This window comes from Chiloscyllium plagiosum, unplaced genomic scaffold, assembly GCF_037043375.1.
Source record: "Chiloscyllium plagiosum isolate Xiang-an unplaced genomic scaffold, Cpla_swu_hap1 HiC_scaffold_5, whole genome shotgun sequence".
In the NCBI taxonomy this organism is placed as follows: Eukaryota; Metazoa; Chordata; class Chondrichthyes; order Orectolobiformes; family Hemiscylliidae; genus Chiloscyllium; species Chiloscyllium plagiosum.
This window is the reverse complement of record NW_028270143.1, coordinates 18943176-19015264: the sequence shown is the minus strand read 5'-3', so window position 1 is coordinate 19015264 and position 72089 is coordinate 18943176. Positions and strand designations below refer to the sequence as shown.

Here is a 72089-nt window from a genome sequence, read left to right as displayed (position 1 = left end):
AGGATACATCAATATCTTTGTCTACCTCAGAATTTACATGGCACTCTTGAATGCCAGTTGAAGCCAACAGCTAGAACACTGCTGACATCCACTCTGAACGTCTGTCATTCATAACACTAAATGGTCACTGATACAATCTCATTGTCAATACACTGCTCCTGCATCCACTGAGTGCTACAGTTTATAGTTCATGAAAAGGTTAATCACTCTCTCAATGGAGGAGCTCATATACTCAAATCTCTGAGGCTTTAAGGAGCACAGAGTACATGGACTCCTTCCTCATCTTCCCAGAGCTTCATAACACCTCAGAGATCTCTGAAATTGGAGATATTATCGTGTTCTGTGATGATTCCCCTTGCTGTGACAACAGAGATCTAGAGTTTTTGATGAACGGAGCACATCTCTGTCTTCCATTTTCCAAGGGAAAGGCACTGAGCTGATTCTGTTTCACTCTTCTCCTAATCTTGATTCAGGCTAAACTGAGATGTATCTGCACTGGTCAATGTACTGAGCATGTGCAGATGGTGCAGATTGTAAGAGTCTTCCCCCACCATTGAGGTTGGAGAAATGAATGATCTATTTTGACCATCTTGCTATTTAATGGTGTTTGAGGGTGTTCAAGTACAGGTTGTCTGTCACTATTTACTTCACACTTGAGAATTCAGAACTAACGCAAGTTCCAATTTTATTGTAGATTAATTTACAAACTGAGAACGGTAAATCAAAATGCACTTATCTCAAAATCATGAAATCTTGTGGGTTTATTCTCTTAGTAGTATCTGGGAATTTTAAGAATAAAAAAGAATGACTGGTTCCTGACCAGCTCATAGCATAAATTTAGCAGTCTTGTCAGGGACTGTAACATAATTGAAAACTAAAACGGTTTACATAAAGGAAAAGAAACATGAGCGATCCAGTCACCTTGGGGAGACACAAAGAGCAGAAAATGATTATAAAGCAAATATTGAAAGTTACAAATATGTAAAAAGATTTACAGCTGATATAAAGGAGGGTGGCACAGTGGTTAGCACTGCTGCCTCACAGCGCCAGAGACTGGGTTCAATTCCCACCTCAGGCAACTGTCTGTGTGGAGTTTGCACATTCTCCCTGTGTTTGCTTCCACAATCCAAAAATGTGCATGTTAGGTGAATTGACCATGCTAAATTGCCTGTAGTATTAGGTGCAAGGGTGTGGGTCGGTGTGGACTTGTTGGGCTGAAGGGCCTGTTTCCACACTGTAAGTAATCTAATCTAATTTTTAACAAAAATTAGACAGTAATATGGTCATATATTTGATACTGTCTTTGGAAATCAAAAAAGAATGCATATAGTAGCTTTTATAAGATTGGCCTTTACAGTAGAGAACAGGGATAAAATACCATAATTTCAGTGAGAGCAAATTAAATCAGACAATGGAACTAACTAAATTCGATACAACAGTTTATAAAAAAAGTAAATAAGAAACTAATGAGATTATAGAAAATCCCAAGATTGTAGGTCAGCCATGATCATTCTGAATGATGGAACGGGTTTGAGTATAAATGGCTGACTCCTATTCTGATGCTGTAGGACCAAATGGTGGACATGCCAGGAAAAACAAATGAAGAAATTGTTGATGCGTTAGCCATTGCCTTATAAAACATACTGAATTCAGGAATTATCCCCTTGGATAAGAAAACTGCCAATCATGCCAGTAATTAAGGAGGAGAAAACCTAGGAAATGATAGACTTACTAATGTCAATCATGGGAACTTATATAAGTCTACATTATGGACAGAATGACTGAACGTAAGCTATGTCCAATTTGAATGATTGTATTTTTGTAGAAACTGAAATGGTAGATAATTGAGTGGCAGTTAATTATACCCATGAATGTTATGAATATGTACTTCTAAAAGGCATTTCACAAAGGTTTTATGAAAGGGACTTAATAACTTTGGCTCAGATCTTCCAATTCTCTGCATTTTAGGTGAAAGTGAGGACTGCAGATGCTGGTGAATCAGTCGGAAAGGGTGGCACTGAAAAAGCACAGCAGGTCAGGCAGCATCCGAGGAGCAGGACAGTCGAGGTTTCAGCGTAAGTCCTTCATCAGGATTCTAGGTGCCTGGGCGTAGACACAATTTAAGCATCAGTACCCCAAGCTGCGGATCTAGGTGGTTCAAACACACAATTGCCCTGCTCTCTGAGACTCTCGGGCCGAGTTGCAGTTGGAGGTATCCCATTGGTTCTGATTTATTTATCCAGACAGTGCTACCCAGGAAATGCTAGACAAAAAAAATTATATCCTAACTCTGTGGTAACAATACAACTGAAGCCCCAATCATGCACACTGGCACTACTCGCACCCACTCAACTGATCAGGCTGATCATCCAAACACTCTGCACCCAACCCCATTTTAACTAGTCCCTGACCTGACCAGTTCCTCTCATCTACATTATCCAGTTATCCATTTACTTTACCCATCCTACCCATTCACTAATATTGTCATTGGACATTCAGACTAGCAACGTGACAGCAAGTTAAATGAAAACTCTTCTGCACTGACTTACTTCTCTGCTTTCTTCATGGATTCCTGCAGAGGGAGTACTTCTGCATTACAAATCAGATATCAGGCCTTTTTAAATTTATTAAGATTCCTATAAGTGAATAGTTTCCTGTCTGATCAGTGGGAGTGCAGCAGTTCTAATGGTCAGTGGAAGATCTGGGTCAGTATTTACCTGGAAACTTACTGCTGTAAAATGTTCCAATATCCTTTATCTCAAAGATGGATTCTAAGGACCATCTACAAAACACACTGCAGAAATTCACCAAAGATCTTTAGATAGCACCTTTCAAACCCCAAACCACTGCCATCAAGATGTACAAGGGCAGTTGCTGTATGGGAACATCACCAACTGCAAGTTTTCTTCCAAGCTACCTAACATCCTACCTAACATCCAAACTTGGAAATATATCACATTCCTTCAGTGTCATTGAGTCAAAATCCTGAAATTTCTTCTCTAATGGCATCATGGGTCTACCTGCAGCTCATCACTATCTTCTCAAGGGCAACTGGAGACAAGCAATAGGTGCTGGCCTAGCCAGAAACACACATGTCCCACAGATGAATTTAAAAAAAAACTTAAGTAGGAAATGAGTATATTTCAACAGAGGGTCAAGGATGGAATTCCAAAGTTTAATCCCTTGACAGCTGAAAACATAGCCATCAACGGTGTTGCAGTTATAATCCTGGTTGCTCAAGATGACAAATGGAGTAGCACAAATAAAGTGGGAGGGTCATGGACTGGATGAGATTAGAGACAGTTTGAGCGTGGGAAAGTCAGCCAGATAGCATTGTAATAAGCCAAGGAGCGACTAAGGATTAGGGTGCATCGGGTTGAAGACAACCTATTGGCTTAAATAGAGAATTCTTAAGGATGTCAGAGATATAAAGTAGAGGGAATGGAAATTATATTCAAATTAGCACAATGGTTTGAGTGGTTTTGCAAGGCATCCAGCTTCTCACTATATTTCTAAATGGAGAGAGAGTCATTTGTCAACAGCAAGCTTAGACAGCCAGTTAGGTGGCATAGCCCTCGAGATGGAAGTAGAAGTCGCAAAGGAACTTTGAAATAAGGCATAATTGGAAAATAAAACTTGAATACAGTAAACAGATTACCAGTTTGGTTCAAATATACATTAAAATAAATAATATTTTCTAAACAGAAGATTACTAAAATGCCACAAGGTTAAATGTGCTAAATTATAAGTACAGATTTCATTGGCAAAGTTCAAATCCCCTTGGAATATAGATAGATATGGGGTGAGCTACTTGAAGTGTTTACCATGATAAAAGAGTCAATAGGCAAACCATCTCCTTTCGTGGGGAGGTCAAGAATAAGGCAAAACCATTAGAGCTAAGCCATTCAACAGTGAAGAAAAAAAAAGCATTTTGTCTGCAAGTTGTAATTGAAATGTGGAACACAATCATCCAAAGAGTTGTTGAGGCTAAATTGAGTTTTTGTTTGTTAGCATGCATGTAAAAAACAGAATATTTTTAACTATGACTTTCATTTTCATGTACACTGGGAAAATCAAGTTGACAAATTAAGAATTCATACACTGTATTCAGGGAAGTTTCCCTAAGACAATGTTGCGATTTGGCTATTTTGTATCTGATAATCTGGAATAAGGCAAGTTGAATAAATCAGAATAAAAAGATCTCATTGGGAAGTGACCATGACATGGTAAAATTTAGCATTCAGCTTGAGAATGGGAAACTTGGGGTGTAATCTGCTGTGCTATAATCTATAGTGCCATCATGTCATTGAATGGATCAGATCAATAAAGCCAAATAGTCTAGTTCTACTTCTCATTCCTGATGAAGAGCTTTTGCCCGAAACATCGATTCTCCTACTCCTTGGATACTGCCTGACCCGCTGTGCTTTTCCAGTGCCACACTCTCGACTATAATCTCCAGCATCTGGAGTCCTCACTTTCGCCTAGCTCTATTTCTGTCTTATAGTATTAAGCATTACCAATCATGGAAATAACAGGAGACAAAAGAAATAGGAGCCAAGGCGATTTGGCTCTCTCTAGGTCCTATGTAACCTGATTTCCCTTCTCATCAATTATCTTAAAATTTAAAATAATTCAATTTGTGGACCAGAATTCTACAGGCTACTGACCCTCAGTAAAAGACTCCTCTCAATTATAAATGGGAAACCTTTTTTTTTTAAATTGTGTCTCCAGTGCAAATCCATCCTCTTGGCAGTCACCTTTTCACATTCCCTCAGGATCTTTTAGAGATCAATAAGAACACTTCATTCTTTTATACTCTGGCAGTACGAACACAACCTGTCCAATGTTTCCCATAAGCTAACCTTGAAAAGCAACTAAGATGCCGCATTTAGTTTCAGAAGCTAATTGATTTCACTCTCTGGCATCCAGAGGAAATTAATCCAACCTTTTTGAATGCTTATTCATTATTAAGTATTTACCGGCCAGAAATAGCGCATATTCTCAATATTTCTATAGACGTAAGGTAGAAAAGTGATGATTCCTCCAAGCCTAACAACCTCTTGATGTCTTTTGTCTCAACCGGCATGCGAAGACTGTATAGTTGGACACTGAACGCATGGTTTTTGAATTGCTGCCTGAGAATTTTTTAAAAATCAATGTCGAGCATAGGGAGGCTAGATGATAGTATTATTGCATCCAGCCAGAAAGTAATAGGTTCAAACAGCCCTGCCATGAATTGAATAAATAAGGAAAGCTAATATTTTCAGAAATGTTGTCTGTGGATGAATCATTAAACTGAGATCTCACTTACTCCTTCACATGGAGTAAGTTACAACCTTCCAAATTCATACATGCTTCATTACTAAGACTGCCTACTTCTACCTTTACACACTGACCCAGACTTGGCTCTTCTGCGTTGAAGCTCTCTTCCATGCTAAAGTTAATTTTTGACTCCTCAATTGCATGGTCTTCAGGGGAGTTACTCTATACAAAACCTTTACATGTAATTCAGCTGCTCAAATCTTAACTCGCAACAAGACTCATTCACACATCATCCCTTCAAGATGTACACTGATTCATTGTCCATCAATATCTCAATTGTAAAATCTGCAAGCTAATTTTTAAATACTTCAATCAATGCTCCCTCTAACGTCGCCGCAATGGGAAACTAACCAGTGTGCTGATGAAGGGCTTCCACATTCAGAAGCCACTGGCACTCAAGGGCCTCGGAGATTCACTTAGAATAAAAAGATTTACAGAAACATTGGGCCTCATCTATTCCTATCTCTCCAGTCTCATCCGCCCACAGAAACCTTACTGACCTTTGTGTTCCTCTGATCCTGGCCTCATGTCAAACCCAAGTTTTAATCACTCTACCTGTGGCTCCAGGCTTGAGGGTGCCTTGGCTGTAAATACACCCCCTTAGATATCTCCATATTTCCACCTTGCTTTCTTCAAGATTGTCCTTTTTATATAAATGCCATTTCTCGCACTACCTTTTTCCATGACTTAGTGTAATTTTGGTTCATAAAGTTTTTAATCACATCCCTTGGGGTGGAAGCAGGCAGTGTTGGTAATGAAGCACGTATGAATTTAGAAGGCTGTAAGTTACTCCATGTGAAGGAGGAAATGAGACCTCAGTTTAATGGTCCTTCCACAGACAACACCACTGAAAACATTAGGTTTCCTTATTTGCTCAATTCATGGAGGGGCTGCTTGAAACTATGGTTTTCTGGCTGAGGCAATTATACTATCAACTGGCCTCCTTATACTCTACATTTGATTTTTTTAATTCTCAGGCAGTGACTACTTTTTTTGATTTGCAGCATTTGAAACTCTGTCCCTTTTGCAAAGACATTAATAATATAGCATTAATAGTTCAGAATTTAACATTCAAAAATGTGAAAATTCTCCATAAAATCAAAATCTGTACATCTAATAATTCTGATTCCAAAGAATAATTTTTATTTATTGATATCATTAATGGCAAGTACTAAATTATACACATTAGTTTTAATAAATCACAACATGGAAATTAAAGTTCAACTTTTCAGGTTAGCCCTGCCTCTGTTTGTGCCTGGGATGAGACTTGCAGTACACATATAATCGCCCCCGTCTACGCACAAAGAAACAATCCTTGCATCGCTTCTTTAAAGAAGTCTTAGTTTTCATTCCTGCAAGATCCTGTACAGTTTGCAGTTGGCATGGTTGAAGAAACGGCATGGCAGCAAATCTCGCTGTCTTGAAGGGATCTGGCCCAATTTTGGGCTTCATTGTGACAACCATACTCAAAGGCTTATGTGTCACCAAACAGACCGATGGCCTACAGAGGATTGAACACTTGCTCAACTGCCACAGAGGCTTGTTGATCACCTGGAGCAGATTCTTCACAAGAAAGGCCATCCTGTTCACACCTACAATGAAAAAGACATGTTAAGATGATTGCGACATTTTGTTCGATATTAATTTTACTCCAGGAATTACAAATACGTTACTAAAGTCATACAAAATAAATGAATTGAAAAGCCAAATAATCTAATTAGTCAGTTTGACAAGAAAGTTTTGGTTTGCTTATATATTGATCAATGTGTGGCATAGTAATTCATTATTTGTGCAAAACTCATTTATATCACTACTTATGCGTACTAATAATAACAGAACAAGTTTTTTTTCCCCCCAAAAATGCTACCCAAGTATAATGCACACTAAATTTGATTTACTTAGCATTAGATAGAGTCAAGGGTTAATTACAAATGATATTATTAAAGCATTCATCACTGCAAATGCAGTCAGATGCAAAATAAGTCTGCTGTTCTGACAAGGAAGGTACCAGCTTTGATAGTAACAGTCGTCTTAGAATTGGCATCAGCATTTGAGGAGGGTTAAAGATGAAATCATCAGTGACGGCTCCTGGACACATTAAGATCTGCAACTCACAAAGCTCCCCATCATATCGGAGGAAGCCAAAAAAAGAGCTATTCACTTTAATCTCTTTGACACTTCACGATCCATAGCCTTACAGCTTATGGTACTCCAAATGCAAACTACTTTTTTTTTCCTCTTCCCCCAAACACAATGAGGGTTTCTGTCTTTACCAGGTGGTGATTTCCAGAGCCTGCACGGGTGAAAAATTCAATTGCCCTCCAATTCTTCTGTTAATTACTTTAAACTAACTTCCTGGTTATTCACGTTATAAATCCCTTAATTTAATATATCTCCCTCCTCAAATGCGAATAAGCTAGGCTAATTCTTTTGTGCTGTTAACATTCTCGACACTTGACAACCCGAAATTTTATCTTTGCATTTTTAATCACAAGTACATTAAATGACTAGAACTGCATATTGTACTCCAATTGTAGCTCAACTAGTTTTACATAGTTTGAGAAATAACATCCCTGCTCTTCAATTTCACCTCCGCATCATACTGACCAGGTTTCCTCAACCGAACTAAGCCTGCATATGGCCTACATCACACTAAACCTTTCCTACTCACATACCCATCCAAATGTCTTTTAAAATTGGTAATTGTACCTGTCTCTACCACTTTCTCTGGTCATTCGATCCAAACACGCACCACCTTCTGTATGAAAACGTTGCCCTATTAAATCTGTCCCCCCCTCACCTTAAACTTATGCCCTCTAGTTTTGGATTCCCCTACTCTGGAACAAAAAACCTTAGCTATGCCCCTCATGATCTTATAAAGCTGTACGGTCACTCTTCAGGCTTCAAAGTTCCAGGGTAAAAAGTGCCAGCCTGTCCTTATAATTCAAACTCTCCAATTACAGCAGCATCCATGTAATTTTTTTTTCTGCATCTCTCCAATTTAACAACATCTTTCCTGTAACAGGACATCCAGAATTATCCACAGTATTCCAAGAGTGACCTTACCAACGTCGTGGACAGCTGCAATATGATATCTCAAATCCTATGCTCAATATCTAATAAAAGGAATATCCAATGTACCTACTGAACGATGTTATTTACCTGTCTTGACACCTATAGAGATATTGACATCAACTTCACTCTATTCCTCAGCGCCCTATCATTCATCATATATTCCCTTGTGGGTCTTCACATTTAAACATTTCTCCAGGCTGAATTTCACTTGTCACCTTTCTATCAGCAGTCTCTCTTTGCTGTCTCCAGCTTTCATCCTCATTATCAACAACACACATCCATGTTTTAAATGATCTACAAACTTCAATATTCCCCCGCTTTACCCACACCTGACGATCACCTTTTACTTACTGCCACTGATCCAATTTTGGATGCAGCTTGCCATCTGCCCTTGGACTCTTACTTTTCTGACTAGTCTGCCATATTGAATCTTGTCAAACATTTTATTATAGTTTATGGACATCAACTGTTTTACCCTCAAACTTTTTTTTGTCAGTTTCTCTAAAGGTCCATGCAAGTTAAACACTTTTCCTTAACAAATCCACATTGACCATTTTTGTTTAATCATTAGAATTAGAATCTCTAGTGTATAAACAGACCATTTGGCCACAAGTCCACACTGACACTCTAAAAAAATAACCCACCCATTCCCCTACACTTCCCCCAACTAATGTAGCTAGCCTATTTATCCTGAACACTATGGGTAATTTAGCATGGCCAATTCATCTAACCTGCACATCTTTGGATTGTGGGAGGAAACCGGAGCACCCGGAGGAAACCCATGCAGGCCCGGGAGAATGTGCAAACTCCACAGACAGTCGTCAGAGGTTGGAATCGAACCTGGGACCCTGGTGCTGTGAGGCAACAGTGCTAATGATTGAGCCACTGTGCCGCCCTTTGTAACTTTATTGTCCTTCAAAACTATTTCCCATAAAGTGACCAACAAAATTAGGCCAACAGGCTTTTAATTACTCTTCCTTTTTTTAAAGGAAGTAGATTAAAATCTTATTTTACAAAACTATGTTTCTAACGTAGGATTTGCAAAATGAAGATAAGAGTCTGTTATGTTTTCCCTTACTTCTGTTTGCAGCCTGGAATAGAATTTATTCAGACCTACACTATTCATCCACTTGTAAATACTTATATTCTTAATTATATTGAAATATACAAGATTCTTAGGGAACGTGACAGGGTCGATGTAAAAATATTGATTCTTCTTGTGAGAAAGTCTAGGGCCACAAGGCATAACCTCAAAATAAGGGCTTAAGGATATAAGAACCAGGAGGAGTAGGCCATTTGGCCCTTTGAGCCCACTCCGCCATTCAATGTCATCATGGTTGATCTTTTTGTCGACCCAGCTCCACTTACCTGCCCTCTCACCATGATCCTTAATTCGTTTACTGCTCAAAAAGTTTTCTTAGCTTTAAAAATATTCAATGAGGAAGCCTCAAATCACTTCACTGGGCAGGGAACTCCAGATTCCCAACCCTCTAGGTGAGCAGGTTCCTTCTCAATTAGTCCTAAATCTGCTCTGCCAGTGGAAATATCCTCGCTGCTTCTGTCTGGTCTATTTTAATAATTTTATATGTTTCAATAAGATCTCCCCATTCTTCGAATTTCCAATGCATATAATTCTAGTCAGTCTCTCCTCATAAGCCAATCCACTCAACTCCAGAATCAACGTAATGAACCTCCTCTGCATCCCCTCCAGTGCCAGTACGTCCTCTCTCAGGTAAGGAGACCAAAACTGCATGCAGCACTCCAGGTGTGACCTCACCAGTGCCCCATATGGTTGCAACATATCCTCCCTTGCTTTTAAAATCAATCCCTTTAGCAATTAAGGACAAATTTCTGTTGCCTTCTTAATTATCTGTAAACCAACCTTCTGTGATTTAAGCACACCCAGGTCCCTCTGCATAGAAACATGGTGGAATTTTTTACCATTCAAATAATACTCCATTTTACTATTATTCCTTGCAAAATGGATGATTTCATTTTGTTGTGGTTCTGTTCGCCGAGCTGGAAGTTTTTGTTGCAAACGTTTCGTCCCCTGGCTAGGCGACATCATCAGTGCTTGGGAGCCTCCTGCGAAGCGCTTCTTTGATGTTTCTCCGGTGTTTATAGTGGTCTGTCCCTGCCGCTTCCGGTTGTCAGTTTCAGCTGTCCGCTGTAGTGGTTGGTATATTGGGTCCAACACTAACTCCCCCTCCCACTCTGCCAAAGACATCCAGGTCCTTGGCCTCCACCATCGCCAGACCATGGCAACACGACGCCTGGAGGAAGAGCACCTCATCTTCTGCCTAGGAACCCTCCAGCCACAAGGGATCAATGCAGATTTCTCCAGCTTCCTCATTTCCCTTCCTCCCACCTTATCTCAGTCTCAACCCTCGGACTCAGCACCGCCTTCTTGACCTGCAATCTTCTTCTCGACCTCTCCGCCCCCAACCCCTCTCCGGCCTATCAGCCTCACCTTAAGCTCCTTCCACCCATCGCATTCCCAACGCCCCTCCTCCCTACCTTTTATCTTAGCCTGCTTGGCACACCCTCCTCATTACTGAAGAAGGGCTTATGCCCAAAACGTTGATTCTCCTGCTCCTTTGATGCTGCCTGACCTGCTGCGCTTTACCTAGAAATCCAGTAAAATTAGTTAAGGATGACCTGCCTTTCATGAACCCATGCAGTGTTTGTCCTATGGGACGATTTCTATTTAGATGTCTTGCTATTTCTTCTTCCCTAATAAATTCAAACATTAAAAACAGTAGCACCACATTTGCTGTTTTCTGATCTGCTGGAACTGCCAGAGTCCAGCTAATTTTGGAAAATTACTACAAGTGCATTTGCTATTTCTCCTGCTGTCACTTTTAGTATCCTGCAATGCATTCCATCAGGGCCAGCAGACTTGTCGACCTTTAGTTCTATTAGCATGCCCAATGTTACCTCTTTCATGATAATGTCAGTTTCTAGGTCCTCATCTATCTTAGTCTCATCAATTACTGGCATGTTATTCATGTACTCCACCGTGAATACGGACACAAAATACCTGCACATTTTAGATCGAGATAAGGAATTTCTCCTCTGAAAGCAGTGAATCTGTGAAATTCTTTACCACTGAAGGCTGCTGAGGCTGGGTCATTAAGTATATTCAAGGTTGAGATAAACAGATCTTTGATCAGTAAGAAAATCAAGAGAAAGGATAGTAACATGGAGTTTTGGACGATGAGATCAGCCATGATTAAATTGAATGGCAGAGCAGATACAATGGGCTGAATGGTCTACTTCTGCTCCTACATCTTATTCCCTCTTTTACATGCTTATCCCCTAATACACCTGCCCAATTACAATAAGTGTATTACCCCACTTCTGTAAAAACAGGTGAAATCTATTCATTACAGGACTTTACTTCAGGTATAACCCCAATGTAGGTAGTTTTACTATTGTTCCAAACAAATTCCAGACCATTACTTTGGATTTTTGTTCCAATATGACAGGATCAATGAATTACTGTAGAGTGAAGGCACCTCAAGGTGGCTTTGATCAAAATAGGTCTAAACTTTACATTCAGTTTGAAATGGAGAATGGGTGGAAGACTAGTACTTTAAACTTAAGTAAGGGCTGCTCCATGTACATTAAAACTGAGCTAACTGAAGTGAACTGGTGTATTAATCTAAGAGAGAGATCAATAGTAAAGCAGGGCCGGTCATTTAAAGTGATATTTTGGAATACTCGCAATAAGTACATCCCTGCTAAGAAGAAAAATCCCAAAGGGAGGACTCACTAACTATAGTTAATTGATGAAGTTAAGGAAAGCATCAAACTTAAGGATAAAGATATAATTGTAACAGGAACGGCCAGTCAAAACACAGAGTACAGGTCGTTCTTCTATAACATGCGTTTCGTCAACATGATTTGGCTGTAATGCAATTGGTGAATCGGGGAATGAGTTTTTTAAAAACATGAACTCCAATTTTGTTTCCTTCCGATTACCTTCAGTCCACTCTCGGTGTTTACTTCTGGAAACTCTTGTGGATCCGTATGTTACCTCATCGCAAAATTACCTCCAGTCTCCACAAACGCTCCAGATCAGACCACTGCTCTCTCTGTACTCTCCTCCACTTCCAACAACCTTCCCTATTGGTGTCACTTCCTTCAGAACCCCCTCGTCTCCAGCTTCCCGAAACCTCTTCCCACTATTGTAAACCTCCTGATTTCTGCACCATCCTCTTCTGGTTAAATCTTCCTTATCTTGTTAACCTCCTCTAGTCCCTACAACACTCTCAAACTGTGAAACCTCTTCAAGTCCCTACAATCCTCCCGACCTCCATAACCGCCTCCACCACCATGGACCCTCACAATTACTAAAGCCTTTATTTGGATTTTTTTTCTCTCTCATTACTTTTAAATGGCAGTTTTGAGAGATACAGGAATTGGTTTCCAAGTGGCAAGAATGAAACCTTTATCTTTAACCCTGACCCATGCAAAGGAGTTTCATGGATTCTGTTATTCTCTACAGACTGTCACTCAGACGTTTGCATAACCATGGATGTGGAGTACAGACAGGCATGACCTGCACTGTAACTCAGCAAACTCTGAAATCCCCTTAATGATAAATTTATTGTATTACTTCATTAGAATATATGATTTTAACATTTACTTAGACTGTGCTACCATTTGTGTTAGGCTAACTACCATTGTCATTTCAATTTTTACTGATAGTTTTGGTGGCTCGCCCCAACCCGGTTTTCCACATAGGCTCCATTTATTTCTATTGCATGATTTTCTATAACATGCAGTCGCACAAGAACACAAACTACCACATTATAGCAGAACAGACTGTATGACAGAGAACTAAAAGATTATCGAGACAAAAAGAATGAGCAAGAGAGGAAGCTAGCTAGTAGCTTAAAAATCAACGGCTACAGTTTCTCGAGATACAAAGGCACCAAAACTGCACCGCTCTGGAGAATAAGAATGAGAGGCTTCAGTTACAGAGGGCATTGGTGAGGCTACATCTCAAATACTGTGTGCAGTTTTGGTATCCTTATTGAAGGATGGATGTAAATGCATTAGAGACTGTTCAGAGAAGGTTTATTACATTGACAACTGGAGCGAGCAGGTTGCCTTAGGAAACGTTGGACAGGTTTTTTTTTTAAAATCAGAGTTTACAAGCGAAGGGTATTTGACTGAACTTTATAAGAACCTGAATAGTCTTGACCAGGTAGATATGCAAAAAAAAGTTACTCTACAGGATCAGTCCAGGACTAGGGGAGTCGAAAAGTGTGGTGCTGGAAAAGCACAGCCAGTCAGACAACATGCGAGAAGCAGAAGAGTCGACATTTTCGGTCGACATTTTAAAATTAGGGGAGTGCCCTTTTAGAAGAGATGAATAGAACAAATTAGGAAGTGTTCCACCTTAGGATAAAACAAAAAATTGCAGGTGCTGGAGATCCAAACAGAAATTGCTGGCGAAACTCGGTGTGGCTGGCAGCATCTATGAGAAAAAAAGCAGAGTTAAATGTTTTGAGCACAGTGACTCTTCAACAGAAACAGATTCAAAACATTAACTTCCCAAAGATGGTGTCAGACCTGCTGGTTTCACCAGTAGTTTTTGTAGCATTTGAGGATATAATCACGCCAAATCAAAGCAGGCTCACATGCATCCAGTTTTTGGAGTACAATGTGCTCTTTATGCAAATTCAAAATATTAAATCAAACTCCAAACCTGATAACTCAAAATGACTCATTTCTATTTAGTTCTATGTCTGAGAATGAGAATGTATGGGGGTGTGATGATGCAGTGGTTGTGTTACTGGACGAGTAGCCACAGTAGTCCCATGCATATAAAGAATATTCTAAAGGAAAGAAGTTCAAATCCCATTGTGGAAATTGAAAAATTTGAATGAACTGATTAAGCAGTTGGAAATTAATAAAATTGCAGTATAAGTGATAATGATAAACCAGTTTGATTTCCATGTCTTTTAGTGACAGGTTCCATACGAAAGTGAACTTGACTATAAAGTGGCCTAGCAAGCAAAGGTGACGACCAACTATCTTATAATGGACAGGCAATAACAGTCATTCACACAAAGTACTTTTTAAAAATGTAATAAGTAAAATACACTGGTCCTAGAGATCTGAAACAAAACTGGAAAGTGCTGAAGAAACTCCGTTCTGACAGCATCAGTGGAGAGATAAAAAAGATTTAATGTTTGAAATCTCTTCAGTGAATAACTTTCCAAATAGTTATTGCACTCAAAATACTAAGTCAGTTTCTCAAACTTCTCTCTCTCTACAGATGCTGCCAGATCTGAATTTGTCCAGCACTGTGTTTCTTCTTTAAAATTTTGGTTGCCATATAGGGTCAGGTCTGAAGGCAGAGTACATTTGCAGCTAAACACCACATTCAGATAGCATCACCAAAGCATACCATAACAAAATTAATTAATATTTGAAATCTTGTGCATACACATTAGCTGCAACAGCTCATATAACAAGCATAACATTCAAAGTAATTTGTTGAAGCGGAGTACTTAACAGACATTGCAGCATTCAACACAACAGTTTCAGATTTACAGCATATGCTGTAAAAAGTGTGGTGCTGGAAAAGCACAGCAGGTCAGACAACATGCAAGAAGCAGAAGAGTTGACATTTCGGGCACGGTTTTAAAATTAGGGGAGCACCCTTTTAGGAAACATGAATAGAATAAATTAGGAAGTGTTCCACCTGAGGATTAAACAAAAAAATTGCAGGTACTGGAGATCCAAAACAAAAACAGAAATTGCTGGCAAAACTCAGCATGTCTGGCAGCACCTATGAGAAAAAAAAGAGTTAAATGTTTCAAGCACAGTGACTCTTTAACAGAAACAGACTCAAAACATTAACTTCTCAAAGATGGTGTCAGACCTGCTGATTTCACCAACAGTTTTTGTACCATCTGAGGGTACAATCAGGCCAAGTCAAAGCAGGTTCACATGCATCCAGTTTCGCCCTGATGAAGGGCTTATGCCCGGAACGTCGATTCTCCTGCTGCTCGGATACTGTCTGACCTGCTGTGCTTTTCCGGCGCCACACTCTCGATTCCGATCTGCAGTCCTCACTTTCTCCGAGCATGTGTGCATCAAAGAGTTTGAAGAGCTTTCCGATACCGACCCTAAATTCATGTTGCAGTCCCCTTGGCCCGCTCACAATGTAATTTTTTTTTGGTGCCTGTTACCACATTCACATAAATACGAGGTTCGGTTTCAGTTGCTTACTTTTAGGGAGTAAAATTCCAATGTTCTCCAACCCTTGGCTCAGGATGAGTTTAAGGTTCTTTGCAGCATGTGTTGCACTAAGCTCGGAGGACTTAGGGTTGAGCATAAACTCAACAAACTACCTCCATTACCTTTACGTTCTTCCCGAATATTCTACAACTTCCAGAGACACGAAGATAACCCAGGAAGCATAATGCACGCCCTACTACCCCTGCGTCGCCGCTCGCTTTCACTTCCGGCGCTCCCAGACTGGCGCTTGCGCAGTGTGCGCTCTTGACCTGAGGGATGCTGGGAGAACCAAAACCCACTTCCGCTCCCCGCCCGCGTGACCCTCCGACGGAATGTCACTGAAGACCAAACGTTTTGGGCCGCACTTTCAGACACTGCGGAGCATGCGCACTATTCCCCTCTTGGGGGGAGTGAATCAGCGGCCGGGGGGGGGGAGTGAATCAACGGCCGGGGGGGGGGGAGTGAATCAACGGCCGGGGGGGGGGGGGAGTGAATCAACGGCCGGGGGGGGGGAGTGAATCAACGGCCGGGGGGGGGGGGGGGGAGTGAATCAACGGCCGGGGGGGGGGGGGAGTGAATCAACGGCCGGGGGGGGGGGGGGGGTGAATCAACGGCCGGGGGGGGGAGGGGGGAGTGAATCAACGGCCGGGGGGGGGGGGGGGAGTGAATCAACGGCCGGGGGGGGGGGGGGGAGTGAATCAACGGCCGGGGGGGGGGGGGGGAGTGAATCAACGGCCGGGGGGGGGGGGGGAGTGAATCAACGGCCGGGGGAGTGAATCAACGGCCGGGGGGGGAGTGAATCAACGGCCGGGGGGGGGGGAGTGAATCAACGGCCGGGGGGGGGGGGGAGTGAATCAACGGCCGGGGGGGGGGGAGTGAATCAACGGCCGGGGGGGGAGTGAATCAACGGCCGGGGGGGGGAGTGAATCAACGGCCGGGGGGGGGAGTGAATCAACGGCCGGGGGGGGGAGTGAATCAACGGCCGGGGGGGGGGGGGGTGAATCAACGGCCGGGGGGGGGGAGTGAATCAACGGCCGGGGGGGGGGGGGGGGGGAGTGAATCAACGGCCGGGGGGGGGGGGAGTGAATCAACGGCCGGGGGGGGGGGGGGGGGGAGTGAATCAACGGCCGGGGGGGGGGGGGGGAGTGAATCAACGGGGGGGGGGGGGGGGGAGAATCAACGGCCGGGGGGGGGGTGAATCAACGGCCGGGGGGGGGGGGGAGTGAATCAACGGCCGGGGGGGGAGTGAATCAACGGCCGGGGGGGGGGGGGGGAGTGAATCAACGGGGGGGGGGGGGGGGGGGAAGAATCAACGGCCGGGGGGGGGGGGGGGAGTGAATCAACGGCCGGGGGGGGGGGGGGGTGAATCAACGGCCGGGGGGGGGGGGGGGAGTGAATCAACGGCCGGGGGGGGGGGGGGGGTGAATCAACGGCCGGGGGGGGGGGGGAGTGAATCAACGGCCGGGGGGGGAGTGAATCAACGGCCGGGGGGGGGGAGAATCAACGGCCGGGGGGGGGGGGGGAGTGAATCAACGGCCGGGGGGGGGAGAATCAACGGCCGGGGGGGGGGGGGAGTGAATCAACGGCCGGGGGGGGGGGGGGAGAATCAACGGCCGGGGGGGGGGGGGAGTGAATCAACGGCCGGGGGGGGGGAGAATCAACGGCCGGGGGGGGGGGGTGAATCAACGGCCGGGGGTGGGGGGGGGGAGTGAATCAACGGCCGGCGAGGGGAGAGACTCATCGGGGGGGGGGGGGGGGGAGGAGACTCATCTCGGGGGGGGGGAGACTCATCTCGGGGGGGGGGAGGGAGACTCATGGGGGGGGGGGGAGACTCATCAGGGGAGACTCATGGGGGGAGGAGACTCATTGGGGAGGGGATCTCATCAGGCCGGGGGATCTCATCGGGGGGAGACTCATGGGGGGAGGAGACTCATCTCGGGGGGGGGGGGGGGGGTGACTCATCGGGGGGAGGAGACTCATCGGAGGGGGAGACTCATCGGGTGGGGGGGAGACTCATCGGGGGGGAACTCATCGGGGGGAGGAGACTCATCGGGGGGGGGACTCATCGGGGGGGGGGGGGATCTCATCAGGCCGGGGAGGGACTCATCAGGTGGGGGGACTCATCAGGGCGGGAGGGGGGTGATCAGGCTGTGGGGGGAGTGAATCAGGCTGGGGAGGAGTGAATCAGGCTGGGGGGGAGTGAATCAGGCTGGGGGGGAGTGAATCAGGCTGTGGGGGGGAGTGAATCAGGCTGGGGGGGAGTGAATCAGGCTGAGGGGGGAGTGAATCAGGCTGGGGGGGAGTGAATCAGTCTGGGGAGGGAGTGAATCAGGCTGGGGTGGGTGAAAGGCTGAGGGGGGAAGAGTGAATCAGGCTGTGGGGGGAGTGAATCAGGCTGTGGGGGGATGGAGTGAATCAGGCTGTGGGGGGAGTGAATCAGGCTGGGGGGGGAGTGAATCAGGCTGTGGGGGGGAGTGAATCACGCTGTGGGGGGAGTGAATCAGGCTGTGGGAGGAGTGAATCAGGCTGGGGGGGAGTGAATCAGGCTGTGGGGGGGTGGAGTGAATCAGGCTGGGGGGGAGTGAATCAGGCTGGGGGGGAGTGAATCAGGCTGTGGGGGGGAGTGAATCAGGCTGAGGGGGGAGTGAATCAGGCTGTGGAGGGGTGGATCAGGCTGGGGGGGAGTGAATCAGGCTGGGGGGGAGTGAATCAGTCTGGGGAGGGAGTGAATCAGGCTGGGGTGGGTGAAAGGCTGGGGGGGGAAGAGTGAATCAGGCTGGGGTGGGTGAATCAGGCTGGGGGGGGAGTGAATCAGGCTGGGGTGGTTGAATCAGGCTGTGGGGGGAGTGAATCAGGCTGGGGTGGGTGAATCAGGCTGTGGGGGGGAGGGGGGAGTGAATCAGGCTGTGGGGGGAGTGAATCAGGCTGGGGTGGGTGAATCAGGCTGTGGGGGGGGAGTGAATCGGGGGAGGAGTGAATTGGGGGGGAGTGAATCAGACTGGGGGTGGTTAATCAGGCTGGGAGGATGAATCAGGCTGGGGGGAGGTGGGAATCAGGCTGGCGGGGGAGATCAAGCTAGGGAGGAGAGGAAATGGGAGAAAGTAAGGACTGCAGATGCTGGAGATCAGAGTCGAGAGTGTGTGGTGCTGGAAAAACACAGGTCAGGCAGCATCCTAGGAGCAGGAGAATCGACGTTTCGGGCAGGAGCTCTTCATCAGGAAGGGTGGAATCAGAGAGGGGGAAGATCAGGCTGGGGAGGGGAAATCAGATGGGGGATGGGAACGTTGAATCAGAATGATGGGTTCAAATTCTGCCATGGTGGAATTTGTAGTCAATTTAGAGAATATCTGGAATTAAGTGTAACAATTGTTGATTTTTGGGACAAAAAAAATCTGTTCACTAATGACTCTTAGGGAAGGAAATTGCCGTCCTTATCTAGTCTGGCTGACGTGATTCAGACCCATGGCAATGTCCTTGTCTCTAACTACCTTCTGGGCAATTAGGGATGGGCAATAAATGCTGGCCTAGCCAATGGCGCCCTCATCCCATGAATGAATAAAAAAAAAGTTTCTTTCCCCTTGCCTCCCACTTTAGGTATTGGTCTGGGAAACCTCTGAATTACTTCCAATGCATGTACATTCTACCTTGTATAAGGTGACCAATGCTGGGCACTGAACTCCAGATACAGTTTCACTAATGCCCTGCATAACTGAAGCAAAACCTCCTAACTTTAATGTTCAATTCCCCTTGCAATAAATGGTAACATTGTATTTGCTTTCCTAATTACTTGATGTACCTGCATACCAATATTTTGCAATTCATGCACAAAGACACCCAGATACCACTGCAATCTTTCAGCATTTAGAATAATATACTTTCGTTTCTTTCTGCTCAAAATGCATAATGTCATATTTTCCCACTTTATACTCCATTGCTACATCTTTGCTCACTCCTTAAACTATCCATATAGTTTTGAATCAGCCTTGCCACAATGTACTTTTCCACATTTGGATCATAAGCAAATTTGGCAACCATACCTTCCGTCTCTTCATCTTGGTTGTAGAGTCAGACAGCACAGAAACAGACCCTTCAGTCCAACTTGTCCATGCTGACCAGATATCCCAATTTGACCCAGTCCCATTTGCCCAGCAGTTGGCCCAGAACCCTCTAAATCCTTCCTATTCATATACCCATCCAGTCCCTTTAAGGTTGCAATTGCACCTGTTTCCACCAATTCCTCTGGCAGCTCATTCCATACATGCAACATCCTCCACATGATAAAGTTACTCGAGGTCGTTCTTAAATATTTCACCTCTCACATTAAACCTGTGCCCTCTAGTTTTCGGCTTGCCCACCTCAGAAAAAGACCTTGACAATGCATCCTATCCATGTTCCCCATGATTATATATACCTTTAAAATGTCACCTTTAAAAAGTCACCCCTTAGCCTCTGACACTTAAGGGAAAAAAGCCCCAGCCTATTCAGCCTCTTCCTATAACTCAAGTTGTCCAGTCCTGGCAATATCCTTTGAAATCATTTTTGCACCCTCTCAACAGTTTAACAATGTCCTTCCTATAATTTATATATATTGTAAACAATTGATGTCCTGGCAGCAATCTCTGTGGCACACCATTCATTACATCTTTTCAAATTGAAAAAGACCCATTTTTGTCTATTATTTGCTTCCAGTTCACTCAGACAATCTTCTATCCATGCCAATATGCTACTCTTGTACCTGGGAGCATTTTTATTCTGCAATAATCTATGATGCGGCACTTTAAGGTGTCAAATATAGCATGAAATGCCTTTTGGAAATCAAAATACATTCACTGGTTCCCCTTTATCTACAGCACTTGTTACTTTCTTAAATATCTCTAACAGATTGGTAAAACATGATTTCTTTTTCACAAAAGAATGTTGTCTCTGCCTGATTAGATTCCCTACAGTATGGAAACAGGCCCTTCAGCTCAACATGTCCACATTGGCCCTCCGAAGAGTAACCCACCCAGACCCATTCCTTTACCCTATATTTACCCCTGAGTAACACACCCAACATCATGGGCAATCTAGCATGGCCGATTCACCTGACCTGCACATCTTTGGATTGTGGGAGGAAACCGGAGCACCCGGAGGAAACCCACACAGACATGGGGAGAATGTGCAAACTCCACACAGTTACCTGAGGCGGGATTTGAACCCGGTCCCTGGCGCTGTGAGGCAGCAGTGATAACCACTGAGCCACTGTGCTGATTACATTGAAATTATCTAAGTCTCCTACGATAATTTATTTGATAATAGCTTCTAATGTTTTCTGTATGCCAGATGTTACACCTGTAATTTCCTGCATTCTGTTTTTATCTCTTTTAGAATGGATGATGCAGTGGTAATATTACTGAAGCCGGCAAAAAATTGTAAATGCAGATTAATAAAATGTATAATTTAAAGCTTGTCTCAGTAACTGTGACCATGACAAAACAATCAAAAGTTAAAAAGAAGTTCATAAATGTCATAGAGATGTACAGCATGGAAACAGATCCTTCGGTCCAACACTCCGTGCCAACCAGATATCCCAAACTAATTTAGTCCCACCTGCCAGCACTCGGCCCACATCCCTCCAAACCCTTCCTATTCATATACCCATCCACATGCTTTTTACATGTTGCAATTGTACCAGCCTCCACCACTTCCTCAGGCAGCTCATTTCATACATCTACCATCCTCTGCGTGAAAAAGTTGCCCCTTAGGTCCTTTAAAGAAGGAAGTCCACTGTCCACACATGTAACTTAGTCAAAAAGCAGTCTACTCTTAACTGCTCCCTGAAGTAGCAGTTCAAGGGCAATTGTGATGGGCAACAGATGCTGGTCTAATGATAGCTACTTTCCATTAAAGAATTAATATACAGAACAACCTCGGTTATCCGAACGTCAATTATCCAAATATCGGACTATCCGAACAAGATGTCAAGGCCCCGTGCAAAAACAGTATCCGTTATCCGAACAATCAGTTATCCAAACAAAATACTATCCCTGCCCATGTCATTAGGACAATCTGTAATACAAAGAATCACAATGCCAACTTGTCACAATTTGCAAATCGATCAACAAATGCAGTTTTATCCTTTGGCCAGTTTCATTCACAAGGGCCATACATAAGTTTAAAAAAAGCACATTTGCTTGCATTACTTTCTGTACTTTAATTCTGAACTTTAGGAGCCACTTGCACTTTTCTGCAAACAGGGCGGTGGGAGAGCTCGCGGGCGGGTGCGCATGCGCGGGAAGGCTCCCTGAAGGTGACTGACGGTTATGGCGGCCGCCGCCGGGACGCTGCGCCTCTCGCTCCGGAGCAAGATCCTGCCCGCCCTGCTCAGCCGCCTCAGGCCTCTCCCGGGAACTGCCGCGGTGGGCACGGCCGCCAGGCGGGCTGGGGAGAAAGTAACACACACAGGACAGGTAAAAGTGACAGGGGGCGGGAGAGGAGGGAAGTGGGGTATGAACACACACAGAGATATGGAGGGGGACATGGGGGAGACACGGGAGGGGAGGGGGACATGGGGGAGACACGGGAGGGGGGGAGACACGGGAGGGGGGGGGACATGGGGGAGACACGGGAGAGGGGGGGGACATGGGGGAGACACGGGAGGGGGGGAGACACGGGAGGGGGGGGGACATGGGGGAGACACGGGAGAGGGGAGGGACATGGGAGAGACACGGGGGGGGGGGGGACATGGGGGAGACACGGGAGAGGAGGAGGGGGGGGGACAGTCGCGGGAGAGGAGGAGGGGGGGAGAGACGCGGGAGAGGAGGAGGGGGGGAGAGACGCGGGAGAGGAGGAGCGGGGGGAGAGACGCGGGAGAGGAGGAGCGGGGGGAGAGACGCGGGAGAGGAGGAGCGGGGGGAGAGACGCGGGAGAGGAGGAGCGGGGGGAGAGACGCGGGAGAGGAGGAGCGGGGGGAGAGACGCGGGAGAGGAGGAGCGGGGGGAGAGACGCGGGAGAGGAGGAGCGGGGGGAGAGACGCGGGAGAGGAGGAGCGGGGGGAGAGACGCGGGAGAGGAGGAGCGGGGGGAGAGACGCGGGAGAGGAGGAGCGGGGGGAGAGACGCGGGAGAGGAGGAGCGGGGGGAGAGACGCGGGAGAGGAGGAGTGGGGGAGAGACGCGGGGGAGGAGGAGTGGGGGAGAGACGCGGGAGAGGAGGAGTGGGGGAGACGCGGGAGAGGAGGAGTGGGGGAGACGCGGGAGAGGAGGAGTGGGGGAGACGCGGGAGAGGAGGAGGGGGGAGACGCGGGAGAGGAGGAGGGGGGAGACGCGGGAGAGGAGGAGGGGGGAGACGCGGGAGAGGAATGGGGAGACGCGGGAGAGGAGGAGGGGGGAGAGAGACGCGGGAGAGGAGGAGGGGGGAGACGTGGGAGAGGAGGAGTGGGGGAGAGACGTGGGAGAGGAGGAGTGGGGGAGAGACGCGGGAGAGGAGGAGTGGGGGAGAGACGCGGGAGAGGAGGAGGGGGGAGACGCGGGAGAGGAGGAGGGGGGAGACGCGGGAGAGGAGGAGGGGGGAGACGTGGGAGAGGAGGAGGGGGGAGACGTGGGAGAGGAGGAGTGGGGGAGAGACGCGGGAGAGGAGGAGGGGGGAGACGCGGGAGAGGAGGAGGGGAGAGAGACGCGGGAGAGGAGGAGTGGGGGAGAGACGCGGGAGAGGAGGAGTGGAGGAGAGACGCGGGGGAGGAGGAGTGGGGGAGAGACGCGGGAGAGGAGGAGTGGGGGAGACGCGGGAGAGGAGGAGTGGGGGAGACGCGGGAGAGTATGAGGGGGGAGACGCGGGAGAGGAGGAGGGGGGAGACGCGGGAGAGGAATGGGGAGACGCGGGAGAGGAATGGGGAGACGCGGGAGAGGAGGAGGGGGGAGAGAGACGCGGGAGAGGAGGAGGGGGGAGACGTGGGAGAGGAGGAGTGGGGGAGAGACGCGGGAGAGGAGGAGGGGGGAGACGCGGGAGAGGAGGAGGGGGGAGACGTGGGAGAGGAGGAGTGGGGGAGAGACGCGGGAGAGGAGGAGGGGGGAGACGCGGGAGAGGAGGAGGGGGGAGACGTGGGAGAGGAGGAGTGGGGGAGAGACGCGGGAGAGGAGGAGGGGGGAGACGCGGGAGAGGAGGAGGGGGGAGACGCGGGAGAGGAGGAGGGGGGAGACGCGGGAGAGGAGGAGAGGGAGACGCGGGAGAGGAGGAGGGGGGAGACGCGGGAGAGGAGGAGGGGGGAGACGCGGGAGAGGAATGGGGAGACGCGGGAGAGGAGGAGGGGGGAGAGAGACGCGGGAGAGGAGGAGGGGGGAGAGAGACGCGGGAGAGGAGGAGGGGGAGAGAGACGCGGGAGAGGAGGAGGGGGGAGAGAGACGCGGGAGAGGAGGAGGGGGGAGAGAGACGCGGGAGAGGAGGAGGGGGGAGACGCGGGAGAGGAGGAGGGGGGAGACGCGGGAGAGGAGGAGGGGGGAGACGCGGGAGAGGAGGAGGGGGGAGACGCGGGAGAGGAGGAGGGGGGAGACGCGGGAGAGGAGGAGGGGGGAGACGCGGGAGAGGAGGAGGGGGAGACGCGGGAGAGGAGGAGGGGGGAGACGCGGGAGAGGAGGAGGGGGGAGACGCGGGAGAGGAATGGGGAGACGCGGGAGAGGAGGAGGGGGAGACGCGGGAGAGGAGGAGGGGGGAGACGCGGGAGAGGAGGAGGGGGAGACGCGGGAGAGGAGGAGGGGGGAGACGCGGGAGAGGAGGAGGGGGGAGACGCGGGAGAGGAATGGGGAGACGCGGGAGAGGAGGAGGGGGGAGAGAGAGGGGGGAGAGAGACGCGGGAGAGGAGGAGGGGGGAGACGCGGGAGAGGAGGAGGGGGAGACGCGGGAGAGGAGGAGGGGGGAGACGCGGGAGAGGAGGAGGGGGGAGACGTGGGAGAGGAGGAGTGGGGGAGAGACGCGGGAGAGGAGGAGGGGGGAGACGCGGGAGAGGAGGAGGGGGGAGACGTGGGAGAGGAGGAGTGGGGGAGAGACGCGGGAGAGGAGGAGGGGGGAGACGCGGGAGAGGAGGAGGGGGGAGACGCGGGAGAGGAGGAGGGGGGAGACGTGGGAGTGGGGGAGAGACGTGGGGGAGAGACGCGGGAGAGGAGGAGGGGGGAGACGCGGGAGAGGAGGAGGGGGGAGACGCGGGAGAGGAGGAGGGGGGAGACGCGGGAGAGGAGGAGGGGGGAGACGCGGGAGAGGAGGAGGGGGGAGACGCGGGAGAGGAGGAGGGGGGAGACGTGGGAGAGGAGGAGTGGGGGAGAGACGCGGGAGAGGAGGAGGGGGGAGACGTGGGAGAGGAGGAGTGGGGGAGAGACGCGGGAGAGGAGGAGGGGGGAGACGCGGGAGAGGAGGAGGGGGGAGACGTGGGAGAGGAGGAGTGGGGGAGAGACGCGGGAGAGGAGGAGGGGGGAGACGCGGGAGAGGAGGAGGGGGGAGACGCGGGAGAGGAGGAGGGGGGAGACGTGGGAGTGGGGGAGAGACGCGGGAGAGGAGGAGGGGGGAGACGCGGGAGAGGAGGAGGGGGGAGACGCGGGAGAGGAGGAGGGGGGAGACGCGGGAGAGGAGGAGGGGGGAGACGCGGGAGAGGAGGAGGGGGGAGACGCGGGAGAGGAGGAGGGGGGAGACGTGGGAGAGGAGGAGTGGGGGAGAGACGCGGGAGAGGAGGAGGGGGGAGACGCGGGAGAGGAGGAGGGGGGAGACGCGGGAGAGGAGGAGGGGGGAGACGTGGGAGTGGGGGAGAGACGCGGGAGAGGAGGAGGGGGGAGACGCGGGAGAGGAGGAGGGGGGAGACGCGGGAGAGGAGGAGGGGGGAGACGCGGGAGAGGAGGAGGGGGGAGACGCGGGAGAGGAGGAGGGGGGAGACGCGGGAGAGGAGGAGGGGGGAGACGCGGGAGAGGAGGAGGGGGGAGACGCGGGAGAGGAGGAGGGGGGAGACGCGGGAGAGGAGGAGGGGGGAGACGCGGGAGAGGAGGAGGGGGGAGACGCGGGAGAGGAGGAGAGGGGGAGAGACGCGGGAGAGGAGGAGGGGGGAGACGCGGGAGAGGAGGAGGGGGGAGACGCGGGAGAGGAATGGGGAGACGCGGGAGAGGAATGGGGAGACGCGGGAGAGGAGGAGGGGGGAGAGAGACGCAGGAGAGGAGGAGGGGGGAGACGTGGGAGAGGTGGAGTGGGGGAGAGACGCGGGAGAGGAGGAGGGGGGAGACGCGGGAGAGGAGGAGGGGGGAGACGTGGGAGAGGAGGAGTGGGGGAGAGACGCGGGAGAGGAGGAGGGGGGAGACGCGGGAGAGGAGGAGGGGGGAGACGCGGGAGTGGAGGAGTGGGGGAGAGACGCGGGAGAGGAGGAGTGGGGGAGAGACGCGGGAGAGGAGGAGGGGGGAGACGCGGGAGAGGAGGAGGGGGAGACGCGGGAGAGGAGGAGGGGGCAGACGCGGGAGAGGAGGAGGGGGGAGACGCGGGAGAGGAATGGGGAGACGCGGGAGAGGAGGAGAGGGAGACGCGGGAGAGGAGGAGGGGGGAGACGCGGGAGAGGAGGAGAGGGAGACGCGGGAGAGGAGGAGGGGGGAGACGCGGGAGAGGAGGAGGGGGGAGACGCGGGAGAGGAATGGGGAGACGCGGGAGAAGAGGAGGGGGGAGAGAGACGCGGGAGAGGAGGAGGGGGGAGACGCGGGAGAGGAGGAGAGGGAGACGCGGGAGAGGAGGAGGGGGGAGACGCGGGAGAGGAGGAGGGGGGAGACGCGGGAGAGGAATGGGGAGACGCGGGAGAGGAGGAGGGGGGAGAGAGACGCGGGAGAGGAGGAGGGGGGAGAGAGACGCGGGAGAGGAGGAGGGGGGAGACGCGGGAGAGGAGGAGGGGGGAGACGCGGGAGAGGAGGAGGGGGGAGACGCGGGAGAGGAGGAGGGGGGAGACGCGGGAGAGGAGGAGGGGGGAGACGCGGGGGAGGGGGAGACGCGGGAGAGGAGGAGGGGGGAGACGCGGGAGAGGAGGAGGGGGAGACGCGGGAGAGGAGGAGGGGGGAGACGCGGGAGAGGAGGAATGGGGAGACGCGGGAGAGGAATGGGGAGACGCGGGAGAGGAGGAGGGGGAGACGCGGGAGAGGAGGAGGGGGGAGACGCGGGAGAGGAGGAGGGGGAGACGCGGGAGAGGAGGAGGGGGGAGACGCGGGAGAGGAGGAGGGGGGAGACGCGGGAGAGGAATGGGGAGACGCGGGAGAGGAGGAGGGGGGAGAGAGACGCGGGAGAGGAATGGGGAGACGCGGGAGAGGAGGAGGGGGGAGAGAGACGCGGGAGAGGAGGAGGGGGGAGACGCGGGAGAGGAGGAGGGGGGAGACGCGGGAGAGGAGGAGGGGGGAGACGCGGGAGAGGAGGAGGGGGGAGACGTGGGAGAGGAGGAGTGGGGGAGAGACGCGGGAGAGGAGGAGGGGGGAGACGCGGGAGAGGAGGAGGGGGGAGACGCGGGAGAGGAGGAGGGGGGAGACGTGGGAGTGGGGGAGAGACGCGGGAGAGGAGGAGGGGGGAGACGTGGGAGTGGGGGAGAGACGCGGGAGAGGAGGAGGGGGGAGACGCGGGAGAGGAGGAGGGGGGAGACGCGGGAGAGGAGGAGGGGGGAGACGCGGGAGAGGAGGAGGGGGGAGACGCGGGAGAGGAGGAGGGGGGAGACGCGGGAGAGGAGGAGGGGGGAGACGCGGGAGAGGAGGAGGGGGGAGACGCGGGAGAGGAGGAGGGGGGAGACGCGGGAGAGGAGGAGGGGGGAGACGCGGGAGAGGAGGAGGGGGGAGACGCGGGAGAGGAGGAGGGGGGAGACGCGGGAGAGGAGGAGGGGGGAGACGCGGGAGAGGCGGAGGGGGGAGACGCGGGAGAGGAGGGGGGGGGAGAGACGCGGTAGAGGAGGGGGGGGAGAGACGCGGGAGAGGAGGAGGGGGAGAGACGCGGGAGAGGAGGAGGGGGAGACGCGGTAGAGGAGAGGGGGGAGACGCGGGAGAGGAGAGGGGGGAGACGCGGGAGAGGAGAGGGGGGAGACGCGGGAGAGGAGGAGTGGGGAGACGCGGGAGTGGAGGAGGGGGGGAGACGAGGGGGGGAGATGCGGGAGAGGAGGAGGTGGGAGACGCGGGAGAGGAGGAGGGGGGAGACGCGGGAGAGGAGGAGGGGGGAGACGCGGGAGAGGAGGAGGGGGGGAGACGCGGGAGAGGAGGAGTGGGGGAGAGACGCGGGAGAGGAGGAGGGGGGAGAGACGCGGGAGAGGAGGAGTGGGGGGAGACGCGGGAGAGGAGGAGGAGGGGGTAGACGCGGGAGAGGAGGAGGGGGGAGACGCGGGAGAGGAGGAGGGGGGAGACGCGGGAGAGGAGGAGGGGGGGAGAGACGCGGTAGAGGAGGGGGGGGAGAGACGCGGGAGAGGAGGAGGGGGGAGACGCGGGAGAGGAGAGGGGGGAGACGCGGGAGAGGAGAGGGGGGAGACGCGGGAGAGGAGAGGGGGGAGGCGCGGGAGAGGAGGAGGGGGGGAGAGACGCGGGAGAGGAGGAGGGGGGGAGACGCGGGAGAGGAGGAGGGAGGGAGACGCGGGAGAGGAGGAGGGGGGAGACGCGGGAGTGGAGGAGGGGGGGGAAACGGGGGGGGGAGATGCGGGAGAGGAGGAGGGGGGAGACGCGGGAGAGGAGGAGGGGGGGAGACGCGGGAGAGGAGGAGGGGGGGAGACGCGGGAGAGGAGGAGGGGGGGAGACGCGGGAGAGGAGGAGGGGGGAGACGCGGGAGAGGAGGAGGGGGGAGACGCGGGAGTGGAGGAGGGGGGGGAGACGAGGGGGGGAGATGCGGGAGAGGAGGAGGGGGGAGACGCGGGAGAGGAGGAGGGGGGAGACGCGGGAGAGGAGGAGGGGGGGGAGACGCGGGAGAGGAGGAGGGGGGAGACGCGGGAGAGGAGGAGGGGGGAGACGCGGGAGAGGAGGAGGGGGAGAGACGCGGTAGAGGAGGGGGGGGAGAGACGCGGTAGAGGAGGGGGGGGAGAGACGCGGGAGAGGAGGAGGGGGGAGACGCGGGAGAGGAGGAGGGGGGAGACGCGGGAGAGGAGGAGGGGGGAGACGCGGGAGAGGAGGAGGGGGGAGACGCGGTAGAGGAGAGGGGGGAGACGCGGGAGAGGAGAGGGGGGAGACGCGGGAGAGGAGAGGGGGGAGGCGCGGGAGAGGAGGAGGGGGGAGAGACGCGGGAGAGGAGGAGGGGGGGAGACGCGGGAGAGGAGGAGGGAGGGAGACGCGGGAGAGGAGGAGGGGGGAGACGCGGGAGTGGAGGAGGGGGGGAGACGAGGGGGGGAGATGCGGGAGAGGAGGAGGGGGGAGACGCGGGAGAGGAGGAGGGGGGGAGACGCGGGAGAGGAGGAGGGGGGAGACGCGGGAGAGGAGGAGGGGGGGAGACGCGGGAGAGGAGGAGGGGGGGAGACGCGGGAGAGGAGGAGGGGGGGAGACGCGGGAGAGGAGGAGGGGGGAGACGCGGGAGAGGAGGAGGGGGGAGACGCGGGAGTGGAGGAGGGGGGGAGACGAGGGGGGGAGATGCGGGAGAGGAGGAGGGGGGAGACGCGGGAGAGGAGGAGGGGGGAGACGCGGGAGAGGAGGAGGGGGGAGACGCGGGAGAGGAGGAGGGGGGAGACGCGGGAGAGGAGGAGGGGGGGGAGACGCGGGAGAGGAGGAGGGGGGAGACGCGGGAGAGGAGGAGGGGGGAGACGCGGGAGAGGAGGAGGGGGGAGACGCGGGAGAGGAGGAGGGGGAGAGACGCGGTAGAGGAGGGGGGGGAGAGACGCGGTAGAGGAGGGGGGGGAGAGACGCGGTAGAGGAGGAGGGGGGAGACGCGGGAGAGGAGGAGGGGGGAGACGCGGGAGAGGAGGAGGGGGGAGACGCGGGAGAGGAGGAGGGGGGAGACGCGGGAGAGGAGGAGGGGGGAGACGCGGGAGAGGAGGAGGGGGGGAGACGGAGGGGGGGAGGTGCAGGAGAGGAGGGGGGTTGAGACACGGCGGGGGGTTGAGACACGGCAGAGGAGGGGGGTTGAGACACGGCGGGGGGTTGAGACACGGCAGAGGAGGGGGGTTGAGACACGGCGGGGGGTTGAGACACGGCAGAGGAGGGGGGTTGAGACACGGCAGAGGAGGGGGGTTGAGACACGGCGGGGGGTTGAGACACGGCAGAGGAGGGGGGTTGAGACACGGCGGGGCGTTGAGACACGGCAGAGGAGGGGGGTTGAGACACGGCAGAGGAGGGGGGTTGAGACACGGCAGAGGAGGGGGGTTGAGACACGGCAGAGGAGGGGGGTTGAGACACGGCAGAGGAGGGGGGTTGAGACACGGCGGGGAGAGACACGGGAGAGGAGGGGAGGGGGAGACGCGGGAGAGGCCAGGGAAAGGGGTGTGGGGGGGGAAGGTTGGGAGAGAGGTATAAGTAGACGTTGGTACCCCAAAGGTATATGTCGCAGGAACCAGATGTACATGCCAAACAATATCTGTGGTATCCGTGGCAGAGTGCAACCCTATTTGATACTACTGTGAACCTCAAAGGATTCACATGTTAGCCTGACCTAGCTGTCCTTGTCCATCAGATTATGAAAAGAGGATGTTTGCGTTGAACATCTTCAACACGCAGCCAGCTTTCTTCAATATAAATAGACCCCTTCACTCACATGATCAGATGCCTCAGTGAGATTGATGATGACAATATATAATGCTACTTTGTTCATGGCATCTCTCTGCAGATGGTGCTAGAGCAGCTGAGTATTTACCACCTTGCCTGTTTTTATTTCAGAATTCTAGTCCATGGTTTGGTAGTAATTCTAGAATGAGGGATCTCTTCAGTTATGAGAATACAGGTTCTGATGGAGTATACAATTTTCTGCTGATAGTCATAGAGCTGTACAGCATGGAAACAAACCCTTCAGTCCAACTTATCCACGCCGACCAGATAGCCGAAAATTATTTAATCCCATTTGCCAGCATTTGGGCCATATCCCTCTAAATCCTTCCTATTCATGTATCTATCTGGATGCCGTTTAAATGTTGTAATTGCACCAGTCTCCACTACTTCCTCTGGCAGCTCATTCTATATGTGCATCACCCTCTGCATGAAAACGTTGTCCCTTAGGTCCCTTTTCAATCTTTCCCCTCTCTCCTTAAGCCGTTTAGGTTTGGACTCCCCTATACTGGAAAAAACGATCTTGGCTATTCACCCTATCTATGCCCTTCATGATTTTAAAAACTTCTCTAAGGTCACCTCTCAATCTCTCAGGCTTTAGGGAAAATAGCCCCAACCAATTCAGCCTCTCCCTATATCTCAAATCCCCAATACTGGCAAGATCCTTGTAAGTCCTTTCTGAACCCTTTCTAGTTTCACAACATCCTTTCTATAGCAGGGAGACCAGAATTGAACATAATATTCCAAAAGTGGCCTAACTAATGTGCTGTGACATCCCAGAACACCTCATAATTTTAAGCTATTGGATTTGTTTTAAATCTTGTCCTATTTAGTGCAGTGGTAATACCACACACTCTAGGTTCTAGACATTACTCTGGTTTGAACGCATATATGATGCTAGCAAGTCAGTTATTTGGCTAAGCCAGCAAAGATCATGCCTGTTTAAAACTTGTAATTTTGTTTACTTTTGCGTTGTCTGTTCCAATCAGCCATGGTTGTAAATGCTTTGGTTACTGATTATTTTAAAAGATTAAATGTAAAAAATTATATTGCAGGTGAAATCATTATTTTTGTTATCTTGGGGATAAATCAAGCTCAGACCTAACCAGAGATTTAGAAAGATACAGCATAGCATACTTTGGTTTCAACTGCATCTCACCAAAGTTAAGCACTGCTCTCCTCAACTAAATTCCTAGATGCATTTCATAAAATTGTGACTTGCAGTAAAATAACTACTGAATCGGAAGTTCCAAGGGAGTCAAAGTTAAAAACGCAGCTTGCTTTGCTTTGGGCAAGTTGAAATACTGTGCAGTACGTGCATTGCTAGCTGAAATAGCAAATAAATATAAAAGAAACACATACATCAAGTCAAATTAAATAACAATCATCAGCCCTCCTTTCTTCTTAGATAATCCTTTGAATGCGGGGATAGAGTGCTTCCACTCTGATTTGATGGGTTCTGAGGTCCAAAGTGTGCTTCACAGTCTCTGTTACATTGGTCAACTGTTGCTTGGATGGTCAGTAAGTTAAATTGTTTGGAGGTTTTGCATGCTTTCCACTAGTTTGAGTAAACGTGTTCCCAACGAAGTCTCTGCCTTATTGAATGAATCTACTCTTTTTGTTTTGTCACCTGGAGTTGACCGGGATATTTGACTTGTTTACGAGGTATTTCAGGATGTCCTTAAAGTTGTCCAAGTCTCAAACATGGGTGGGAGTGTAGAAATCGCTGTTCTGTGGTGGCCTAGGTTTGAGATCCTGGTCCTCCAATGCTCTTATCCTTGGTCTGCTGACTGCTGAGTTGGCACACTGATGTCAGTGATGAATTTCAACATCTGTGACTGCTCATCTACCTATCACATTCCCAGCTAACCTTCCAGCCCCACCTCTCTCCCATTTATCTCTTAGCCCCCTTGGCTCCCCATTCCTGATGAAGAGCTTATGCTCAAAACGTCAACTCTTCTGCTCATCGGATGCTGCCTGACCAGCTGTGCTTTTCCAGCATCACATTCTTCGACTCTGATCTCCAGAATCTACAGTCCTCACTTACTCTGAGGTGGAGATGTTGTGCTATGGGATGTGTTTAGAAGAGGACTTTTATTTTCCAGGTTTTTGTAGTGAAAGACCTGTTTTCTGAAGTCTGCTTTTACCCAGAGGAAATAGTGTCTTCTAGGTACAAAAACTCAGTGCAGAATATAAAGTTATTTTAGTTTTGAATTGAGGATGGTGTCATTTGAATCGTCATATCCTCGTGGAGTTAATTGAATAAAAGGCTAGGATCATCATTGATCTTAAAATATACATCTAAGGATATCAGAGACTGAGGCACTTCAAGAAAGTAACTCATCACCAGCACCTCATAAATGACTTTTTAAAAAATCTGCTGTGTACGGATATAGGCACACCCATATTAGTTAAAAAGGTAAAAACAATGACTGCAGATGCTGGAAGCCAGATTCTGGATTAGAGTGGTGCTGGAAAAGCACAGCAGTTCAGACAGCATCCAAGGAACAGGAAAATCGACGTTTCGGGCAAAAACCCTTCATCAGGAATACAGGCAGAGTGCCTGAAGGGTGGAGAGATAAATGAGAGGAGAGTGGGGATGGGGAGAAAGTAGCATAGAGTACAATAGGTGAATGGGGTTGGGGATGAAGATGATGGGGAGGAGGGTGGGGGAAGGTAGCAAAGAATACAATGGGTGGATGGGGGTGGGGATGAAGGTGATAGGTCAGAGAGGAGGATGGAGTGGACAGGTGGAAAGGAAGATAGGCAGGTAGGACAAGTCATGGGGACAGTGCTGAGCTGGAAGTTTGGAGCTGGAGGGAGGGGAAATGAGGAAACTGGTGAAGTCCACATTGATGCCCTGGGGTTGAAGTGTTCCGAGGCAGAAGATGAGGCGTTCTTCCTCCAGCCATCGGGTGGTGAGGGAGTGGTGGTGAAGGAGGCCCAGGACTTCCATGTCCTTGGCTGAGTGGGAGGGGGAGCTGAAATGTTGGGCCACAGGGCGGTGTGGTTGATTGGTGCAGGTGACCCAGAGATGTTCCCTAAAGCGCTCTGCTAGAAGGCGTCCAGTCTCCCCAATGTAGAGGAGACTGCATCAGGAGCAACGGATACAATAAATAACATTGGTGAATGTGCAGGTAAAACTTTGATGGATGTGGAAGGCTCCTTTAGAGCCTTGGATGGAGGTGAGGGAGGAGGTGTGGGCGCAGGTTTTGCAATTCCTGCAGTAGTAGGGGAAGGTGCCAGAATGGGAGGGTGGGTTGTTGGGGGCCATGGACCTGACCAGGTAGTCACGGAGGGAACGGTCTTTGCGGAAGGCAGAAAGGGGTGGGGAAGGAAATATATCCCTGGTGGTGGGGTCCGTTTGGAGGTGGCGGAAATGTCGGTGGATAATTTGGTTTATGCGAAGGTTGGTAGGGTGTAAGGTGTGCACCAGGGAGGTTCTGTCCTTGTTATGGTTGAAGGGGTGGGGTCTGAGGGCAGAGGTGTGGGATGTGGAAGAGATGCGTTGGAGGGTATCTTTAACCACGTGGGAAGGGAAATTGCGGTCTCTAAAGAAGGAGGCCATCTGGTGTGTTCTGTGGTGGAACTGGTCCTCCTGGGAGCAGATACGGTGGAGGCAGAGGAATTGGGAATACTGGATGACATTTTTGTAGGAAGTATGGTAGGAAGAGGTGTAATCCAGGTAGCTGTGGGAGTCATTGGGTTTGTAAAAAATGTCGGTGTCAAGTCGGTCGTCATTAATAGAGACAGAGAGGTCCAGGAAGGGGAGGGATGTGTCAGAGATGGTCCTTAAGGTCAGGGTGGAATGTGTTGGTGAAGTTGATGAATTGTTCAACCTTCTCGCGGGAGCACGAGGTGGCGCCAATGCAGTCATCAATGTAGCAGAGGAAGAGGTGGAGTGGTGCTTGTGTAACTACAGGAGATGGACTGTTCCATATAGCCAGTAAAGAGACAGGCATAGCTGGGGCCCCTACGGGTGCCCATGGCTACCCCTTTGGTCTGGAGGAAGTGAGAGGATTTGAAGGAGAAATTGTTAGGGGTGAAGACCAGTTCAGCGAAACAAATAAGAGAGTCCGTGGAAGGGTACTGTTGGGGACGTCGGGAGTGGAAGAAACGGAGGGCTTGGAGGCCCTGGTCATGGCGGATGGAGGTGTAGAGGGATTGGATATCCATGGTGAAGATGAGACATTGGTGGCCGGGGAAACGGAAGTCTTGGAGGAGGTGGAGGGCCTGGGTGGTGTCTCGAACATATGTGGGGAGTTCCTGGACCGGGGGATAGGGCAGTGTCGAGATAGGTATCATTTATTTTATTTTTTTTAATTTCAAAAATATACTTTATTCATAAAATAATTTGATGGTCTGGACAGTTGGTCATGCCATACATACGTAAACATGTACATACAGAGATCAGAATTTATCATTTTTATACAGGTCTGTACATTTTTCAATCATATGCCCGTATAATTAGCTGAGGCGTCAGCAGAGCCCAAATGACTGCATGGGCCCCCTGTTCTTCGTTAGGCAGGCAGACTTTACACAGTGGTCTTTCCCCACCGCGCCTTGGCGGCAGCTGCCCTAAGCTTCAGCGCATCCCGCAACACGTAGTCCTGGACCTTGGAATGTGCCAGTCTGCAGCACTCAGTCGGGGTCATCTCTTTCAGCTGGAAGATCAACCGGTTTCGGACCGCCCAGAGAGTGTCCTTCACCGAGTTGATGATCCTCCAGGCACAGTTGATGTTCGTCTCGGTGTGCGTCCCGGGGAACAGGCCGTAGAGCACGGAGTCCCGCGTCACGGCGCTGCTCGGGACGAACCTCGACAAACACCACTGCATTCCTCTCCAGACTTCCTCTGCATAGGCACATTCCAGAAGGAGGTGTGTGACAGTCTCGTCCCCCCCGCAGCGTGCGGTGCGGCTGAGAGTCTGGGCGTGCATAAAGGATCTCACAGACACAGCCCTTCTCACCACCAGCCAAGCCATGTCTTGGTGCTTGTTGGAAAGTTCTGGCGATGAGGCATTCTGCCAAATGACTTTGACAGTCTGCTCAGGGAACCGCTCGATAGGATCCGCCCTCTCCTTTTCCCGAAGGGTCTCAAGGACACTACGTGCTGACCACTTCCTGATGGACTTGTGGTCAAAGGTGTTTTTCTTCATAAACTTCTCCACGAAGGACAGGTGATACTGAACGGTCCAACTACTCGGAGCGTTCCACGGCAGCGAGGCCAGGCCCATCCTTCGCAACACCGGGGACAGGTAGAACCTCAGTACGTAGTGACACTTGGTGTTTGCGTACCGGGGATCCACGCACAGCTTGATGCAGCCACACACAAAGGTGGCCATCAGGGTGAGGGTGGCATTGGGTGTATTTTTTCCCCCGTTGCCCAGATCTTTGTACAGCGAGTCCCTTCGGACCCGGTCCATCTTTGACCTCCATATAAACTGGAAAATGGCCCGGGTGACTGCAGCGGCACAGGTTCTGGGAATAGGCCAGACTTGTGCCATGTATAATAGCAATGACAGTGCCTCACACCTGATGACCAGGTTTTTTCCCGCGATGGAGAGCGACCGTAGCTTCCATCTGCCCAGTTTCTGCCTCACTTTGCTGATACGCTCCTCCCAAGACTTGGTGCACGCCCCAGCCCCTCCGAACCAAATACCGAGCACCTTCAGGTGGTCGGTCCTGACGGTGAAGGGGATCGAGGATTGGTCGGCCCAGTTCCCGAAGAGCATGGCCTCGCTCTTGCTGGGCTCCAAGCCGGGGCTGATCTAAATCCACTGTCTAAACCACTCGTCCAATTCCTAAGCATCTGTATCCCTCTGCTCCCCACCTACTCATGCATCTGTCCAAATGCATCTTAAATGAATCTACCGTATCTGCCTCTACTACCTCTGCTGGCAATGCGTTCCAGGTACTTGCCACTCTCTGTGTAAAGTACTAGCTGCATGTATCCCCCTTAAACTTTTCAACTCTCACCTTTGAAAGTGTGACTTCTTGTTATTGAATCCTTCACCCTGGGAAAAAGCTTATCTCTATCTACCTTGTCTATACCTTTCATGATTTTGTAAACCTCAATCAGGTCCTTTTTTCTAATGAAAACAATCCTATCCTATTCAACCTCTCTTCATAGCTAGCACCTTCCATACCAGGCAACATCCTCGTAATCCTCTGCACCCTTTCCAAAGCGTCCACATCCTTTTGGTAATGTGGTCACCAGAACTGTACACAGTACTCTTAAGTGTGGCCGAACCAATGTCTTGTACAATTTTAAGATGACCTGCCAGCTCTTCTACTCAATACCCTGTCCAATGATGGCAAACACTATATGCCTTCTTGACTGCTATCCACTTGTGCAGTAATCTTCAGGGTACAATGTACCTGAATTCCCAGATCTCTGTCTGCTCATCAACCTTTCCCAAGGCTCTGCCATTTACTGTATAATTCGCTAAAGAATTAGACTTCCCAAAATGCATCACCCCACATTTGTCTGGATTGAACTCCATCTGCCACTTCTCCGCCTAACTCTCCAGTCTATCTATATTCTTCTGTATTCTTTAACAGTCTCCTGTGCTTTCTGCTACTCCACCAATCTTCATGTCATCTGCAAACTTGCTGATCATACCAACAGTGCCCTCTTCCAGAGGACTTATGTATATCACAAACAACGGTGGCCGCAGCACTCATCCCTGTGGAACACCACTGGTCACCTTTCTCCATTTCGAGAAACTCCCTTCAACTACTACTGTCTCCTGTTGCTCAACCGGTAATGTCCCATCACCACCCTGTCGACTTTACATCTTTCCATAATCTGTTTACCTATGTGTTCTTCTACCTCATACTCACTGTTGGGAGGCCTGTAATACAACCCCAATAATGTAACTGCACCCTTCTTATTTCTCAGCTTCACCCATAATGCCTCACTACTCAAGCCCTCCATAGTGTCCTCCTTTAGCACAGCTGTGATATCATCCTTGACCAGCAATGCAACTCCTACCCCCCCCCCCCCCCCCCCCGCCCACTTCACTTTCCTCCCTGTCCCATCTGAAGCATCTATATCCTGGAACATTTAGGTGCCAATCGCATCCATCTGTGATCGCAATAACGTCATACTCCTAGGCACCAATCCACTTCCTATGTTCATCTGCCTTACTCACTATACTCCTTGCATTAACGTGGATGCACTTTAGGCCGCCAGTTCTTTTGCGTTCATCTGCTCTCTGCCTGCTCTTCCTCTTATTAATGCTAACTTCATGATTCTTACAGTCTCCAGTTTCCACATTGCTGTCCACTTGTCTTTTCTTCTGGTTTCCAGCCCTCTGCCATATTAGTTTAAAACCTCCCCAACAGCAGTAGCAAAAACTCCCCCAAGGACATTAGTTCCAGTCTGGTTCAGGTGTAGTCCCATCTTCCCCAGAAAGGGTCCAAATGTCCAACAAATCTGAATCCCTCCCTCCTAAACTATCCCTCAAGCCATCCTTTCATTTCTACACTAGCTAGCATGTGGCATGGTAGTAATCCAAGATCGCTATCTTTGAAGTCTGCCTTTTTAACTTCTCTCCTAGCTCCCTGAATTCTGCTTTCAGGACCTCATCTCGTTTTTTACTTATTGTTGGTGCCTATATGCACCAAGACAACTGGCTGTTCGCCTTCCCTTTTTTATAATGCTCTGCGGCTGATAGGTGAAATCCCTGATCCAAGCACCTGGGAGGCAACATACCATCCGGGAGTCCCATTTCTGTCCACAGAACTGCTGATCTACTCCCCTTACAATAGAATCTCCTATGACTATGGGCCTATGAGTCTTTTTCCTGCTTCTCAGAACAGCAGTGTCCACCACGGTGCCATGATCTTGGCAACTGCTGCCCTCCCCGGTGAGCCATCGCCCCCAACAGTATCCAAAACGGTACACCTGTTTTGAAGTGAGATGACCGCAGAGGACACCTGTGCTGCCTTCCTGCTCTTTTTCTGCCTTTTGGTCACCCATTTACTGTCTCCCTCAGCGATTCCAAACTGCGGTGTGACCAGTTCACTAAACATGCTATCCACGACCTCCTCAGCATCGCGGATGCTCCACAGTGAATCCATCCGCAGCTCCAGAGCTGTCATGCAGTCAAACAGGAGCTGTAGCTGGACACACGTCTTGCAAGTGTAAGAGTCAGGAACGTCAGCCATGTCCTTGAGCTCCCACATCAAGCAAGAGACACATGCCATGGGTCTGAAGCCCCCTGCCATTGTAAGCCTTAGCTTTAAATCAACTAACTAAAACCAAAAAATGCACTTAAATATATGAAATATATAATATGATTTATTCTGCTTCACACTTAAGTTGCAGCACCTACGTGATTTGATTTTGTCTGTTATCACAGATTGCTTGAGACTTCCACTACGATGCTGAAAACAATCTACTGAGATGGATGACCTGTTCCCCAACCTCCATGTTTTAAACTATCAATTTCACTCCTGAAGTTTTTCTTGTTTCCCTAACAGCAGCGATTCCATTACTATTACTTGTTGGGGTTTATCCCTACTGTTTGTTAGTGATTGCAGTGCTTAATTGCAAGCCTGAAACAATTTCAAATGACTCTAAAATGACTTCTCTGTCTCACCTTCAGTGAATGCCACTCTCTGTCTCACATATTGTAAAGTTGAACAACTACTCCAAAATTAATCAAAAGACCATGGATTCAGATTCTTGAAAGTATTTCACCTGTGTTTTCCACCTAAGCAAGCTCTGGACAGAAATCAAATTTACCTGTGTACCATAGCAAATGCCCCTTTCCCACGATTTTTAAATGGTCTCTCTGGTCTTACCCAATCTCAAGCTGCACATGAGACAAACTAGGGCTCAGATATTAAAATTGGCGTGCTCAGTCATTGAACAGTTCTGTTCCATGTGATATCCCTGTAGTTACATTTACGTTTTTGTGAGAAAAGGCGATCTGAGATTGTGACCCAACAAGAATGAAGGAACAGTGCTATAGTTTCCGGTCAGGATCATGTGTATCTTGAAGGACAGCTTGATTGGAGAGAGGAATCATGAGGATGGGCATGTTCCTGTGCATCTACTCGCCTCGTCCTTCTTGATGGTAGAGTTTGCAGATTTGGAAAGTGCTGTTCAAGGAAACTTGGTGAGCTGCTGTAGTGTACCTTGTAGATGATGCACACTGCTCCCTGCTGCCACTGTCTGTCAGTGGTGGAGGGAGTAAACGTTGAAAGGAGTGCCAGTCAAGCAGACTGCCTTGTCCTGGAACTGCACTCACCTAGACAAGTTGAGAATATTCTTTACACCCTTGATTTGTGTATCGTAGATTGAGGGCAGAATTTGGGACTGAGGACATACATTACTCACCACAGAATTCCCAGCTTCTGACCTGCTGTGTAGTCACACTATTTATGATTGTTCCAGTTCATTTTTGGTCAATGGCAACCCACAGGATATTGATATTTGCAGTGGTAATGCCATTCAGTGTAAAGTAGATATCTAGACTCTCTCTCATTGGAGATAGTCATTGCCTGACACATCTGTACTATGAATGCTATTTGCCACTGATTAGTCCAAACCTAATATTGTCCAAGTGTTGCTGCATTTGGACGTGGACTGCTTGATTATCTAAGGAATTGCAAATGATGCTGAAATTTGTGCAATCATCCACAAATGTCCCTAATTCTGATGATTTGATGAACGTTCCTGGTAGCTCATTTGAAGAGAAGTGAAGTTTCTGTTCCAGTACCTCTCCCCCAACTAAAAATAAGTTAATTGTTCAGGGAACTTGGAGTGTAAAAGTTTACGTTTATCTATAATGGCAGTACTTCAAAATTAAGCAAGCTAAAACTACAACATTTTATTAGTCATAAGTAGCAGAAAGTAGTAGATTTCAATTAGACTGTAAATCTTCACTTGTTTCAAAATAATGAAATCTCCATAATTTTCTTAAGTTTGCACAGGTAATTTCTTGAAGAAAAGCATTAGTTGGAACTGAACCATCAACAATGCTGTAACATATAAAATACATGGAAGGGTCTAGATTACCAGCCTGATCATATTCTTCTCTTCCTTTTGTAAAAGAACATTAAATAGATTTGTTTAAAATAAGCATCTGAATAACTTAAGACAGTCAATCAAATTATATTTCAAAGCCATAGAGCAATGAAGCTACAACTTGGGATTATGTTCATGCTAAATAGTGGGGAAGCTGCGTATGAGACAGAGCTACATGATCTCACAGTTGCAGATCAGATATAAGCTGTACAGTCCTACTACTTCCAATCATGAATATTGGTGGACAATTTAAATGACTAACTATGGGTGGAGGCTGTACTAATATTCCTATTCTCAATGATGGGGTGAAGCCCAACATGTCAGGGCAAAAGAAAAGGCTGACACATTTGCATTCATTCTCAACCAAAAGTGCTAGCAGGTGATCCATCTTGGCCTCTTCTCAATGTCCCAATTATCAATAACACTTGTGTGTTTCAAAAAACTGAAAACACTGCAAATGCTTAGAAGGTCTGGCAGCACTTTTATATAGAGTAATAAATTTAATGTTTTGAATTAAATACAACTCTTCAGATGCTGGACCTGCTGAGTATATTTAACACTATCTTTAAATTTTGATGCGGTCTACCTAAGATCACAAAATGACTAAAAGATACTTAATACAATTCAAGTGTGGGTTATGATAGTGTCTGATGGTAATGCTGAAATATGCTCAATTCAAGCTGCACCCCTGGTCATGTACTACCTCTGTGCTACTATTTTCCATACAACGTGGTAAATAACTTGCAAGAATAAGTTACTGTTGCCCAATATGGTAACTACTAATCTCTTGTGTCTCATTGGAAATCTAGATAATTATTTCCCTCAAGCAGTACGATCACCAGTATACTTTTCCATAATACTTTTGTGGGCGGCACGGTGGCACAGTGGTTAGCACTGCTGCCTCGCAGCGCCAGAGACCCGGGTTCAATTCCCACCTCAGGCGACTGACTGACTGTGTGGAGTTTGCACGTTCTCCCCGTGTCTGCGTGGGTTTCCTCCGGGTGCTCCGGTTTCCTCCCACAGTCCAAAGATGTGCAGGTCAGGTGAATTGGCCATGTTAAATTGTCCGTAGTGTTAGGTAAGGGGTAAATGTAGGGGTATGGGTGGTTTGCGCTTCGGTGGGTCGGTGTGGACTTGTTGGGCCGAAGGGCCTGTTTCCACACTGTAAAGTAATCTAATCTAAAAAAAAATCTAATAATTCGGAATGTAGATGTCATTAACAAAGCAAACATTTATTGCAGTTCTCAAAATTTTGTTAGCTGCGTGACTTGCAAGGTTCTTATAGATCACGTTTGCAAGCTGGAAAGTCGTAGGTCATACTGGGTAAGCATGGCAAATTTCCTTCCCTACACTTTTGATGACAATCTGGCAGTTACATGTGCACTATTACTGACACTAGTTTTTTTTTTATTCCAGGTTGTTTAATTTTAATTAATGGAATTTAAGTTTCATAGCTGCCTTGGTAGGGTTTGAACTTGCCTCCAGATCATTATCCAGGTTTCTGAATTATGGGATAAACATAATCGCTACGCTCGTGTTTCCTCACTGTGCTAGAAAATAGAGCACTTCTATTTCTGGTACCTTATGTGAGGACTGGACACTTTCAAGCCTGATATGCTGTATGTTTGACTTGGACCAAAAACCTCTGTGATTTTTATTTTTTTAAAATGTAGATGTTGCTTTATAAAAGTTGTGCAGTTTTGAGATTTCAGCATGATCATAATTTTTTACACTAGTCTTCCAAATAGTTGCTGTAAGTAAGGTTGTCAGTTCACATGTGTGGATTGTTGATCCACACAGACTGTGACCTTTCAGCAGCTTGGCTCAGTTCATTATTGTACCCTCACTGATTCATTCTTGTTCAAAAATCTGGATTATGTTCAAATCCACTTCCTAAGGTTGAAAAGGCAGTGTTGTAGCTCATTGCACAATCCATTCCCTGAGCCCCCAAACCTAATTAAATTCTAAAATTCCAAATCTGTTACTGCAATGCATCTCATACCCAAAGGCAATGTTTAGTAGAAAAGCCAAGTTTACACAAACAGTGTCCCATTGGAGTTTTAGTGGAATTCTATTGCATTGAGAAATTACTTTTGGGGAATTGCAACATCTGGATAAATTTCCAGATAGTATTCTTAATAAGGTATACTTTCTACACATGTATAATCTGCTCAATAAAGATTTCCAGCTTTCAGTAATTTAATGTTTACCAATGCACTAAAGTATGAAATCATCTAAAGACTCTGAGGGCACTGTCCTTCTGCTCCAATGTTATTTCACTAAGAAATATCTTGTCAAAACGTTAAAAATTACAACACCATTTTTCACTTCACTTTTTTGCAGACCTGGTGTGGTATTTCTGATATGCTGAACATTCTTAATGTGAAATGCTGTGCACATCCCCTTTTATATTACAATGAAGTGTGCTAATACATAGCCTCTGCATGTTTTAAAAGTCCCAGAATGTTTCAGGATGAAATTAACTTAGAGTTGATATCATTCATAGCTATCAGTTTACACTGTGCATTCTCTTGAAAACATAATTTCAAACTCTAATAATCTAGGACAGTTATTTGGGTAGAACTGAGAAATAAGAAAGGGATGATCACCTGGGATTGTATATAGACCCCCTAATAGTCAGAGGGAAATTGAGAAACAAATTTTTGGGCAAATAAGTTGGAAATTTCAGTGGTGGTGATGCCAGGATGTAGGCTGTATCACTCATTTTGTGCAAGATAAATGCTGATTTTCCCCTTAAACTGGTATTCTTTACTGTCTTGAGTGCACGACAGAAAGCTTTGACAAAATGTGTATTCTTAAGCAATGCTAAGTTATTATGTTGTGTTTAAGGATGTGACTGATGCTCATAAATCTTTGTTTATTGCTTATCCTCCATTATCTGTCCTAAAATAATCATCACCTGTGGTTCTTGTGGTTATGGTGACCCCGCATGGTGTTAGATTCATCGATGACAGGATAAGTGATAAAGTCCATCAGAGTAGTGTATACCAAAAGTGAAACTTGGAGGTGATGCTTATCCTTCGTAGTGATAGAAATTGTAAGGTGTGGAAGTGTTGTCAAATTAAGCTTTGAGTTAGCAATATAGGATTTATAAGCAGGTGTAAGCTGTTTGACCTTTGAGCTTGCTCCACCATTCAATATGATTATGGCTGTTCTGGTTGTGGTTTCACTTCACTTTCCTGTCTGCACCCATTAGCCCTTCTCTCCCTTGTCTATCTAAAACTGAACTCTGTCTTGAATAAATTTAAATACCCAGCTCTACTAAGTTCTGAGGAAGAGAAATTCACACTTTTTTATGATCCTTTGAAGGCAAATAAAATTGTCATCCTAACCTTAAAAGGGAAACAGTGCATTAAACAGTGTCTTCTAATTTTAGTTTCACCATGAGGAAACACCTTCCAGGTGTCCATCCTACCCATTTACCTCAGATCTTATTAATTTCAGAAAGATCATCTCTCATTCTTCTAAGCTGTGTTGGGTATAAAGGTAACTTGTCTATCTTTTACTCATGAGATAAACCCTTCATCCCAGTGGACAACTTACTTTTTTTACATTTCAGAAAATGTCATCAGAAAACTTAGCTATCATAATATCTGATTCCTTGTTTCATATTATAAGTATTGATTCTAAATAATTGAGGAACCAGCACTGACCATTGTGGCACATAGAACATGAAACATTACAGTGCAGTAGAAGCCCTTTGGCCCTCGATGTTGACCTGTGAAACCAATCTGAAGCCCATCTAACTAACACTATTTTGTTCTTGTCCATATGCCTATCCAATGACAGGTAATACCTTACCAAGCTGGAAAAGATCTATTTATCACCACCATCTGCTTCCTATTAGCTAATCAATCCTATGTTCATGCTAACATACTATTATACAGTCTACAGGTCGTGCACACTTCAAACTACCATATGCTGGTAATGCAAGTAGTGGGTATTGAGTCAAAGTACACAGTTAAAGTAAATGTTTTGGCTTGGATGGTGAAGAGGTTCTTAAGTACGGTATAGCTACATGCATTGTGGAAAGTGATAAGTATTGCATCAGTTTTGTGACTTGAGCTTTGTAGGTAGTGGAGGGACATTGGGAGGTGAGAAGATAAGATATTCAATGAATATTCACCATCATCTCTTGCCAAAGTGTTCTCACCATAGTTCTAGTCTAGTTAACCTTCTGGTTGATGGAGATTCATGGATGTTAACAAGGGAGACTCTGTGATTTTTAAGGGATGCTGGTTGGATCTTGTTTAAATGATCATTGTTTAGCATTTGCATGGCTTATGTAGTTATTTGAATACAGCAGTAAGCTGCCATGATCTTGACTGTCATTGGAGTTGTGAGGGTATGCTGGAATCATCAATATTCAATGTCAATTCTGAATTTCTAACCAAGGTTGTGTCATTGATGAAGGTCTTTCAGCTGCATACAACTGCTTGTTTTATGAAATTTTTGTTGTATGTTTGTTTGTAATGGCACTGCCTATGTAAAAAACTTGTTCTGTTATACCTTTCTGCTAATATGCTAATATCTCAGATTTATTATGCAGTGTGCAAGCAAAAGAACTGGGAAATGCAAGTCATTCGCTTTAAATAATTTTTGCTTCTCAAGTTGATTATCAACTATCCATCTCTGAGATAAAGGTGAATAAAGTGGTTGTTTTTTAAATGCCATGCTAGTCTGCTGACAGTTTATGATGTCCACACTTGTCATAAAACAATCTCATGGAACCTTCTTGAAAAGGAGCAGGGAATTGTCTGGTGTTCTTATAACTCTGAGGACATCTCTCCGAGTCCTCCCTTTGTGAATACAAAGCAGTAGCTGTGTGTACCATGTGCTATACAAGGTGCACTGCAATAACTCCCCAAGGCTTCTCTGGCAGTACCTTCCAACCCAGTGAACATGAACACTTAGAAGAACAAGGCAGCAGATCTATGAGAATACCATCACCCGTAAGCTTCCTTCCAAGCCTCACACCATCCTGACATGGAAGTATATCATCGTTCCTTCACTGAGACTAGCACAAAATTCTGAACTCTCTTCTTGATAGCACTGTGGGTGTCACAGACTTGATTTTTCAGGAAGGCAGCTTATCACTGTCACCTTTCTGGAGCAATTATGGATGGGCAATAAATGGTGGCCTAGCCAGCCTGGCCTAGAACATCAGACAAGACAATTCCCTGCTCCTCTTCAAGAAGGTTCCATGAGATTGTTTTATGACACCTTATGAACAAATTTTTACAAAAGCATCATAACTCAGCGTGGAAACAAATACTTCGGTCTAACTCGTCCAAGCTGACAAGACATTCTAATTTGACCAAGTCCCATTTGCCAGCATATGGCCCATTTTTCTTTTAAACCCTTCCCATTCATATACTCATTCGGATGCTTTTTAAGTATTGTAGTTGTACCTGCCTGAACCACTTCCTCTGGAAGCTTGTTTCATACACTTACTACCCTCTGTGTGAGAAGGTTACCCCTCAGGTCCTTTTTAAACCTTTTCCCCTCTCACCTTTATCGAAAATAAACTCCCTTAAATCAATGCCCTCTAGTTTTGGAGTCCTTCACCCTAAGAAAAAGGTACTTGTTGCCCTTTCTCCTAACAGCATGAAAATCTGCTTCATTTGTCCCAGTGACGTTTTTGAATCCAAGCCCAATGTTAATCTCAGTTTATTGACTTCCAACAGCCTAAACATGAAATCAAGTGAAACTTCAATCCACCTTAAACTTTCAACACAATGCAGTGACAGCAGTATCCATCAAGTCCAAGATGCATGGCAGCAACTTCCCAAGACTCCTCTGCCAGTGCCTTCCAAACTGGAGAGCTCTACCACTTAGATGCAAAACGACAGCAGATGTATGGGAATACCACCACCACTAAGATCCCCTCCAAGTCATAAGCCATCCTATCCTGAAACTTTGTCCCTATTTCTTCATTGTCACTGGATCAAAATCCTAGAAATTCCTCCTTTACTGCAGTTTGTGTGGATTTGGGGAATAATTGTGTTATGTCAGTACGGGCCACAGGTAGTCGGGGATTAATCAGATCTGATCAGGGACGTATCAGGTGGTTTGAAGGGGTGTGGACAAAGCATTGTGTGTAATTGGGAAAGGTGGTTGAGTAGTTACCCAGGGATTATACTAGGTTTTTACTTTTCTAACATTTCCTGCATAGCTATCCAAATCGGTATACCAGAAGTGTCTGATGTCTCTGACGTTTGGAGACTGGAGAGCCCTGAGGGGTGGGGAATTTCTTTTATTGTGACTTCTCGAGAGTCCCGTAGCACATCTTCAAGGTATGTCCAGTCTCTGACTTTCTGGAGACTGTGTGGTCTGGGTCATTCTCGTTCCACATGCTACTGGTCCTGCGTTTTTGATTTTTGTTTCAAATTTGAAACATCTGCAATATTTGCTTTTGTATAGTATGTTGCCTGATTTCAACCAGGACAGTTGTAGAGATCTAGGTATTGGATTCAGTATCCTGGGCTGGGAGGAGTAAATTTAACTGATACACTATTGTGTAAAGTGATCAGTGACTCCTGTTTTGAAAGTGTCCATATTTTGTTGTCTGATGTGGACAGAGCTTGACTGAGATTTGTTTCCTAATATTAACTGACCCAGAAACCTTTAAACATGAAGTCATTCTGTCTTGGTGAGGTATCAGAGAAACTGTTATCCACAGAACAGTCCGTTACATTTTAGGAGCAGTAATTTATTCTGACTCCGGCCGAAGACTTTGTGGTCTTTTTTAATTCACTCATGGGATGTGAGGGTCACTGGCTGGCCAACATTTACTGCCCATCCCCAGATGCTAAAAGTTTAAACCATATATAGTATTAAATATTATTGTCAAAAAAAAGAATAATTTAATGACAGGGTCAAAGTTTGGCAATGTTTTCTTCATAAAGTATGTTTATCATGAGCTGACAGATTTTTGGGATTGTCGGTTGATGGGTTTGAAATTTCACAATTCTAATTGGGGTAGATTCCTTCACAGATGCTGTCATAATTACTAAGTGTTTCCAGCATTTTCTGTTTTTATTTCACCTTACTAAAGATAAGCTCAGCAATTATTCCACACTATTTACCCAAATTTAGCACAAAATTTAACAAACTGAAAATACACCTTTTGAATTTTTTTTAATCAGTGAATGTTTAATTTAGGTAGGATCAAATACATGTCATTTTGTACTGCTCAATCACTTTTAAAACTGTGTACAAATAAATTTGCAAGCCTAATGCAAATATTGGTCAAGATCATTTTATATTCACATATCAACAGAAATTTTAAAATTTGACTATCTGTTAATGCTGAATATTGTGTAATATTTCTTGAGGACTTTGAAGGAATTATATACAGAACTTTTAAAGTCCTTTTGTGTTTTTCTTTCCAAATGATCTCATGTTTGCAAAGAGATTAATAGTTAGAAGCCTCTTTCCTAGAATTCAGAAGACATCCATCTCTTTGACTGTACAAACTTACCTAGTAGATTATTCCAAATATTTATCGCCTTTTGTGTCGACGCATTTTTCTAACATCTGCTTTAAATTTATGTCCTTGTGTTCAACTGCCCTGACTAACCTTAAAGCAATGTTTTTGAATCATCTTATCTACATCATCATTGTATAAATCTCAGTGAAATTCCCCCAACCATATCCTTTCTGATTCCACTCATACACACATTTACATCAAATTACAGCGATTTAAGACCTGTAATTACTAATTCTTTCAAGATAATAAATGTGGCAAAGGGTGGGGAGAGTGGGGTGTGTGGGTGTGTGTGAGAAGAGAGAGAGAGAGAGCAAGGAATGACACTTAATGCTTGTCATGTTTTCTTGAACTCTGTTCAAGACTTTCACATGAAATAGGTTCCTTCTGAAGCCTAGTAACCTGCTATTAGCTTTGAAGTATAGCAGCTATTTTTCATGTTGCAAGGTTTTACAAATAAGAATTGGATACATAACCAATTAGTGTTATTGTGTGGAGATACTTGAGGTGGAGGAAAAAAATTGACTTTAATGTGGAAATATTTGCTACTGATTAAAAAGATGGTTCATCTTACGCAGAAAATTTGTTTGTTTTTTTAAAATATAAAAACAAATGCTGTGAAAGACTTAAATCTTTGTCACAATTTTCTGATTAGCTGTTTAGTATGTATTGACCCTGAACTATTTGTTAACAGTCTATGTACTAAATGTTGCAGGTGGGCACTCTACTTTGAGAAGGAGGTATAGTTCAAAACAGGAGTAGAAGTAGGTCATTTGGCATTGAATCCACTCTGCCATTCAGTGCAATCGTGGCTGATTTGATAAACTTAACTCCACTGTCCTGCTTTAGAAATCTGTCTGTCTTAGCCTTGAATATCCCTCATTATCCAGCCTCAAAAGCCTTCTGTGGTAAAGAATCCCACAGATTCTCCACACTCTGAGAAAAGAAAATCCCTTCCATCTCTCTTTTATGAGCAACACCTTACTGTGAGATTATGCACTTTGGTCGTCAATTCTCCTACAAGGGATAACAGCTTTTCAGCATCTACCCTGTTATATTCGTTAAGAATCGTATATTTCAATAAGATCTCCTCTCATTCTTCTAAACTCCAGTTAATACAAGCTCATTTATGTTAATCTCATTTATACGGTTTTCACAAGCCTTCTGTCTTTGTTGGACAATTCTTTGGTTCAGGCTAATGCCCTGAGGCATGTTTCAAATCTCACCATTTTGGAGTTTAAATTCAATTAATGAAAAATAAATCTGGAATATAAAGCTAGTCTCAGTAATTGTGCAATAGAATGACCACCAATTGTGGAAAATACCATTTGATTTACTCCTGTCCAATATATTGGCCAGTCTTATCTGGTGTGACCCACACCCAAGTCCAGATCTACAGAACTCTGGTTTACCCTTAACTGTCCTCTGAAATGGCTTAGCAACCTATGAAGAAGGCCATTAAGGATAGGCAGAAAATTGTAGCCGTGCCAGGGATACCTGCATCTGATGAAAATACTTTTTTTAAAAAATGGAGATGAACATCCAAACAAAGATTCATGCTGCTGCATTGCTTTTTTTTTAAACTTATATTTTGAACATTTTTCATGCATTGGGCCACACAACTTGACATTTTTTTAATACATGCTTGCTATTGTATAATATAATCAGTGCAGAAGCATGCTATTTCATGCCACAGGTGCACTGTAGTTTTTCTGTTCTGCATGAACGTCCTCCTGTTGTTCCTCATTCATATAATCTTGTTCACTATTCCATTTACCCTCGTGTCATCAAGCTTCTCTTTAAATGTATTTATGCTCATTGTTTCAAAATCTTGTAAAAATTCAAAAACAGAGAGTATATATATTGTGAATTAAAACTCTGGTACTTTTTTTTAAACTAATGACTAAAAATGCTATCATTTTATTACCCATTCATTTTTTGATCCGATATTATTTCTCAGCAGTTGGTGTGTTTGGTTTCCTCACATGATGAATGTGTTAAAGATTTGAAACCTTACTTCCAATCGTAATAGTAGACAGTACAAATCATAATGTTGCAATTTGTTTGAATGATAGTTATTATACTCACAGATGAGCATTATTACAGTCCCTCAGAATAGTATGTATTATATAATGAAATTCACAAAGATCGATATAATGAAAGTTGTGCTGCTGATGGTTAAAAATACACTATTTTGTTTCAGGTTTACGAAGAGGGTGATTACAGAAAAGTCAGATTTGTCGGTCGACAGAAAGAAGTAAGTTTTTCAAGGTTGTAGAGGTATTTGGAATGCTCTGGATATGTGTCTTCCTAGTTATGCATGATTGGCAGTAAGGGTACTTAAATAGTCAAACTAAAAAAGTCACCATCATCTGATGGCTGTTGTCTCATTAGAGAGAGATGACTGGTGGTGGGTTTAACCTGAGGGTGACCACATCCCAGGTGAGGAGTGAGGTTGAGCAACCTCAACCTGTGTGGAAATGAACCCATGCTCTTGATATTGCTTTGTAAACCAGCTATCCAACCAACTGAGCTAACTGACCGCCAGTATTCAGACTCACTTTAGTACTAAAGTACAAGGTGGCATGGGTGAAGAATGTACTCTGGGTGGGGGATTTCAAATCTGCCAGACCATACCAAAGTGGCTCAACAGCAGAACTATTGACTGAGCTGGTCAGGTTCTAAAGGCGATGGCTGCCACACTGAGTCTGCGGCAGATAGTGAGGGACAAACAAACTTGACCTTATCAACCTGCTGGCCTCAAATGCATCTTTCCAAGTCAGTTTTGGTAATAGTAACCAGCTTACAGTCCATGTGGAGACAAAGCCCCACCTTCACGTTGACAATACCCTTCTTCATGTGTGGTACAATCGTAGACTTCAAACAGATCTAGTAACTCAAGACTAGACATCTGAGGTGCCACAGGCCATCAACAGTAGCAGAATTGTACTACTATGCAATATGAAACCTCATGATTCAGCATATTTCCACTCAATCATTATAATCATGCCAAGGGATTAACCCTGATTCAATGGAGAGTGTAGGAAGGCTTGCCAGGAGCAGCACCAGGCATATCTAAAAATGCGGTGTTAGCCTGGTAAAGTTACCAAATAGGACTACTTGCACACCAACCAGCATAAGCAGGAATTGATACAGCTAAGTGATCCCACAACCAATAGATCTGATCTAAGCTCTTCGGTCCTGCCACATGAATGATTGAAGACAGTTAAACAACTCACTGGTGGAGGTTCCACAAATACCCCATCTACTATGGTGGAAGAGACTACTATATCGGTGCAAAAGATGAGCCTGTAGCATTTGCTGTAGTCTTCAGTCAGAAGTGCTGAGTTGATCCATCATGCCTCCTCCAGTGGTCCCTAGCATCACATACCTGTGTTCAGCCACTTTGATTCGCACTAAGTGATATCAAGAAGTGGTTGGAGACAATAGATACTGCTAAGGCTATAGGTCCTGATAACATTCTGGTAATAATACTGAAAACCTGTGCTTCAGAACTTGGTGCTACCCTAGCCAAGCTTTTTCAGTACAGTTACAACATTGGCCTCGATCCAACAAGGTGGAAAGTTGTCCAGGTATATCCTGTACAAAAAGCAGGACAAATCCAACCTGGCCAATTACCACCCAATCTACTCTTCGATCGTCAGTAAAGGAACAAAGGTGTAATCAGTTAGTGCTATCAAGCAACACCTATTCAACAATAACCAGCTCACTGAAGCCCAGGGTCCGCCAGGATAATTCTGCTCCTGACCTCATTAAAACTTTGGATCAAATGTAGACAAACAAAATGAGATGAGACCGATAGCCCTTGACATCAAGACTTCCGTTTCACAAGGTTCCTCATGGTAGACTGGTTAGCAAGGTTAGATCTCATGGAATACAGGGAGAACTAGCCATTTGGATAGAGAACTGGCTCAAAGTTAGAAGACAGAGGGTGGTGATGGAGGGTTACTTTTCAGACTGGAGACCTGCGACAGTGGTGTGCCACAAGGATTGGTGCTGGGTCCACTGCTTTTCGTCATTTGTATAAATGATTTGGATGTGAACGTAGGAGGTATAGTTACTAAGTTTGCAGATGACACCAAAATTGGAGGTGTAGTGGACAACGAAAAAGGTTATCTCAGTGCAATGGGATTTTGATCAGATGGGGGCCAATGGACTGAGGTGTGGCAGATGGAGTTTATTTTAGATAAATGGGAGGTGCTACACTTTGGAAAGGCAAATCACTGCAGGACTTATACACTTAATGGTAAGGTCCTGGGGAGTGTTGTTGAACAAAGTGACCTTGGAGGGCAGGTTCATAGTTCCTTGAAAGTGAAGTCACAGCAAGATAAGATAGTGAAGAAGGTGTTTGGTATGCTTTTCTTTATTGGTATAGAAGTTGACCGTACCAACCTACAGCTGTACAGAATATTGGTTAGGGAACTTTTGGAATATTGTGTGCAATTCTGGTCTCCCTCCTATCAGAAGGATATTGTGAAACTTAAAAGGATTCAGAAAAGATTTACAAAGATGTTGCCAGGGTTTGGAGGGTTTGAGCTATAGGGCGAGGTTGAATAAGCTGAGGATATTGTCCCTGGAGCATCGGAAGCTGAGGGGTAACCTTATAGGGGTTTATAAGATCATGAGGGGCATGGTTAGGGTAAATGGACAAAATATTTTCCCTGGGGTGGGGGAGTCTAGAACTAGAGGGCATAGGTTTATGATGAGAGGAGAAAGATTTAAAGGGGACCTAAGGGGCAGTGTTTTCAAGCAGATGGTGGTGCGTGTGTGGAATGCCAGAGTAAGTGATGGAAGCTGGTATAATTGCAACATTTAAAAGTAAATGAATGGGAAGGGTTTGGAGGGATATGGGCCAAATGTTCGAAAATGGGACTAGATTAATTTAGGATATCTAGTCGGCATGGACAGGTTTTGTTGCTGTACTTCTCTCTGACTCCCTATGACTCTACATTCAACTGACTGTGGCATCAAGGAGCTCTAGCAAAACTGGAATCAATTGGTTTCAATGGGCAAACTATTTGCTGGTTGGAGTCATACCTGGCACATAGGAAGATGGTTGTGGTTGTCAGAAGTCAGCCATCCCCGATTTAGGACATCTCTGCAGCAGTTCCTCTGAGTAGTGTCTTTGACCCAATTATGTTCACCAATGACCATCCCTTCTTTAAAACATGTTATTTAGTTCATTCACAGAATGTGGATGATGATTGCCTATTCCTAATTTCTCGCTGGTTTTCCCCCATTTCTATGGGTCTGGAGTCAGAAAAGTAGTTTCCTTCCCTAAATGGCATTAGTGAACCAGCTGAGCTTTTCCTGGCAATCATCAACAGTTTCATGATCATCATTAGATTCTTAATTCCAGATTTTTATTGAATTCGAATTTCACCATCAGCCATGGCAGAGTTTGAGCATGAATCCCCAGAATAATACTTAGGTTTTTAGGTTAATAGCCTGGCGATCAATGCTACTAGGACATTACCTCCCTGTAAAGGTCATAAGTGTGCAATCACGCGGGAACCTCGCCAATATTCAGGCTACTGATGCAGTTCATGTTCAAATGTAACAAGATCTGGACAGTATCAAGGTTGGGTCTGACAAGTGACAAGTAATAATCACACCACCCAAATGGCAAGCAATGACCATTTACAGTAAGAGACAATTTAACCACTGCCTCTTGACATTCAATAGTATTAACATCACTGAATCTAACCCATGACCAATATCCTGGGGTTACCATTGACCAAAAGCTCAACTGGACTGTCAGAGGCAGAAATACTGCAGCAAGTAACTCACCTTGTGACTGTCTAAAGCCTGACCACCATCTGCAAGGCACAAGTCAGTGTGATGGTGTCCTTCCTACTTGCCTGATGGGTACAGCTCCAATACTTAAGCTTGACATCTTCCAGGACAAGCAGCCCACTCAATTGGCACAATATGCACATGTATCCACTTCGCCACCACTAATGTTCAATGACAGCAGTGCGTACTATCTCCAAGATTCACTGTGAAAATTCAGCAAAACTCTTTAGACAGCACCTTCCAAACCCATGACCACTTCCATCTGGAAAGGCAAGGGCAAAAGATACATGGGAACACCACCAGCTGGCAGTTCCCTTGCAAGCTACTCACCATTCTGACTTGGAAATATATCGCCCTTCCTTTAATATCGCTGAGTCAAAATTGTGGAATTCCCTTCCTAAGGGCATTGTAAGTTCAACGTACAGCACGTGGACTGCAGTGGTTCAAGAAGGCAGCTCACCACCACCTTCACAAGGGCGGCTAGGGATGGGCAATAAATGCTGGCCAGTCAGCAACACCAATGTCCAATGAGTGAATTTTAAAACATTCAAACATTTTGATCTCCTTACCCTGTCCTTATTTTAGTTCTGTTTGCCTCCTTTCTGGTTTTTTTTCATGAGCTGCTTTAATTTTTTAACTTTGATTTCATTTTCACAATTTGGCTGGGCAAGTTTGCATTACTGTAACATCAGTTACAGTAATGTAAACCTTCTTTAAAAGTCAGTATTTTAGCTGATTAATATGGTCTGACGATGATGATGCAGATGCTCAATGGTTAACACTGCTGCCCCTTAGCACAAGGGACCCAAGTTTGATTCCATTCTCAGGCAATTGCCTGTGTGGAGTTTGCAAATTCTCTCTGTGTGTGGGTACATTTCCTCCAGATGCTCCAGTTTCGTCCCATAATGCAAATATGTGTAGGTTGATGGATTGGCCACGCTAAATTGCCCATAGTGTCCAGGGATGTGCAAATTAGATGGATTAGCCATGGTAAATGTGGGGTAATGAGGATCGACTAGTGGTTGTGGATCGGGATGGGATGCTGTTTGGAGGGTCAGCATGGACTTGGTGGACCGATTGGCCTGCTTTCACACTTGAGGGATTCTATGTAACCAGGGGGAATGAGTCTTTGAAATGGGTATCTTTGTCTGCAAGGAGAAAGTGAGGGCTGCAGATGCTGGAGATCAGAGCTGAAAATGTGTTGCTGGAAAAGCGCAGCAGGTCAGGCAGCATCCAAGGAACAGGAGAATCGACGTTTCGGGCATAAGCCTTTCTTCAGGATTCCTGAAGAAGGGCTTATGCCCGAAATGTCGATTCTCCTGTTCCTTGGATGCTGCCTGACCTGCTGCGCTTTTCCAGCAACACATTTTCAACTTGTCTGCAAACCCTGCAATCTGGCAATGATGAATTCCTGTGTAATACTTGAAGAATTAAGATCAATGTTAGAATACAACCAAACAGAAAGATCATTGTGTGACATTTAAGCATTTCTATATGTTGCATTGTAACATGATTTAACTTTTTGTGCTTCTAGTATTCATCATTTAATTCATCTATATAATTTTAAAACAGCAATTCCAATAAGAATTTTTTCGTTATGCAAAAGATTTTGCTGTTGATTCAGTTACTTCCAAACCATTCCTGATATCCAGAAACTGAAATGCTTCTGGTCAAGTGCTAACAATATTATACAGCTTCCTTTCAAATGTACAAGTTCATGGCTGTGTTATCTTGAATGTAAATCTCTGAAGGGTCTTCTTGCAGGTTTCCTTGTTGGAGCTCTTATAAAAACTTCCATCTGTTCCTGCAGTCTGCTTCACAAGTTGTGTCCTGTTCAATTTTGCACTTTTATCATTCCTGTTCTTGGACAGAGTGATTCCCTATACCCAAAGTGGCAATACTATGGCTTTAAGAGGTGTATTTTGTCCTGGTTTATTTATTGAAGAAAGATTGAAAGAGAGGTGGTGCGGAGTCTATTCAGAGCCCATAAAATAAACAGTTTGTGAGACCTTGTGTAATTTTTTTAAAAGTTGCAACAATAGAAGCAGCCTAAATGGGTGAGGTGGTCAAGCTCTCACAGATCCATGATTTATAGCCCTGGTTTTTCAGTGGCAGTTACTGCTGGGGGCTTGAAGCTGGATTTGGTACCTACAATACAACCCACCTGGCTCCTGAGTTTTCTCCTGATGTTTGTCCTTTGGACTAGAAAACTGCATGTGAGAAATCTATTTTACTGAATTTGCCTTTGCCACTGGTGTGTTTATGGGATGCTACAAAATGGAATAGTTAATTTAGTAATTAATCTATTATTCTGTTAAGTTTTCCAGTCGAGTTGAATTCTTTCCAATTTCTTCTTTCTTTTGCTGTGCTTTGTCTATAGTAAATGAACAAAGAATGTTTTGCTTCAAGACTAATTAAATTGCATCTGGAACACAAAGCCTGACTCTTGCTTTTAAAATAAAAAGTTAGAGTTTAGATTATCTTAATATATTTTGAGGCTATTTGGTCTGGTCCATAACGCCAGTGCATCAATTCTAAGATTCTGTTGCTCATTTCAAATTCTTGCAAGAGTTTTTACCTTTGATGTTCTGTAACTACATCTTCTAAGCCACACTGCCTTTTCTTATCGCTTGTATGATTTTAATGGTTTCCTGTTTCCCTTACTGCAAATTGCTTTGCCTTTGTTCTTTTATTGCTTTTAAAAATCTGGGCCCAATAATTTTCTCCTTCCCCTGCTTAGTTTCCACTTATTGTAATGTGTGGGATATATTATTTCTAGGTTAAAACACTAATTGCATAATTTTTGGTTCTGATACTTTGTTTCTTATCTTTGATTCTCTAACATAATGGACCTTAATAACATTCAAACACTTTTTCAATGCCAAGGTTTGGGTGTTTTCCATGATGGTAATGCAAGTTGAAAGGGTTAAGCCTCTTTCAATATAAAAAAAAGTCTATTGAATTTTTGTGATCTTTAGACTATTATTTCTGTCAATATATTTGGTGAGTTTACTCACCAATTTTTGTTTTATTCAACATTGTCTATGTTGGTAACAATAATAAATATTACTAATTGCTGTTGATGATTCTTGGTTAGATTGAATCAGAAATGGACAAAAGTGACATGCTGAATATTATTTTGGTGACCAGCTTCTTTGCTTAAACAAAACTTTGTGCTAATTAAGTGAATGGTATAGATTTTAAGGATATTGGATACTGCACATCAGAATAGTAGTGATCCAAACCTTTTACTTGGTTCTAGTTTTCAAAAGCAGATTGAAATGTCTCTAGTTGACCAGTTTAGACTGGCAGCATATGCCATATCCAATGACAGCAATAGCTAGTGGGTGTCAGGTGTGTTACTTAGAAGAAGCCATGTTCGCTAATGTATATCCTTATAGTCTAGAAAATGTCTAGAAAATGTTTCTTTCCCTCTTTTGATTATTTGTGCCTGAAGTTGAATGTCAAAATAAATTTCTACACTTGCAAATCTGCATTTTTAACCATTGATCCCACAATTGTGAAAGAAAGTGACATTTGTAATATATTCTGATAATCAAGTTAAGTTGCTTCAAAATTATTAAGACCATTAATATAGTTGATAGATATATGAATAGAAATGGTTGAGAGGGATAAGGGCTAGTTTAGTTTGGCATGGACTGGTTGGATTGAAGGATCTGTTACTATGCTGTGTGACTCTGTGACAATATAATTTTAAGTAAGGTGGCTATTAATTTGTCATACTTGAAGTGTTATTATCTATGGGCAGAATTTTCAAAGCTTTTGAAAAACATTATAAATAAAAAAACTTGCTAAAATTGAAATGGTAGAGACAATGGCCAGGATTTTGTAGGTAAAATAGCAGTGAGGCTAATAACATTCATCATTACCAAAGTTTAAATCAGATAGCAACTTCATTGCACGTGTTTAGTTAAATATTTTAATATTTTCTTATTCTCTTAATTCCATTTGTCTTCCCCTTGTTTTGTTTTCAGTACTGTAACTGATTTTCATTGAATTAATTAAATTTCCTCATTCAGTCTCTGCCTGCCATTGTTAAATTCTTCAATCTGATTAAGAAGAGGTATGAGTAGTTTTTGCTTCTCACAGATCCTAAACCCTTGTAAAGGGTACTGCATCTAACTAAATTTTTACACTGCATGTTTCAGTGCAATACCTCATTAAGACATTTTCAGGCAAGTGTTCTGCGTATCATTCACTGTTGATCTTAAATTCTGTCTCAACAATGGTCATTTATGTAGTATTTCCAGTTTTGACGAAGTTCCAATTCTTTGACCGAAACTTGTAAATTGCATTGTCAGGGAGTTCCAGGGATTTGAGATTACATTAGATTAGGTTACTTACAGTGTGGAAACAGGCCCTTCGGCCCAACAAGTCCACACCGACCCGCCGAAGCGCAACCCACCCAGACCCATTCCCCTACATTTATCCCTTCACCTAACACTACGGGCAATTTAGCATGGCCAATTCACCTAACCTGCACATTTTTGGTCTGTGGGAGGAAACCGGAGCACCCGGTGGAAACCCATGCAGACACGGGGAGAATGTGCAAACTCCACACAGTCAGTCACCTGAGGCGGGAATTGAAGCCAGGTCTCTGGTGCTGTGAGGCAGCAGTGCTAACCACTGTGCCACTGTGCCGCCCAGTCTACCTTTAGTGATCAAAGTAACATTTTCTGAGCCATTATGCGTGGAATGCAGGAATATTACAGAAAAGTTGATCTGAAATTTAACTGTAGATCTTAAAATGTTTTGCATAGTTATAATATTCTGATGTTCAAATTTATAGCCATTTTCTCTTCTTTCAAACATATGAAATTCAGTTTGTTCAAGGAACTGTTTAGAATTAGATTTGTCACTATATTTAATGTTCTGACAACATTTGTTAGTGTCAAAGCTTAGCAGTCAAATTGTTGGAGTTAACATTTTATCATTTGAATTATTCTATCAGATTCCCCCTCCCTCTCAATATTTCCTAAAGAGTGGAAGTATTTCTATCAATATTCTTCACAATTTTAAAACAATCATATTTTTATGTCTTTCTAAGCTCCAATGAAACTAATACTGTTACTTTAAGTGTCTCCTCATAATGAATTTTCTATTCCTGGCTTCATGGTGAATGCCTTTTCACTTATACGATTGCCAGAATTGACCAGATCACTAAATGTGGAATAACCTCTTGCTGTGCATAACTTTATTATTCCTCATTCCTGAAGAAGGGCTTATGCCCAAAACATCGATTCTCCTGCTCCTCGGATGTTGCCTGGCCTGCTGTGTTTTTCCAGCATCACATTTTTCAACTCTGGTCTCCAGCATCTGCAGTCCTCACTTTCTCCTAGTTGATCATAACTTTATTATAACAATTTTCTATTGTTATCTTTATCCATATTTCTGAAGCTTAAAATGTTTGCTCTTCCTGACTTCATGCATCCATATTGAGACTTTAAGATAGAATGATCTACTTCAATTGTTAACTAATTTTAATTCTGTTGTTTCACATCCTGCAGTGATTTTGCACTAAATACGTACTCGCAGTTCTTGATTTTTCCTCCCAAAGTGTGTTGCTTCATTCTTCTCAATATTGAATTGTATTTACTATCTGACTGGCCACTCTGCAACGGTGTCCACATCCTCCTGAAGTCTTATATGTTCTACCTTACTGCTTGCTAAATTGACTTTTCAAAATCAACAAATTTGTGTTGTGCTGTTTCAGTTGTACTCCCATTTACCACCTTAGTTGTCTGCTCCTGGCCTTTTAGTAGAGAATTTTTTATTATATAACATGCAGAGATCCAAAATTTAATGTGCAATAATATTGTAAATCCAAAGACTGAGATCAGCATGCATTATTTTATGTCAAGTAAAACCAGTACTTCTGTCTCTCCAAATTTGCACCAAGAATGAAAAACCATAAACTCTCAATCTATGTATTTTGATATAACTTGAAATGCTGGTTTTGAGGTAGATGCTTGATAATGGTCTCTACCTCTGAGTACTATTTTAAATATCAAATACCTAAACATATTAGTTATACAGGTGCACAATCCTTTATCCGAAATCCAAAGTTTTTTTTTGTGAAGTTGTTTTCTCCATAACAAGATTGTTTGGCGTGCAAACAGTTAACCCAACTCCACACCCACTTGACCCACATCACTCGGATGTGATGTTGCAGCATGGTCCAGCACTGGCAGGCATCAATTCTGTCTCAGCGCTCAAAGTACTCACAGGTGTCTGCTGTTCGGTAAGATTATTTTTATTTCACCGTGAAACTGTCACTTAATCCAAAATCCAAAAAATTCTGAAAACCAGCTTGCCATGAGGGTTTCGGATAGCAGATTGTGTACCTGTAAAACAAAAGTGAAAAATAACTGGAGCATTTGCAGCTTCTGAGAGGGAATTTTGATGTTTATTTTGGTCAAAGCTGAAATATTAAACTTTGTGTTCTTCCAACTGTATTTTGATAGCTAAATGAAAACTTTGCCATTGAGTTAGTAGCTGAGGAGCCTGTAACTGAGGTATCAGACAGAGTGGTTTCATGCGATGGTGGTGGTGGAGCTCTTGGGCATCCTAAGGTGTATTTAAACTTGGTAAGTATTTGATTGCAATGTGTGTTCTTTAAATGTTGATGGTAGAATGTTGGGATCTGTCATAAATTCTCCTGAATCTTGAATCACAGCTATTAAGTATCTGCACATGACTCTTGCAAGGAAAAATGATTTACTTCGTATGAAAATAAAACTATCGTGCACATGCAGGTTATATGTGGGAAGAATGTGTTTGGCTTGTATTAATTCAGATAATCTAATTACATGAACAAAGCGGTTTTTACCAACTTCCATATGTATAATTCCTTGTTGAAATGCTAAGAATATGCTGCATTTATTGGTAGGTTTTTCCTGATTGTGTCAAGCTTGTGAGGGTGAGCATGTTGGATAATGCCAAACACGCTACCCAAACCGCTGAGAAAATATGCAGTATCTCTTCCAGTTAGCCGTTTAAGAGCATTCCAGTTCACCAGAGACTACCAGCCAATCAGAGGTTGGATTCCAAAGTTCACTGGTTGAGGCCTACTGCTTGGGGTATCCATCGACAGAAAGTTGAGTGTTTCTTAATGCACTGTTTGAGAGGTTGAGGTCACGAGGGGAGGGGAGGCTATCGATGACAAGGCAGTGGTATAGTTTTCAGAGACCACCTCTTGACCTCGGCTGGGATTGTCCCCCAAGTGGAGCAGTTGGAGGCCCCTACCTGCTCTCCCAACCAATCTCCCCAACCCAGCCCAACCCATCATGCAAGTCGCCCAGGTTTTCCAATTGGGGAAACTAGCCACTTTTCTCTACCTTCTGTAAAACAGATGATTGGGAAGTGGTAGTGGTGGGTTGAGAAGATTGTCCATAGACACTATCAAATCACCAGATAGCAAGGTTGCTTTCTCAGAGAGGTCAGTTTTGTATATACATTTCTGTGACCTCTGTTTTTCTTGAGACTACATCAGAAAATAAAACATTCAAGACAATTATTGGAAACCATCTCTTTGCTAAGCACAGTGTATGGGTGGTTTGGGAAACTTACAATAAAAAAAAGCGAATAATGTAAATTTGGTTTTAGATGTTGTAGCCTGACATTGTTTAAATAAAAATATTTCATAGAATATTGGCATCACTGCCAGGGAGCATTTACTGCCCATCCCTAATTGCCTTTGAACTGGATGAGTTGCTTGGTCATTTCAGAGTCATTGCTGTGGATCTTGAATCACCTGTAAGCCAGACCAGGCAGATATCCTTCCCAAAAGGACGTTTGTGAACCAGATTGCAGATTTACAACGATCGACAATGGTTTCATGGTCGGCTATACTTAGCCAATTTCTTAATTTTGGGTTTTATTAATTGAGTTTAAATTCCACTAGCTGCCATGATATCACTGTCTGGATTACCACATTGCCACCGTTTCCCCATCTCTGCATAATGCATCTAATAGGAGAAAGTGAGGACTGCAGATGCTGGAAATCAGAGCTGAAAAATGTGTTGCTGGAAAGCAGCAGCAGGTCAGGCAGCATCCAAGAAGCAGGAGAATCAACGTTTCGGGCATAAGGGCTTATGCCCGAAATGTCGACTCTTCTGCTCCTTGGATGCTGCCTGACCTGCTGCGCTTTTCCAGCAACACATTTTTCAGCCATAATGCACCTAATGTTTGTTAGAAATTAATTTCAGACATCTTGATTTTAATAAATGGAACTGAATGTTATTAGAATTAGCAATCATTTTAGTTGTTCTCTAAAGCCATAGGTTTATGAACTTATAGAATGATTTAAATATTTGCTAATCTTATAATCACTACAGGCCAATTGACAATCTGAAGGAATCACAAAACAGTTTTTGACACAAGTTAGTAGAAATCTGAAATTCTCTACTGTAAAGGACTGTAGATACTGGATTGCTGGAATTTTGTTAGGCAAGGGTGATGAGGGAGACAGAGCTGAGGCAGATAAATAGATTTAAAGTAGTGATCAATCATGAACTAATTGAATTGGGAGGCAAACTTGAAGAGTTGCATACCCTACTCTGTATGTTCACTTGTTGCAAAAACAGTGCAGCTTAATTTGTAACTGCTGCCCTGTCTCATACTCACTTTCCAGTCCTTTGAAAGCCATATTCAGTTCAAATCCCAAGGGAAACCATTGTTTTAGGCTATCATATAGAGTCATAGAGATGTACAGCATGGAAACAGACACTTCGGTCCAAACTGTCCATGCCGACCAGATATCCAAACCCAATCTAGTCCCACCTGCCGGCACCCGGCCCATATCTCTCCAAACCCTTCCTATTTAAATACCCATCCAAATGCCTCCTAAATGTTGCAATTGTACCAGCCTCCACCACATCTTCTGGCAGCTCATTCCATACACGTACCACCCTCTGCGTGGAAAAGTTGCCCCTTAGGTCTCTTTTATATCTTTCCCCTCTCACCCTAAACCTATGCCCTCTAGTTCTGGACTCCCCAACCACAGGGAAAAGACTTTGTCTATTTATCCTATCCATATCCCTCATAATTTTGTAAACCTCTATAAAGTCACCCCTCAGCTTCTGATGCTCCAGGAAAACAGCCCCAGCCTGTTCAGCCTCTCCCTATAGCTCAAATACTCCAATCCTGGCAACATCCTTGTAAATCTTTTCTGAACCCTTTCAAGTTTCACAACATCTTTCCGATAGGAAGGAGACCAGAATTGTATGCAATATTCCAACAGTGGCCCTAACCAATGTCCTGTACAGCCACAGCATGACCTCCCAACTCCTGTACTCAATATTCTGACCACTAAAGAAAGCATACCAAATGCCGCTTTCACTATCCTATCTGTCTGGACTCCACTTTCAAGGAGCTATGAACCTGCACTCCAAGGTGTCTTTGTTCAGCAACACTCCCTAGGACCTTACCATTAAGTATATAAGTCCTGCTAAGATTTGCTTTCCCAAAATGCAGCACCTCTCATTTCTCTGAATTAAACTCCATCTGCCACTTCTTAGCCCATTGACCCATCTGGTCCAGATCCTGTTGTAATCTGAGGTTACCCTCTTCGCTGTCACTATATCTCCAATTTTGGTGTCATCTGCAAACTTACTAACTGTACCTCTTACGCTCGCATCCAAATCATTTATGTAAATGACAAATGGTAGAGGACCCAGCACCGATCCTTGTGGTACTCCACTGGTCACAGGCCTCCAGTCTGAAAAGCAACCCTCCACCACCACCCTCTGTCTTCTACCTTTTGAGCCAGTTCTGTATCCAAATGGCTAGTTCTCCTTGTATTCCATGAGATCTAACCTTGCTAATCAGTCTCCCATGGGGAACCTTGTCGAACGCCTTACTGAAATCCATATAGATCACATCTAACTGCTCTGCCCTCATGTACACTTGTGTATTGAGTACCATGAGTGCATTCCTAAGCAACGAATAACAAATTGAAATATAAAAATTACAATTATATGTAATGTATATATACACCATTATATTTAGTAATTTAATTCTCAGGTAAAATATTTTGAGTATTGTTCAAATTTTGAATGATGTCTTGATTTATCTTTTTCTTTCTCAGGACAAAGAGACAAAAGTTGGAACATGTGGTTATTGTGGTCTTCGGTTTAAGCAGATACATCACTGAAAGGAACCATTTGGAATTTACTCGCATTGTTTCTCTTTATGACAGTGTTGTACAGGCTTCAGCTATGAAAGTTACAAGCAATAAATTAATTGAGCTCTGCATGTGTGTTGCTCTATTTAAAGTGAAGTTCGAATGTAAAGACCACATGAAATAGGAACAGAAGTATGCTGTTCAGTCCCTTAAGCCAGCTCTGACACTCCTCATGTCCACTTTCCTGCTTTTTCAACGTAACACTTGATTCCCCTTCTGATCAAAAGTCTCCCTCAGAGTTAAATAAATATCTGATCTGCCCTCACAGCTCCCTGTGGTAAGGCGTTCCAAAGACTCTTAACAATCTGAGAGAAGAAATTCCTTCGCACCAAAGTCTTAAATTGGTGTACCTTAATTTTGAGACTATACTATCTGGCCCTAGACTCTCCCATGAGACGAAACATCCTTTTGGCATTTAACCTGTCAAGCCCCTTAAGAATCCAATATGTTTCAACAAGATCACCTCTCATCTTCTAAATTCCAATGAGTAAAGTCACAACCTGCTTAATCTTTGCTCATAAGGCAATCCCTTCTTACCAGGGATCATAGTGGACATTCTCTTAACTGCATCCAATTAAATAATATCTTTCCTTAAGTAAGGGTGTCAAAACTGCTCACAGTACTCCAGATGTAGTCTCATCAACACCAAGTCCCTCTGTGTAGCAGCTTTCTGCAGTTGTTCTGTATTTGAATAATGCTGCTGTTTTCTCTCTTCCAAAATGAACAGTTTCACATTTTCAATGTTGTACTCCATTTGCCAACAATTTGCTTTTCTTTCTATCCCTCTCACAACGTGCCTTTCCACTTATTTTTGTCAGCTTCAAATTTGACTAAATATATTTACTTTGCCCAATTCATTAATATGTATTGGAGACAGATGCAGTCCACCACTCATTCCTGTGGAACCTCACTGGTCACAAGCTACTAATCTGGAAACAAACCTATTATTCTCACTTGTTACCTCCCCATTAACCAATTCTCTACCCAAGCCAATGTACAACCTCTGACACCATGTGCTCTTATGACTTAAGCTTTTGTGAGGTATGTTGTCAAATGCTTCATGGAAGCCCAAATGCAACACATCTACTGATTCCCCTTTATCCACCTTGCTTGAGTTTTCCTCGCAAATCTCTAATAAAATAGACGTGATTTCCTTTTCGTGAAGCCATACTTTGCTTGATTATCATTTTCTAAATGGTCAGTGATTTCATCCTGAATAAATGATTCCAATATGTTTCTACCAATAGATGTTAGGTGAATCTGCCTATTGTTACCTGCTTTTTGCCTCCCTCTGTTTTGAATAGAGATGTCACATTGGCAGTTCTTCAATCCTCTATTTCTCCAGAATCGAATGTTTTTTTTTAAAATTAAAACAATGTCTTTCTTTTTACATATCCCTCGCTAGTTTGCCCTCATAGTTTACTTTCTTTTTCTTTATTATCCTTTTAGTCCTTTTATAAATGCTAAATTTATCCTAGTCTTTAGGGCTCACTAACTTTTCGCTATCTCTCTAGCTACCTCTTTTAGGATCCTAAATTGCATGCCACAGGGCCTTTAGCTCCTTTAGTTTGTTTAATACTATTTCTTTAGTGATGGTGATGGTATTTAGTTCCTCTCCTGTATTCTTTTTCACTTCCTCCTTCCCCATAACAATCTCCCCAGCTTCATTTTCTAAAAAGGTTATGTTCACTTTGACCTCTGTCTTTCTTTTTACATATTCCTCGCTAGTTATCCCTCATAGTTTACTTTCTCTTTCTTTCTTATCCTTTTAGTCCTTTTATAAATTCTAAATTTATCCCAGTCTTTAGGGCTCACTAACTTTTGTCCTCTTAGATGCTTTTTCTTTCAATGTAGTACTTTCCTTGATTTCCTTGGTTGGCGTTGATTGATTTTATCCCCCTGTCAGGATCCTTGCCCCCATAGCAGAATGTATTTTGCTGAGAGCCATGAATTACCACCTCAAGGTTTTATACTGTTTTACTATTATTCCTGCTAATCTATCTGTCCAGTTCTCTTCAGCTAACTTTATCCTCATTTAATTGTAATTCCCTTCATTTAGCCAATTATTTCTGAATGAAGTTACTCACTCTTGAACTAAATATTACATTCATCATGTTAGGATCACTGCTTCCAAGGGGATCTCTTACTCTGAGGTTATTTATTAAACCTGCCTCATTACCCATTACGAGATCCAAGAAAGTCTGAACCCTGGTTGACTCCATGAGACATTACTCCAGGAAACTATCTCCGTGAATTTGTTGTTGTAGCTACCCTTTCCAATTTGAGTATAACAGTCAAGATGAAAATTAACATTTCCTTCAAGAAAACATTTCTTGTGAAGCCAGTATGCCTTTAAGTACAAAAAGTGTGATTTCAGTTTCAACTAGCTGTCTGCTACACTGGGCTATCTCCCCAGAATGAATATACAATCAATCATAAAGTCTCTAACTGTGTTTATCAGAGAACTCTCATTTCCAGTTGTTCCATTTAGTGTTGCTCAAGTTTTTGCACAAAAGTGTGACTGACGGGCCTAGTAAATAGCTTCTATTTTGGCATGGTATGTGATAAAGCTAATTCAATTTGATTTGAAATCTACAAATGATATGTTTATTTATTAATGTTGAAGAAACATTTGGAATGCTTACTTATGGCCTGGAATTTGCTGGACTTGGGATTCTTATGGTGTGTTTTGCTAGTTATATTTTCCCTCCTCCTTTAGCTCAGATGTTTTGCCTTGTATGTTGTTTGAATTTTAAGCTGGAAATGGCATAGCAAGGGAACTTTCAGGGAAATGATGGGATCAACAGTCTATTTCCTTAGCCAATTTGATTTAAGGGAATGTACAGGAAATAGATGAATGATGGAGAAGGATGAATTAGAGACATTAGATTTATGTGAAAAATAGAGTGAAAGAAAGATTATGTTAAAACACAGGCAAAACGAAGAGGCAGGGAGAGTAAGAAAAATAATTCCATAGAAAGCAGGAGTTGGCCCTCGCTTTGAGCCTGCTTAACCATTTATTATGATCATGGCTGATCATCCAACTCAATATCCTGTTCCTGTTTTCTCCCCCCTTTCCTTTTGATCTCTTTAGATTGTTTAGCCCAAGTGATATATCCAACTACCACTTGAAATTATTTCTCAATGTAAAAATTTCTAACAGAATATCCATGATTTTAAATTCTTTTCTGTACTGAAGAGATGGATTGGTATGAGAGAAGCATGCAACTCCTCATTCCTAAGAGAGATATATATACACACTTTACTACCAGCCCTAACAATTTATGCATGCCTGTCGTTTAATTGCCAATTAATATGTAGATTCACATTTCATTTTCACAAGACTAAAGGGAAATAATGTAAATCATAATGCAGCTTATAATGTGCAATTGGTGGGGTATATCTTCCTTATCAAAAGTTGCTAGCAATTTACAAATGAATAACACAGTATTGTATTTGTCATGATTGTAGCAACAGATTCTGGGCCACTATGCATGAATATAACCCATGAATAAGTTTGCTAATTTTGTTCGATTATATTCATGTTCACAGCATAAAACATGATGTTTTAAAAGACACTTTGTTTTTACAGATAGGTGCACCTTATAGTTCATTTTTCATTAAAGCAGTATTTACTCTGATACAGCAAATATGTCTTGCATTTATCACAATTTAACTATTTTTTTCTTCCTTTTTTTAATGCTTTTGAGAATTTTAATTGGCTTTCACATTTTGCTTTTATTGCACATTGTGATAGAATTGTCACTAATAGTGCCAAATTTGTATTTTTTGAACTTAAAAAAAAAAGTAAAATTTGCTGGGGCACTTTTGGGTCAGAGACACTGTCTTGACATTGAAATAAATCAGGTGAATGTGGCTGCATGTTTCTTCCTTATTGTGGTCCAAGAATATTTTGTAGGTTGTAATTAGTTCGGAGACAAGATACCTTACTATTATGTTTGTCATCGATAATTTTCTTCTGTGCAGTTTAAAAAAAATAATGAATACTCTTTTTGAGAAAATGATGTAAGATTATTCTTAAAAATGTTTCATCTCAATAACGGCCTCTTTATTTTCTCAGTTGGATACTGAAACTGGACAAAAGTTTGTATATCTAGTGTGAAAATTCAAATTAATATCAATGATTTTGTCCTTTGATGTAACATCAATCTCTGGTAGTCTGCAGTGTTCCAGATGCTTCATGCTGTTTGTCTGTTATTGGAAAAGTGATTTCAGTGATCTTTACGTGGTATTTTATCATATCTTAGTGAGTTATGAATCTTTTGTACTCATGCTAGATGTTTTGTAACTCATTGTCACTGGTGAAGTATCCAAGCTGTTTTACTAATGTGTAACTAAATATTAGGCATTCCATCTTGCTGTAATTACTATGAGATTAAATCCCACTTAAATCAGAGTTAAAAATATCCAGATTTAACATAGTTTGTTCCAGTTGCCAGAATAGCTTCCAAATCACCTGGAGCACATTTGATCTGTTTGTTTGTATCTGTGGAACTGGAGAGAATAAGTGATGATGGATGCAGGCCCAGAATTTGTTAGGAGCTTCCACATCCAATTTGTCAGGATCCTCAACTGACACAAAATAAAGGAAATTTAGGAATGATGACATTTGCCATTAGTTATGCCACGACAAATCTTTATAGAACTTCTCTGCGAGCGTTCTATTGTTGACCTTTCTCAAATGGTAAGAGAATAAAGCTTCCCTCTTCCACCCCCAGAGTAAAATCCCTTGCCAGTTGTGTATTTGTTTGCTCTGGCATATTGTACTGATTGTGACATATCCTTGCAACTTTCATTTGCATAATAGTTTCAATGTAGTCGTTAAAACCATAATTATCAAAGATATTGTGATGGACATCAAGGACATGCTAGAGAACCTACAACAAGAAATGGGAAAGGAGAAATTAAGCATTTTATTATTCAACAGTATTTCAGCTGAAGGATATCCATGCTGGAATAAGCAGTAATCAGTAAACCTAGGAAGGCTGAAAGCAGTAAGTGAATTTGTAAATGAGATAAAGATAATGATCCCTAGAAAAGACAAAGAAACCACAAGCACAAATGAAGAATCGAAACTGATTAAGGAATCTGTTAATGAAAAAGGGCAAGACTTCAAGGTTTTTAAGAGGAAAATGAATTAAGATATCAGAGCGGCACGGTGGCTCAGTGGTTAGCACTGCTGCCTCACAGCGCCAGAGACCTGGGTTAAATTCCCGCCTCAGGCAACTATCTGTGTGGGGTTTGCACATTCTCCCCGTGTCTGTGTGGGTTTCCTCCAGGTGCTCCAGTTTCCTCCCACAGTCCCAAAATGTGCAAGTTAGGTGAATTGGCTATGCTAAATTGCCCATAGTGTTAGGTGAAGGGGTAAATATAGGGGAATGGGTCTGGGTGAGTTGCTCTTCAGAGGGTCGGTGTGGACTTGTTGGGCCCAAGGGCCTGTTTCTACACTGTAAGTAATCTAATCTAATCAGAGGCTATAAAAACAGTGTTGCAAAAACTGAAGAAAGGAGAAAATACAAGAACACCAATACAGCAATTTGAACTGCAGACAAGAAGATAAACACAAATTAGAATTTTTAATTCAGATGCATAATATCTGCAAATCAAAAGTGCATTAACAATAGCAATGAGAAAGGCTGTATTTTGTTGGAGACTGTTACTAACCATAAAGCTGAATAAACCACTTGTAAAAAGCTTAATATGGTATGTTGCCTTGTATGCATGTGATGGAAGAAGGTGACCAAATATGCTCTGTTATGGACAGATTGAGAGTTTTAAAACTAAACAAGCTGTCTCTTATTTTCACCAGTTCACGAGCAGATTATGATTGTTTTTCCATTATATGTGCTGTTGTCTTTCCCCACTCCCTCTGTTTGTGGAGCCTGTCTTTGAAAAAACTGCACCAAAGCTCTTGTAGGCTTGAACCAATGGAGGTTTAATATCACACACCCTAAAATGTGGGAGCATATTTCGCAAATGTTTGCAGGCAAGCAAGGAGAGCTCAATTCACCAAGGATAGAGTTTATACAGTCAACAATAACTTAAATTTATTTCCCTCTGTTGTTTTGTATTTATCAATGTTCCTTGCATTTAACACAGAGACAAAAACTGGAATTAGCAGTCCTGATTCCTTTCTGGAGTTGGGTGATTGCCTAGCCAGCAATCGAGTTGTAGATCTCTTTGTAAGTCCTCAGGAACACGGCGGCACGGTGGCAGTGGGCGGCACGGTGGCACAGTGGTTAGCACTGCTGCCTCACAGCGCCAGAGACCCGGGTTCAATTCCCGACTCAGGCGACTGACTGTGTGGAGTTTGCACGTTCTCCCCGTGTCTGCGTGGGTTTCCTCCGGGTGCTCCGGTTTCCTCCCACAGTCCAAAGATGTGCAGGGTCAGGTGAATTGGCCACGCTAAATTGCCCATAGTGTTAGGTTAAAGGGGTAAATGTAGGGGTAGGGGTATGGGTGGGTTGCGCTTTGGCGGGTCAGTGTGGACTTGTTGGGCCGAAGGGCCTGTTTCCACCCTGTAAGTAATCTAATACAAACACTGCTGGAATGTAAATGTTATTAAGTTGATTACTTGATTAAATGAAAGCGCACAAATGCATACAAGGCAACATACCATATTAAGTGGGCGGCACGGTGGCACAGTGGTTAGCACTGCTGCCTCACAGCGCCAGAGACCCGGGTTCAATTCCCGCCTCAGGCGACTGACTGTGTGGAGTTTGCACGTTCTCCCCGTGTCTGCGTGGGTTTCCTCCGGGTGCTCCGGTTTCCTCCCACAGTCCAAAGATGTGCAGGTCAGGTGAATTGGCCATGCTAAATTGCCCGTAGTGTTAGGTAAGGGGTAAATGTAGGGGAATGGGTGGGTTACGCTTCGGCGGGGCGGTGTGGACTTGTTGGGCCGAAGGGCCTGTTTCCACACTGTAAGTAATCTAATCTAATCTAATCAAATTGGTTGGTTGCTTTGTAGTCTTTTTTTCTTTGTAGTCTAACGTTAAAGGATTTAATATCATTTGTAGATGCTGTTTAGAGTATTGCTAACTCCTTAACTGACTGCTGTTTCAAAGCAGTAAGTTAAAAGGCAGTTGGATTCAGTATTGTGAGACTTGTCAAGCTCCCTTAAAAAGGGCTTTGGGAAACCAAATTTCGCACTGCAGGTAACAAATTGTATATGGCATGTTTCAGAGGTTAAGTGAAAAGTCATTAATGTATCAGACAAGATTGTTGTAACTTGCAATTCTGCTGTGTAGATTTATTTTTCTTGATGACCTCTTTGTTTCTGGGGTTGTACAACACAATATTTGCCATGCAAGTCCCATCGTGTGTGTAGATTATCAAGCAGATTTGGGCCCTGGATTAAAGCAGATATTTTTGTGTGCTAGTTAGTGTGTTCTTAAGAAAGTCACTGAATATACACATAACTACATTAAAGATTGCTTAGTCCATTTTTACACGTCGAAATATGGTTTGAAAGATCAGCAGGACAGGAAAAAATATGAATTGCTGAAGAATGTGACTGAACAAATAAATGTATTAAACATAGAATTGCTGCAGTGCAGAAAGAGACTGTTCCATCCCTTAAGTCTGCACCTACTTTTTGAATAGCATCCCATCCTCCAAAGAGGTCTCTCCCAAACCTGGCCCCTTACCCTATCCCCATAAGCCCACATTTACCATTGTTAATCCACCTAGCCTGCATATCGCTTGACACTACTGACAATTTAGCATAGCCAATCCACCGAACTCGCATATCTTTTGACTATGGCAGGAAACCAAAACATTCAGCAGAAACCCACACAGACTTGGGGAGAATGTGTAAGCTCCACACAGACAGTCACCCAAGGTTGAAATCAAACCAAGGTCCCTGGCACCGTAATAGCAGTGCTAACCGCAGAGTTACCATTGCACCCTTGCTCAGCACACAATTCCTATGCCTTGTGATAAATTAGGTAGGGAATGTTTTTTGCGAGGATCGCTCCTCGGCCTTTTGGCTAAGATCAAGTGTCTGTTCTTATCAGGACGGGGGTCGAGTTGCGAGTCGTCGGAGCTGCTGGAGACCATCACTGGATCGTGATTGGACGTTGGGGGATCGTTTGGTTGTGCTGACCTGCTCTTGGTGGATCTTTATGCTGGCTTCGGCCTAACGCCAATTCAGG

The 72089-nt window shown here is 45.2% G+C and overlaps 1 protein-coding gene across 1 annotated transcript; it reads left to right on the top strand.

The window, feature by feature from the left end:
* The first annotated feature begins 21944 nt into the window (after nt 1-21944).
* On the top strand, nt 21945-63984 carry ndufs6 (NADH:ubiquinone oxidoreductase subunit S6). Its single transcript, XM_043689653.2, has 4 exons — nt 21945-22106; nt 50098-50151; nt 60197-60319; nt 63820-63984. Exons 1-4 carry the CDS (start codon nt 21960-21962, stop codon nt 63883-63885), a joined length of 390 nt encoding a protein of 129 aa, XP_043545588.1. The 5' UTR covers nt 21945-21959; the 3' UTR covers nt 63886-63984.
* The last annotated feature ends 8105 nt before the right edge of the window (nt 63985-72089 follow it).

Coding starts and splice junctions, on each gene's coding strand:
- ndufs6 (XM_043689653.2), top strand. CDS start 21,960: ATGGCGGCCGCCGCCGGGACGCTGCGCCTCTCGCTCCGGAGCAAGATC. Junction 50,152..60,196: donor TTGTCGGTCGACAGAAAGAA/GTAAGTTTTTCA, acceptor GTATTTTGATAG/CTAAATGAAAACTTTGCCAT. Junction 60,320..63,819: donor CTAAGGTGTATTTAAACTTG/GTAAGTATTTGA, acceptor TTTCTTTCTCAG/GACAAAGAGACAAAAGTTGG.